This window comes from Stegostoma tigrinum, chromosome 24, assembly GCF_030684315.1.
Source record: "Stegostoma tigrinum isolate sSteTig4 chromosome 24, sSteTig4.hap1, whole genome shotgun sequence".
In the NCBI taxonomy this organism is placed as follows: Eukaryota; Metazoa; Chordata; class Chondrichthyes; order Orectolobiformes; family Stegostomatidae; genus Stegostoma; species Stegostoma tigrinum.
This window is the reverse complement of record NC_081377.1, coordinates 45308936-45381024: the sequence shown is the minus strand read 5'-3', so window position 1 is coordinate 45381024 and position 72089 is coordinate 45308936. Positions and strand designations below refer to the sequence as shown.

At 43.6% G+C, this 72089-nt stretch overlaps 1 protein-coding gene across 1 annotated transcript; it reads right to left on the bottom strand.

The window, feature by feature from the left end:
• Positions 1–35421: 35421 nt before the first annotated feature.
• On the bottom strand, positions 35422–36269 carry LOC125465135 (transcription factor SOX-4-like). Its single transcript, XM_048558297.2, has one exon. It carries the CDS (start codon positions 36145–36147, stop codon positions 35422–35424), a length of 726 nt encoding a protein of 241 aa, XP_048414254.2. The 5' UTR covers positions 36148–36269.
• Positions 36270–72089: the final 35820 nt, after the last annotated feature.

The following is a 72089-nucleotide window of genomic DNA, read 5'->3' as shown; positions in this document are numbered from 1 at the left end:
TTGGTTCGGCCACATTTAGAGTACTGTGTACAGCTCTGGTCGCCACATTACCAAAAGGATGTGGATGCTTTGGAGACGGTGTGGAGGAGGTTCACCAGGATGTTGCCTGGTATGGAGGGTGCTAGCTATGAAGAGAGGTTGAGTAGACTAGGATTATTTTCATTCGAAAGACGGAGATTGAGGGGGGACCTAATTGAGGTCTACAAAATCATGAGGGGTATAGACAGGGTGGATAGCAAAAAGCTTTTTCTCAGAGTGGGGGACTCAATTACTAGGGGTCATGAGTTCAAAGTGAGAGGAGGAAAGCTTAAGGGAGATATGCGTGGAAAGTTCTTTACACAGAGGGCAGTAGGTGCCTGGAATACAATGCCAGCGGAGGTGGTAGACGCAGACACGTTAGCGTCTTTTAAGATTTATTTGGATAGGTACATGGAAGGGCAGGGAGCAAATGGACACAGACCATTAGAAAATAGATGACAGGTTAGACAGAGGATCTTGATCGGCGCAGGCTTGGAGGGCCGAAGGGCATGTTTCTGTGCTGTAATTTTGTTCTTTGTTCTTATTGTTGCCAGATGAAATAGGATGGGTGTTCCTTTTTACTCCTTCATTTAACTGAGTCAGATCTTCATGCAATCTTAGTTCACCGTTTGTTTTGGGAAATGTTACTAGCCTTGAGCACTATTGTATCATTCTGGCACTACTGATATGATCCCACGTTTAATCGTGCTGTCTGAGTGCAATCCCTCAGGGCAGGAGTTTGATCTGTGGGCTATGGTCTCACAAAATGACCACAATCATAATTGGAGCATTTCCTCATGTTCTGTGGACCAATGACCATATCTTCCTCTGCTCATCATCAAATAGTTGATGGTAGCCCAGATTAGCTGTGCAAGGTTGAAAGCTGGGACATCGCCACTTTGTTGAGTTACCGAGGTGCAGTTAGTGATGTTTATCGTCGACCAAATGCTGCCAAGTCTGTGGTTTTAGACTTGAACATGTACAAGGAAGAATGATTTGTCCAGTTTATCAATGATATGACACCAAAATACCCTGGCATCACTATTCACTGTACCTGAGCTACCAGCCCCCCAGAACACTGGGGCCAGGATCAAAGTGTGAGCGAATCTCATGTGAAAACCGGGGAAGGGAATTACCACTAGGGGTCACAAAACCGATACAGCTTTAATCACTGGAGATAACAAGGTGTGGAGCTGGATGAACACGGCAGGCCAAGCAACATGAGAAGAGCAGGAAAACTGACGTTTTGGGCCTAGACGCTTCATCAGAAAATCTGAAGAAGGATCCAGACCTGAACTGTCAGCTTTCTTGCTCTTCTGATGCTGCTTGGCCTGCTGTGTTCATCTAGCTCTACACCCTGTTATCTCAGATTCTCCAGCATCGGCAGTTCCTCCTGTCTCTGCTTTACTCACTGTGGTCTATCCAACAACAGAGTGGTGCTACATAACCTTGCTCAGGAGCTGCCTCACAACTGGAGGAGATAGCCTTCTCTGGGAAGTAATTAGGATTCTGGGACATTGAGGTCAAAACAGCTTAAGTGGCTTCCTGTGCGAACAAACATTGAACTTCCTGATGTCCACAGGGAAAATTGACCCCTCAACAAACACCACAATGCTGACAGCTAAAGAAGCGGTTAGCACAGAATCTCAAAAACTATGCACCTGTTTGTCTGAAATCCTTTCGCCCTGACTGTAACACACTCAACTCCCTACAAACTAATGCCATCCCCATGTCTCAGTGGTGTTCCTGCTCGATAAGCAAATGCCCTGAAGCATGTGCAAATGTTAAATAGTGATATTAAGTGCAAATTTGACCCCTTAACTTTGACACTCAATAGTAACCCATCAATTCTGAACATGACTAGTTTGTTCCGACTCTCCCTTTTGGACACCATGCTTTATATGTCTTCCTGTGGTAGGTACAGTGAAATCTGAGAAGCAGAAATCTTAAACATGTTTCAGATGGTTTAACAATGCACAAAGTCTGCTGAAATGATAATCAATGTTTTTGCTTTTCCCCTGTCTCACTTACTGAGATAGAGCTCCTTAGTTGAACATTAAATATCACATTTAGCAAAGGTGTTGGAACCCCACGATCCAGAGCACCCACACTGGAGGGATTCTATGATTCTACGATTCACACTGAAATGGAAAGTGAGTGTCAACGGGTTATGAACCATTGAGGATATGACAACTGCTACCAAATCTGCTCAACCTCCAACATTTGCGCAAATATAGCATCAAACAGACATTGCCCTTTCTCTAAAGACCAGGGTCTTTAACTCCTGAGCTGAATTCAGGTAATCAAACAAACAAACAAAGAAACCTACAGCACAGGAACAGGCCCTTCAACCCTCAAGATCCTCTGTCTAACCTGTCATCTATTTTCTAACAGCCTGTGTCCATTTGCTCCCTGCCCATCCATGTACCTGTCCAAATATATCTTAAAAGACGCTAACGTGTCTGCGTCTACCACCTCCGCTGGCAGCGTGTTCCAGGCACCCACCACCCTCTGTGCAAAGAACTTACCATGCAAATCTCCCTTAAGCTTTCCTCCTCTCACTTTGAACTCATGACCCCTAGTAATTGAGTCCCCCACTCTGGGAAAAAGCTTCTCGCTATCCACAGGTAATGGAAGTATTTGGCATCTTTTCCTTGGTAAGTATCAAATCAAAGTTATTTATTGATATTTCAAAAACTATTATAAATTTTATGAGGCTCACTTCATGATGCAAGTACACAAGACACCATTTTTTGGAATTCTGCAAGCATTCAATCAAGTTTCACACTGCATTATGCCATTTAAGAGATCCACCCTAGTCTGTATCCTCATCAGCCACATAAAATGAGGTCATGCCAGGAAATTGGCCCCAACCTGTTTTGCTAAGTCAAGGTTATTTATGTTTTATCGAACTTTCAAGGATTTTTTTTGTGTGTGGCTTTCAGCACTATTTACTTTACCTTCCTTGTGAATTTTTGCCTATTTGCCAGAGCATTTGAATTCCTTGCCAAAGTGTTGTTGGAGTCTGACCAATAGCTGATACAGTCACACAGCAGGGAGATGGGGAATCTACTCTACACACTGAAATCGGCGAGAACCCATTTTCACCACATACAGCAAGGCTTCTCTTACCCACTCTCTTTACATCCTTAAAGTGCAGATCCTAAGACTTAAACACAGTACTTCAATTGTGACTGAACTACTGACATCCATCAATTGTCACTGAGTTAATAACTAAATGACGTGTCAGCAATAAAGTTGCGCATTGTTTGATGGTGGAAATGGGAGCTTTTAGCAAAGGTATGAATATTATGTCCGAAGCTCATTTTGGACATCAGGTATAGAACATAGAACAGAGAACATTACAGCACAGTACAGGCCCTTCGGCCCTCGATGTTGTGCCAACCTGTCATACCGATCTCAAGCCCATCTAACCCACACTATTCCATGTACGTCCATATGCTTGCCCAATGACGACTTAAATGTACCTAAAGTTGGCGAATCTACTACCGTTGCAGGCAAAGCGTTCCATTCCCTTACTACTCTCTGAGTAAGGAAACTACCTCTGACATCTGTCCTATATCTTTCACCCCTCAATTTAAAGCTATGCCCCCTCGTGCTCGCCGTCACCATCCTAGGAAAAAGGCTCTCCCTATCCACCCTATCTAACCCTCTGATTATTTTATATGTTTCAATTGAGTCACCTCTCAACCTTCTTCTCTAATGAAAACAGCCTCAAGTCCCTCAGCCTTCCCTCGTAAGACCTTCCCTCCATACCAGGCAACATCTTAGTAAATCTCCTCTGCACCCTTTCCAAAGCTTCCACATCCTTCTTATAATGCGGTGACCAGAAATGTACACAATACTCCAAGTGCGGCCGCACCAGAGTTTTGTACAGCTTCACCATAAACTCTTGGTTCCGGAACTTGATCCGTCTATTAATAAAAGCTAAAACACTGTATGCCTTCTTAACAGCCCTGTCAACCTGGGTGGTAACTTTCAAGGATCTGTGTACATGGACACCGAGATCTCTCTGCTCATCTACACTACCAAGAATCTTACCATTAGCCCTGTACTTTGCCTTCTGGTTACTCTTACCAAAGTGCATCACCTCACACTTGTCTGGATTAAACTCCATTTGCCACCTCTCAACCCAGCTCTGCAGCTTATCTCTGTCTCTCTGCAACCTACAGCATCCTTCGTCACTATCCACAACTCCACCGACCTTAGTGTCGTCTGCAAATTTACTAACCCATCCTTCTATGCCCTCATCCAGGTCATTTATAAATATGACAAACAGCAGTGGACCCAACACCGACCCTTGCGGTACACCACTAGTAACTGGTCTCCAGGATGAACATTTCCCATCAACGACCACCCTCTGTCGTCTTTCAGCAAGCCAATTTCCGATCCAAACTGCTATATTTCCCACAATTCCATTCCTCCACATTTTGTACAATAGCCTATTGTGGGGAACCTTATCAAACGCCTTGCTGAAATCCATATACACCACATCAACCGGTTTACTCTCATCAACCTGTTTGGTCACCTTCTCAAATTCATGGGTAAATTGGTTTAGTCTCAGAAAGTTGTTTTGAGATGGAGACGAGTCACTGGCATTCTGAGCATTTGGATGATCAAGATTCTTTATAAATTCAAACCACAAATTCTGACGAGCCATTGCAACGAAACAATTGGAACCAAACAGTCTCATACTCCACACAAGGGTGGCCAACTTCCATTTGAAACTCACGTAAAACAAAACTGCAAAAAATATTTACAAAAATGCTGGAAATCTGAAATATAAGCAAAAAGTGCAGGAGAAATTCAGCAGGTCTGACAGCATTGGTGGAGAGAGAAACCAAGTTAATGTTATAAGTCCAATGACCCTTCTTCAGGATGTGAGTTTGCTCGCTGAGCTGGAAGGTTCGTTTTCAGACGTTTCATCACCATTCTAGATAACATCATCAGTGAGCCTCCGACGAAGCGCTGGTGTTATGTCCCGCTTTCTATTTATCTGTTTAGGTTTCCTTGGGTTGGTGTTGTCATTTCCTGTTCTTTTTCTCAGAGGATGGTAGATTGGCTCCAAATCGATGTGTTTGTTGATGGAGTTCCGGTTGGAATGCCATGCTTCTAGGAATTCTCGTGCGTGTCTCTGTTTGGCTTGTCCTAGGATGGATGTGTTGTCCCAATCAAAGTGGTGTCCTTCCTCATCTGTATGTAAGGATACGAGTGATAGTGGGTCATGTCGTTTTGTGGCTAGTTGATGTTCATGTATCCTGGTGGCTAGCTTTCTGCCTGTTTGTCCAATGTAGTGTTTGTCACAGTTCTTGCAACATAACACCATTTAACACCAGCGCTTCGTCGGAGGCTCACTGATGATGTTACCTAGAATGGTGACGAAACATCTGAAAACTAACCTTCCAACTCAGCGAGCAAACTCACATCCAGAACCTCAACCTGAGCTACAAATCTTCTCAAAACTCGCTAGACCCTTCTTCAGATTCACAAGACTGCTCTTAGAGACAGACCCGAAAAATTTTTCAAAGCGACATGGCCTACTTTAGCCTTGTTGAATACTGGGCTTTTTGGTTATCACTGTGGCTACTCTCTTCCACATTGTCTGAGAAAATATTGCCAAAAATACAATGTGGGATGTTCAGGATAAAGTGAATGCTAGCTGGGGAGACATATCGGTATCTTCTACATGTGTGCGCACCAATTATTCACACACAGGATATTCACACACAGGATACATTGATCACATTCGTAGTCATGGGTTTACTGTTTGCTTTTTCTGATCATTTATGGTTTCTAAACAAAGGGCTCTGGAAATTAAACAGCAGAATTCCTTTGCTTTTTAATAACAAAATTGCAATGTTTCCTGTATTTTTGATAAAAACAGAAAAACAAAATTTCCTGGTTGGGGGAGGGTGTTTTGCTCCTGTTAGAAGCAACATCCCCATCATTAGAGTTTAATTAAAATGCTTATAATTATATCTCAACTGGAAATTAGAGTCTCCGTCTTTCCTGTGGGTGGTTGCTTTACACTTAATCAGTTATTGGACAGGTATAATGCACCAAAGATATTAACCCTTTCTGTACTCCCTCTACATCTTTCAATTTAGAAACAACATAGAAACCAATCTGTATTTTCAATTAAACACCTTAGTGTAGAATATTTCTGAGAACAGTGTTTTTGAAAAGACTTGTCAGATTAAAACTGATGTGAATTGAAAGTAATGCAGTACCTTGGTGCAGTACTACAGCAATGTATCAGTCTCACTGATCTTGTAAGGGTCTGGTTGATATTTTAGAATATTGCAATCAAATAGGGGAACTTGAAAATATCAACTTGCAGTTCTCTTAGAAATTGGAATACCCAGGAATTTCAGAAGGGAGAAGCTCAGAAATGCCCTGCTTTTCTTGAATACCTCGTTGCCAATTCATTGCCCAGCTCCCCTCCCCCAATCCTTCCTCCATGTCTTCCAATCCACCTCCCCCACTCCCTGGGGATTACAAAGAGCGAGTGCATAATAGCTTCGTATTCAATAGAATACAGCAAAAGATTTCACTGATCCATGGTTTTTGGGAGGGGGGGGGTACTCAACCCAAACTGGTGAGATTACTTCATACAGAACGACTGACTTCCTCTCCGTCACAATGCACTGAAAAAATCGTTCAAAAAGCTTCCAGTCTGATATGATTCCATGGTTATTTGCATGAGCCTGCTCATCTCTCGTGTTAATTTGCAGAATTGTAAGGGGTTTCTTTTCACTTCTGGGATGTGGGTTAGAATTTGATCTGAACGTGAAGGATGAAAACCTCCTCCAAATGCACTTTCAGAGGAGTCTGCAGCAAAATCATTTCTCATCCGTCCCACATGAAGAGGCCACAAGGAGAGGGAATACTGACTGGAAACATCACAGATAAGGAGTAAACTGGGTCAGAGATAATGGGAACTGCAGATGCTGGAGATTCCAAGATAATAAAATGTGAGGCTGGATGAACACAGCAGGCCAAGCAGCATCTCAGGAGCACAAAAGCTGACGTTTCGGGCCTAGACCCTTCATCAGAGAGGGGGATGGGGGGAGGGAACTGGAATAAATAGGGAGAGAGGGGGAGGCGGACCGAAGATGGAGAGTAAAGAAGATAGGTGGAGAGGGTGTAGGTGGGGAGGTAGGGAGGGGATAGGTCAGTCCAGGGAAGACGGACAGGTCAAGGAGGTGGGATGAGGTTAGTAGGTAGCTGGGGGTGCGGCTTGGGGTGGGAGGAAGGGATGGGTGAGAGGAAGAACCGGTTAGGGAGGCAGAGACAGGTTGGACTGGTTTTGGGATGCAGTGGGTGGGGGGGAAGAGCTGGGCTGGTTGTGTGGTGCAGTGGGGGGAGGGGATGAACTGGGCTGGTTGAGGGATGCAGTGGGGGAAGGGGAGATTTTGAAACTGGTGAAGTCCACATTGATACCATATGGCTGCAGGGTTCCCAGGCGGAATATGAGTTGCTGTTCCTGCAACCTTCGGGTGGCATCATTGTGGCAGTGCAGGAGGCCCATGATGGACATGTCATCAAGAGAATGGGAGGGGGAGTGGAAATGGTTTGCGACTGGGAGGTGCAGTTGTTTGTTGCGAACTGAGCGGAGGTGTTCTGCAAAGCGGTCCCCAAGCCTCCGCTTGGTTTCCCCAATGTAGAGAAAGCCGCACCGGGTACAGTGGATGCAGTATACCACATTGGCAGATGTGCAGGTGAACCTCTGCTTAATGTGGAATGTCATCTTGGGGCCTGGGATGGGGGTGAGGGAGGAGGTGTGGGGACAAGTGTAGCATTTCCTGCGTTGCGAACTGAGCGGAGGTGTTCTGCAAAGCGGTCCCCAAGCCTCCGCTTGGTTTCCTGCACCTCCCAGTCGCAAACCATTTCCACTCCCCCTCCCATTCTCTTGATGACATATCCATCATGGGCCTCCTGCACTGCCACAATGATGCCACCCGAAGGTTGCAGGAACAGCAACTCATATTCCGCCTGGGAACCCTGCAGCCATATGGTATCAATGTGGACTTCACCAGTTTCAAAATCTCCCCTTCCCCCACTGCATCCCTCAACCAGCCCAGTTCATCCCCTCCCCCCACTGCACCACACAACCAGCCCAGCTCTTCCCCCCCACCCACTGCATCCCAAAACCAGTCCAACCTGTCTCTGCCTCCCTAACCGGTTCTTCCTCTCACCCATCCCTTCCTCCCACCCCAAGCCGCACCCCCAGCTACCTACTAACCTCATCCCACCTCCTTGACCTGTCCGTCTTCCCTGGACTGACCTATCCCCTCCCTACCTCCCCACCTACACCCTCTCCACCTATCTTCTTTACTCTCCATCTTCGGTCCGCCTCCCCCTCTCTCCCTATTTATTCCAGTTCCCTCCCCCCATCCCCCTCTCTGATGAAGGGTCTAGGCCCGAAACGTCAGCTTTTGTGCTCCTGAGATGCTGCTTGGCCTGCTGTGTTCATCCAGCCTCACATTTTAGTAAACTGGGTCATGCGAGGTTAGGGCTGAGCTGCATTCATGTAACCTTTAAAGTGAGGTGTTAGCAATGTCTGTGGCCTGGGAATCTGAGATCGTTGTCAGGTTTGGCGGGGCGGAGGGTGCTACAGGTACTATCACAGCCCGATCACTGTCCAAATGAATTTCCAAAGGGGTTGAGGAGATGAACTCCCAGCTCCTCTTGCTGCTGGAAGCCCTTCCTTTTTCCATTTCCTTCCCGTTAGCTGTTTGTCACATTTTCCTGCCTATTTTACATTTCAAATAAATCAATTACTAACACTTTGAGCGCTGGACATTTGTTAAAACAGTTTAGAAAATCTGCCCCTTGTCAATCACATCAACAAAGATCAGAATTTGTTTTATGTTATCACTCAGGATTATAAACAGGAATTTCGGAAAAGATGAAGCCACATTTTGATATGTTCCAAATGAATGTGAAACTTGGGGTTTATTTATTTGTTGCTATCAGCCCACGGGCAGGCTCAGGACAGTTATATTGATCCTATTAGCTTCTTCAGCCAATGTATGCAGTAAGACTTTGTCACTGAAATTAGGCATTTTTCCCTTTCCCTAATTGTCTTCTTAAAGTTTGCGGGTCTCTTCCACCGCTCTCGGGACTACCTAACTCTTCACCCCAGGGTTCATTACTTGTGTATGTCAGTAAACTGGTCACATCCACGGCCAGTCTCTGGCTTTCACTCATTGTCATCACAATGTATAGTTCTGGTGGAAAACTCACAATTAGTGCAGGTGATCAAATGCTTGCTCCTTCTGTAAACCAGGCCCAGAGACTTGGTGTCGACCTATTAGCCCTGACATGTTAAGCTCAGCTCTTTACTCATGAAATGTACTGTGGTATTGTGAAGGTATATTTTATAAATATTGGTGGTATTTGTGAATTACCAACTTTATATCCCTAACCAAATTTTTAGAAGCCCTACACCACATTCTGATTTGTTCACTGTACTTTCTACGTTGCCATCCTATATGTAATGGCCACACCTGTTTGCAACATACACTCTTGAAAAATACTTTAAAGAAAGCAGTGCGCTTCTATAAATCTTAAAATAAAGCACAATAGGTCACAGTTCTTGTGGCTTTGTGAATCTAGTGAAACAAAGCTTTATTCACTCTGCAATTGGAGATCAAGTGGCTTGGATCAGATCTGGATGAACTGCACGAGTCCTTCAAAGTGCTGACTTTTCAGCAGGTCATGGAAGGAGGTCCTGGGTGCTGTTGTTCTGGGGTCATCCTTTAAATTCCACTCTGGTCAATGGTGAGATTTGAATTTGGTAAAAATCTGTAATAAGCAGCTAGTCTAATGACAACAATGTACCTACTGTGTTAGTTGTAAACACCCATCTAGTTCACCAATATTCTTTCCAGAAGGAAATCTGTCAGCCCTTCCTGGTCTCACCTATATATGGCTCCAGGCCCACAGCAATGTGGTTGACTCTTAACTGTCCTCTGTGCAATTACAGATGGACAAGAAGTGCTGGCCATGACAGCAAAATCCCTACATCCTGCCTAACTAATTGAATTCAGATGAGTATGACTTTAACAGTGCAATGGTGAAGCAAACTGAGTCTTTTCAAGTGATGGAATACATGACAATTACAACTGCAGCCAAACTTTTTGTTTCTGAAGAAGAGTCCCGACCCGAAACGTCAGCTTTCCTGCTCCTCTGATGCTGCCTGGCCTGCTTTATTCCTCCAGCTCTACACCTTGTTATCTAGACTCCAGCATCAGCAGTTCCTACTGCTGTTTTTTTATAAGGACAATGAAAAACTAATGCCCCAACCTATGGAGTGTCAAGGCTGTCAGCAAGTCCCATAATATTTGTGTACATATCAGTTTGTAATGTGTGAAGACTTTTAAAGGACTTTTCAAAGTAAACCATTTGTTCTCAAAGAGAAATAAAATGTAAAATGTCTAGTGTTTAGTAAACTTGCATTTTATTATCACTGTCCAGTTAATGAAATGTGTTTGCTAGAAACAAATTAATCTCCTCTGCTCTGCTTTGGCCTTTTTGGTTTGCTTTAAGGATTTTATTGTTGTATTTAATCCCAGTACTAACTTCAAAGTTAAGACCAATGACAGGGAAATTGGAATTCTTTGTACCCAATCACTGATCTGAAAAGTAGGTTGTCAAGTTGAATGATAACAGCAGCAAATCAGTATTGTTCTTCTCCAACAATAGTAACATCGATCCCTCAGCAAGACTTTAGTAGCGGCTGCCCAATCTCTAAACCACCTTCAAATACTTTTGTGATCCTTTATGATTACTTTGTTTTAAGTAATTTGTCCATTGTATTGGGCTTGCCCAAAGATGGTAACTTCTCCAAGAAGTGTGCAATACATCAGAATATAAAAGTGGACACTTTGGGCATCACAGCACACCATATATAACTGAGAGATAGGAACAGAAAGAGATAATTTAGTCCCTCAAGCCTGTCTCATTATTCAACTGAAGCAGTCCATCTCTACATGAGGCAATGATGGACTGGGGTGGACAAGGTCAAAAACGACACGACACCAGTTTATAGTTCAACAAGTTTATTTGAAAACATATGACCATGAACAATGTCCAGGCTTGAGTTGATAAGTGGCAAGTAACATTCACGCCTCTCGGGTGTCAGACAATAGTCATTTCCAACAAGTTGGAATCTGACTATCATCCCTTGAGATTCAGTGGCATTACCATCCGTGAAGCCCCAACTATCAACATCCATAGGGTTACCATCAACCAGAAAGTGAGCTGTGCTAGTCCTCCAACTACGGTTGCTCTAAGAACAAGCCAGAGACAAGGAATTTTGCAGCAAGTTACTCAGCTATTAACTCTCCAACAGCTGCCTGCCATCCACAAGGCAAGAATTTGAAGGAATACTCTCCATTTGCCTGGGTGAGTATAGCACCAAGATTATATAAGAGGTTTGAAATCATCTGGGGCAAAGAAGCCCACTTGATTAGCATCATATCCACAAACATTCACGGCCTCGACCACAAACATTCATTTGCAGCAATGTGTAAAATCTATAAGATGCACTGAAGAAATTCAGCAAGGCTCCTCAGACTGCACCTTCCAAACTCATTACCACTACATGGAAACACCGCCACCCACAAGTTCCCCTCCATACCAGTCACTGCTCAGACATGGAAATATATCACTGTTCCTCCAGTGTCATTGGGTCAAAGTTCTCAAACTCCCTCTGTAATGGCATTGAGAGTGTCCCAATGCCAAATGGACTGCAGCAGGTTCAAGGCAGCTCATGACCAGCTTTTCGAGGGCAACTAGAAATGGTCAAGAAATGCTGGCATAGCTAGTGATACCTATATCCCATGAGTGAATTTAAAAACTGAGTTATGATTGAACTGTACCTGCAGTTTTTGGCAAACAATCCCGCTCAGAAGCTGAAAAACGGTACAGCTTTGGAATTGGAGAATACTCAATCAATCTAATGGAAGAATCATTTTTCCTGTAAAATTTTGGGAGTAAGTTCTCATCGAGATATCTAAACCTCACTGAGTCTTTGGCTGTTCACAACAGTCAGGCCAAGATCAATGAGCCGGGGGAAGGAGGTTTTGAGGAAAATGAAAAATGATACAATTCCTAGGTAGCACTCATCACATACTCAAGTCAATAACTAAATACCACTACCTCCATGTATAATGTTTCTTACAGAAAAGAATCCCTCTGAACCTTTCACATGATGGAGAACAAAATGTTGAGAAACTGGCAGGAAAATTAAGGAAAATCCTTGAGGATGTACAGTGTTTCTGAGGGATAGGAGAGTGAGATGGATTGTTCTTGGCAGTGATGCTAGAAAAGCTCAATAGGTCTGGCAACATCGGATGACCCAAAACGCTAACTCTGATTTCTCTCCACAGATGCTGCCAGACTTGCTGAGCTATTTCCAGCAACTTTTCTTTTTGCCTCTGATCTACAGCATCTGCACTCTGTTTTCATCGATTTACACCGTCGATGTTGATCGGCTGGCAAGTGGACATTTGATTCGGAGAGGTATTGCCATGAGTTAATGACAGCAATGTCTTAGGGAAGTTCATTCTCTACTAATCAGCGTACCCTCACCAACCATTTAGTACTGTTACATAGGGAGAATGGTTGAAGCCCTCTGGCAATTAAACCAAAACACAAGCCTCAATCTGTTATGACAGGAGTACAGGTTCCCTTCTAATAATTACCCCTGAAACACCCAGAGAAACTCACATTTCCCCTTGTAATCAGTTAAAAGAAAGAAAATCCCTGATCTCCACTTCATAAATGACAAGAAACAAATCATATATTTAACTCTAACAATGAACAAATTAACAAAATTACTAACAAGCCAAACAAATCAAAGCCTCAAAGCCTGTCCACCATCTACAAGGCACAAGTCAGGAGTGTGAAGGAATACTCCCTATTTGCCTGGATGAGTGCAACAACAAGCTTGATGCCATCCAAGACAAAGCAGCCTGCTTAAGAGGCACTACCGTAACGAGCATCCACTCCCTCCACCACCAACACTCAGTAGCAGCAATGTGTACTATCTACAAGATGCACTGCAGAAATTTACCAAAGATCGTCAGACAGCACTTCCAAACCCACAACCACTTCCATCTAGGTAGTGGATGGAACAGCAGCAGATACATGGGAATACCGCCCCCTGCAATTTCCCCTCCCAGACATTCACGATCTTAACTTGGAAATATATTACTGTTCCTTCACTGTTGCTGGGTCAAAATTCTGGAAATCCCTCCCTATTGGCATCCTAGAGCAGGTGGACTGCAGCTTTTCAAGGAGGCAGCTCACGACCACCTTCTCAAGGGCAGCTAGGGATGGGCAAGAAATCCTGACCAGCCTGTGATGCCCACATCCCACAAATGAGTAGAAAAAAATCCCCCATAAGACTACTAACCATTTCCTAACCGGTCTAAATTCTACTAGAATGCTGTTCAAATAAATACAACTACCACTTGTACAAACCCAGTTAATAAAAACAATAAATTAAAACTTAATCGCTCCAAATTTACACAGAATTTGTCTTCCGGATAGTTCCAGCTTTTCTGTTAATCATTTGTCATAAGCGCCTTTCTTCTGATGATTCTGCTTGGATCTTGGATGCTTTTCTCTTTAATTACTCCGGTGAGGACTTGGAGCTAAAATACAGGGGTATCTTTAGTGGGCCTTTTCAGAGAGCTCGATAACTTTATGTGAAAACCAGGTTTGTATCTCAGATGGCAGACTTGCTTTTGCTGCACCTGAAATTTGGCTCTCCCCTCAGATGGCAGTTTGCTCTCCGCTGATTTTCAAAAAAAATGCCCTCATCTTCACACCCATAATTACACAATAGTATTTATTATGTCAGTTTAGTTTGAGCTTGTCAACACCAACACTTTTTAAATTCAAATGCCCTTCTGTTTCTAGGTGCTTTGTTTAAATTAATTGGTCAAATTCAAACTTGCTGTCGTGATAAAATTGCTGCTTGGCAGATTGATAGAAAATGTTTCCATTCAGGCACTCTCTGCGCACTGTACTTGTAAACTTTCAAGCACAGACAAAGCACAATCTTTTAAAGGGAAAATGGCACTGCTTTTCCCCATGATCATTTTTACCAACAAATTCTAACTACCTGCTTTCTAATTCATACTCTACCCAATTTCATTACAGTATTTACTCCTCTTGCAGTATAACTTGGTGTTCCCTGCACAATTTGGAATTCTCATGAGTCGTTCCTGATGAGTGCAAGATGAAAAACATTAATGGTATCTCTATTTCACAGCAAAACCTGGGTCAGCAAGCAATTAAAGAATCAACCGAGAATGGGTGGTGATTTAAACAAGGATGTTGTTTTTATAGGTTTAAGTGCAACCTCGTAATGTCGTGTTTATTGGTATCTCTGGGTCTTTTATTGATGCTTTCCACATGCTTACACTCTGCTGCCTTTTGTTTGAAGCTTTTTCCATGTAGTTCAAAATGTCCATAAAACCACTGCTGTCCATTCATTTCCAGGCCATCTGCAGCACTCCAGCAGTTCAGCTGAGCAAAGGAAAGATCGGGTTTTGACTCCAGGCCACGATACATGTGTGCTGCTAACACATCGCACAGAACCTTCTGCTTAGAATTTCTCCAATGTTCATAGAATATACGTGTGTAGAAAGGACTGACAGAGGGATGACATGGGAGTTGAAGAACTTTCAGTGCAGCACAGCTGAAAGGTTGAAAAGACGAAGAGAAAATGCATCTGTCGTGGTTAATGCAGTCATGCTTAGGTGGCGAGATGCTGGTATATTTAAAAAAAACATTTGCACTTATTTTAGGCTCTCTACAATCCAAGGCTTTGATACAATGACAATGGCATGATGATGACAATGAGATTCTGGTCACTACTTGAAGTGAATGAAAATTAAAGCATTAAAATAGGCAGGAGGCCAGTAAATAGAAACATTAAAAATGGAAGCCAGAAAGAAAAGGATGAACATAGATTTAGGGCAAGATTTCCCTATTTCCTGGCACAATAATAAAAACAATTCTCTGAATTCTTTCCATTATCTTCCTACTGTAAAATTATAGATGCTTCTTATTGGCAATGCTTGTTCAGTAGTTACAATGTTAACCAAGGGATTGATAAACTAAATAATACTTTGCTTCTTGCATGCCTTCTGGACATGCAATATCTCTGACACATTCCAACAAGATTTATTAATATTAAATAACCACATTTTTCACAATCGAGCATGTTAATTTTATGAAACTTCTAGAAGAAAAACGCTGAAAGCAAAAGGGGATTTATACTTCTGTTAAAATTGCAGACAGAAAAATTTGCTTTTGAATGCAATTAGTAAATTTGCATTAATCAAAGGGCCTCGTAAAGCCAACAAAGAACATATCACCCACAAATTTCATGTAAAGAATGGGTTTTTGCCCCGACCCATCTGACAAACAAGTTCTGCAAATCTTTCCTTACAGTCTTGTACCGCATCATGAAAATAATCAATAACATTTTTGTAAGGTTGTTTTCATTGGCTGATGTATTTAGCTTTCCTATAAAGAGAAGGATTCCTCCCCATCTGTGTGCCTTGTCTCTTGATAAAATGAAAATTAACCAACTTGGGTAATGGCAAAGCTTTAGCAAGATATAACATTTTTTCATGAGTGCTGGGAACAGTCGGTCATATCAACAACTTGCTTTGCTTAACTATACTTAAAGCGCAAGTTTTATACTTAGCTCAGCTAGATTTTGGTTATTTATACCAGCCATTTAAATGTGACAATGTATCATTGTCTCAGTTTTTCTCATTCTTATTATCGACATTTCAGGAAGTACACATTTCCTGCAATCTTGTAAATAAATCAAAAATAATAAAAGAAAAATGTGTTTTTCTCCCATTCTTTCCAAGCTATTTCCCAAAAAGCTTCCTCTGAACCTTGTCTTTTTCTGCCCGAACACAAAGCAATTACTCCAAATTTCAACATATTTATTTGACGTAGCGATAGGAGTAGCCCATGTGCTCTGTGAGCCTGCTCTGCCTGCCTGTTTGACTCAACTCCACTTCTTTCTTCAAAGTAACAGTACACTTCATCCTCATTCAGCAACAATTGTTTTCTGGGTCCTAAAATGGTCTTAATTTGTTTTCAATTTGAGATTTGAAATTTCACATCCAATCCCTATACAAATGCAAACTTGTCTATTGGAAAGTAGACAGCATTATTTTTTTAAAATATAAAATACTAACATGTTGGGCATTTTCAAGATTAGAGCTGAAACCAATCAGACTCACCAAAATTCAGCAATGCTCAAATTACTCCGGATCAGATGCTAGGTTAGTAAAACGAAAAGTAAGGTTTTGTCACAACAAAAAAAAACCGTCATATCATTTTGTAGTAGAGAAGTTTTAAACACCAAATGCAATTGGCCACTGAAGGGACAGTAAAGGAGTCTGTGAAACAGCAACCCAGCCTCCCCAATCATCCATCTCAGAGAATGGTGCAGAAGGAGTGGGGGAGGGGGAGAGAGGGGAGATTTCTTATTCAAATCACAAGTTAATGCTGCAATAGGACCTGAAGCCATTATAGCAGGAATGCTACTCCTTTATCTACATGTAAATTACTGACCAGGAGGGTCGTAGTGCAGGGTTACAAAGATGGAGAGCAAGTCAAGCTGCTATTTAGGGGCTCTCTGTAAATCTGTATTCCCAAGATTGGCTTTGAGGTGTAAAGAATATACAGTGAAACACCCTCTGGGCAAGGCTGAGGAACGCATTTGTCCGAAATTGTCAATAATTAATCCAGTGATCTAAATATTACAAAATTTGTTTCTACCTCTGCACATTTTCCTGACTATAGCAATATTCTTCTTCAAATTCCCATTTTTAGTTCTGAGAATGGGAATGCAAACAATGAACCTTCCCTACTTCCCAGTCTTCACTGGTTTATCTGTGTAGCTCCAGAATGTTCTATGCCTTTGTCAGATGTAACAAAATTTCTGTTTTAATGAAGATGAAAACATTCACATGGTATTTTACAAGAACATTAAGATGATGTAAGCAGATAACGTTTTTTGAAAGTTTGCAAGTACTGTCTGTATGATTTGGGTAATCTTGCCTCCTCACAGTCTCTACCCATCACTGAAGATATTTTACGTTCTGTACATTTTCAAATCTCAGTCCAGCTGTTGCGTGAATACACTTTTTGAACAGCCCCTAGACTGTGGTGCAGATAGCGAGTTTTGAGAAGATTTGTAGCTCAGGTTGAGGTTCTGGATGTGAGTTTGCTCGCTGAGCTGGAAGGTTAGTTTTCAGACGTTTCATCACCATTCTAGGTAACATCATCAGTGAGCCTCCGACGAAGTGCTGGTGTTATGTCCCTGTTATTGTGGTGTAGATTCTCACCAACTCATCATGTCAGAGATAATGGGAACTGCCGATGCTGGAGAATCCGAGATAACAAAATGTGGAGCTGGATGAACACAGCAGGCCAAGCAGCATCTTAGGAGCACAAAAGCTGACGTTTCGGGCCTAGACCCTTCATCAGGAATGGGGGAGGGGAAGGGGGTTCTGAAATAAATAGGGAGAGAAGGGGAGGCGGATTGAAGATGGATAGAGAAGAAGATAAGTAGAGAGGAGACAGACAAGTCAAAGAGGCGGGGATGGCGCCAGTAAAGGTGAGTGTAGGTGGGGATTTAGGGAGGAGATAGGTCAGTCCAAGGAGGACGGAGGTCAAGGGGGCAGGATGAGGTTAGGAGGTAGAAAATGGGGGTGCAGCTTGAGGTGGGAGGAGGGGATAGGTGAGAGGAGGAACAGGTTAGGGAGGCAGGGATGAGCTGGGCTGGTTTTGGGATGCAGTGGGGGAAAGGGAGATTTTGAAGCTGGTGAAATTCACATCAATACCATTGGGCTGCAGGGTTCCCGAGCGGAATATGAGTTGCTGTTCCTGCAACCTTCGGGTGGCATCATTGTGGCACTGCAGGAGGCCCAGGATGGACATGTCATCTAAGGAATGGGAGGGGGAGTTGAAATCATTCGCGACTGGGAAGAGTTGTTTATTGCAAACCGAGCGTAGGTGTTCTGCAAAGCGGTCCCCAAGCTTCTGCTTGGTTTTCCTGATGTAGAGGAAGCCACAATGGGTACAGTGGATGCAGTATAGCAATGTGGGTTTCACAAGCTTCAAAATCTCCCCTCCTCCTACCCCATCCCAAAACCAGCCTAGCTCGACCCTCCCTCCCTAACCTGTTCTTCGTTCCACCTATCCCTTCCTCCCACTTCAAGCCGCACCCCCATTTCCTACCTCCTAACCTCATCCTGCCTCCTTGACAGTTCTGTCCTCCCTGGACTGACCTATCTCCTCCCTAACTCCCCACCTACACTCACCTTTACTGGCTCCATCCCCCCCTCTTTAACTTGTCTGTCTCCTCTCCACCTAACTTCTCCTCTATCCATCTTCTATCCGCCTCCCCCCCTCCCTATTTATTTCAGATTGCCCTTCCTCTCCCCCATTTCTGATGAAGGGTCTAGGCCCAAAACGTCAGCTTTCCTGCTCACAAGATGCTGCTTGGCCTGCTGTGTTCCTCCAGCGCTACATCTTGTTATCTCGGATTCTCCAGCACCTGCAGTTGCTATTATCACAGCTAAATCATAAGCTAGTTTATCCATTTTCTGTTTGGAAGTGGCCTGCTCAAGATCATTTGTTAGAGTATCGCAGCCTCCTCTGGAAGTCCAGAACAACTCAGATATCAATCTTCACCCAATTCGATTCACTCCAGGTGATAGTAATAAATGCCTAGTGGTACTGGATTCTGCAAAGGCTATGAAGACTTTCAGAATACAGCTGAAGAGTTGTGCTCCAGAACTTGTCACTCCCCTAGCCATACTCTTCCAGTACAGTTACAACACTGGCATCTACCTGATAATGTGAAAAATTGCCCAGGCATGTCCTATAAACAAAAAGTAGGATATATTGAACCTGGCCAGTTACCACCCCATCAGTTTACTCTCAATTACCAGTAAAGTGATGGAAGGTGTCAGTAACAGTGCTATCAAGCAGCACCTGCTCAGCAATAAACTGCTCAGTGACGCCCAGTTTGGGTTCATCAGGGCCACTCAGCTCCTGATCTCGTTACAGCCTTCATTCAAATGTGGACAAAGGAGCTGAATTCCAGGTGAGGTGAGAGTGACAGCCCTGGACATCGAGGCTACATTCAAAAAATTGAATCGATGGGAATCATGTGGAAAACTCTGTGCTGGAAAGCTTTTTTCTCAATTATTAGGCAAGGTGATCGCCTATTGGTATTAGCGCTGGACTGTTAATCCAGAGACCCAGGTCATGTTCTGGGGACCCAGGGTTTGAATCCCACCATGACAGACAGTGGGATTTGAATTCAATAAAAATATCTGGTATTAAGAATCTAATGATGACCATGAATCCATTGCCAATTATTGTCTGGTTCACTAATGTCCTTTAGAGAAGGAAACTGCCATCCTTACCTGGTCTGGCCTACATGTGATTCCAGGCCCCACAGCAATGTGGTTGGCTCTGAACTACCTTTTGGGTAATTAGTGATGGGCAATAAATGCTGCCCCGCCAGTGACGCCCTCATTCCATTAATGAATAAAAAAAATCATGGGACATTGGCATTGCTGGCTGGGCCCAGCAGTTATTGTCTCTAGTAGCCCTTGAGAAGGCGGTGGTAAGCTACCTTCCTGAACTGCATCAGTCCCTTAGGGAGGGAATTCTGAAGCTGATTATAAAAGAATTTAAAAATTTAAAACTTCAATTGCAGGCTTTACCACAAACCGAATAAAATCAAATTTTACTTCTTATTGTACCACTCATTCTGGCTGCATTTTGTTGTAATCTTGGTGCATGCTAATTGGTTGTCATGTTTTTAACATTGCAACAATAATTACATATTTCAAAAGTGCTTTATTGGGTGCAAAGCACTCTAGGATGTTCTGTGATCATGAAAGACATGGAGAATTTCACGTCTTTCCATCTTGCTGATCATTTTGCTAAATAAGAGAGTGGTAGGGTTTTTTTTGGAAAATGAGGGGTGTGCCTTATAACCAGTTTGTCTTCATCAGGCTAAGGTTCACATTTCTTTGCAATGAGCTGTTATGGTGAAGGATCGGAACCCCAAAATACTATGAGCATTTTTAACCCTTCATTCCAAAATGTGCTTTTTAAAATATAGGACTGCTGCAAAATCAAGAAAACTACAGATGTGAAAACATTCTGTATTTGACAGTGGGAATGTAACACCCAGTGTCAAAGAAACTACAAAGAGACCAGACCGTAATCTCTTGTGACTGCAAAAATAACTCCAGGTCAACAGGAAATCACTCCTGTTGACAATGGCCCAAGCTGCAGACACATTTTGCGTTTTTTTTCTGTTTGAAAGACAAGGTTAAAAAGTCGGTTACAATCATACTGGAGCACTTAGAGATAATAGGAACTGCAGAGGCTGGAGAATCTGAGATAACAAGGTGTGGAGCTGGATGAACACAGCAGGCCAAGTAGCATTAGAGGAGCAGGAAGGCTGACATTTCGGGCCTTAGTTCACATGTGTAGCAATCTGCATTCGAAGTTTGGCATCTGTGAAGGCCACAGTCAAAGAACTGCTCCCTAGTCATCGCTGTGTTGCAGGTCGAAGCCTTCTGTCACTGAGTACTGGAGGTCAACTCACGAGCAGGTCAACAAAAGGAAAACTCATTCTCCCTCTGTGTGCTGCAAACTTGCCAAAAAAAAGGAACCAAGTCAAAGTAACACCAAACTGTCAACAAAACCAAGAATCTAAAAATTGACTATTCAATTATCAAGATCAATACTACCAGTAACTTCCACTGCAACAGCTGTGTTGTCCAACCATCTGATATGTACCAACGATTCAGAGACTGACCTGTTTATTTCTTTTAACTTTTATGTTTTTGATCTCCCTTCCTATTTTTAATATGCGCTGATATAATTCTTCTCATGTTCAGTGATTTAACAAGTTAATGCTTTGTTAACTGATGGAGGCCTGGTTAAATTGGCAGCCTTTAAAACAAACTTCATTTAGGTCTGGGTGAAAGGGATCCTTTTTCAGTGAACCTTTCTGCAACCAGCTGAAGGGGTGAATGAATAATGAAGGGGAGGCAGTTCATCTCTCCTTACCCCAGAACTTATGTTTGGGATATCTGTGTGGAACCATAATGAACTGCAGAACTTCAGCCAGTATTTGGTGATAACAAACACAATAGCAATAGTTAATATTAGAAATTAATTTCCTGAAGATTAAATAGGACTAATTATCAAAAAGGTTATTCTTCAAATTGCAAGCAAATGATTTGAAGCATGGCAGACCAATTTTGAAATTATATGCCCGTCTCTAATGCTGGAATTAATTCTGCATGGATTAACAAGGATACTTCCAGAAATTATATTCCTAAATAATAGGGAACGATCTAATCATATCCAGTAAAAGCTATCCTACGCATTGTTAGACCAATCATCTGCAATTACATCCGGCTGATATAATCAGAAGTATACTTCATAAGACCACAGCAATTTTGTTAGTCTACAAAGATCAAATTGGAAAATCACAGCATCAACAATGGATGCAGGACGAGAGAGGATGAGGGGGGAATGCACTGAGATCTTTGAAGTTACAGGACAAGTCGATAATAAAAGTACAAAGCATGGCCATGAGGGAACTATATCAGCCATTCACTAAACACTGGCTAGGTCTTGGCTGGGGTATCCTGGGTGACAGCCTCTTCCAACTCGCAAGTGTTTGGCTGATTCAGATATTCAAGAAACAAGAAAGTGTTGATTTCAGAAGGGGGACCATCTTCCAGGAAGGAGATTCAGGAGATAAAGGGTCTTCCAAATAAGGTAATAGACCACCAACAGCATTCACAATGAACCACATCCTCTGCAAAGGATACTGAAGAGATAAAAGATCCTTCGGCAGAGAAATGATCTATGAATCAGAACTGGGGTAACTTCCCTTGAGCAAGAAACCTGCATTCTTTGAATTCTGAGGAGAGTGTGTTTTAACAAAATTGTGAAATGTCTGCAATGGCTGTGTTTGTGAGCTCAGAGGTTTAGGGGTCTCGCCCCTGGAGATATGCTACATGTAAAATAGTTATTAAAGTGTTTGTATATCAGGTTAATTGTGGAGACAGAAACACCAGGGCAGGTGTTGTGCTAGGCAATACTTTGCAGAAATGGTTAATGATCATGTTATATTGGCTCGACCCGTCCTAGTGATGTCACTCATTCATTCGTTTGAAGGATTGAGGTGTCGCAGGTCAGTGTTTTGGACAGATCCATTTTCTATGCAGCACCTGAGCTCATACTGCACAGATTCCTCTCCGAACCTCATCAAGAAACGTGACTTAATAGAGATTCACCTCATTAATCCTAAACCATTAGTATTATACCAGCTTCTCCAATGATAAACAGAAATATGTCTCAAGCTGTTAAACTGGGAAATATCACAAGATGTTTCACAGAAAAAGAATAGGAAAAAGAGGTGAGGGAGTAAGAAAAGAGACAATAAGGTGAAAAGCCTGAAGTAGCCAAGGTAAGGAACGGGAACAATACAGGCACCACACAGCATGAGGCCCCAGGACTGGGGGAGTGGTGGTTAATCCCCAGGCATTTCTCTGAAACAGCCCCTGACAGTATAACAGAGTGAAGTAGGCAAAAATACGGCAGATGGATTTAATATATGAAAATGTAAATGTAATGGTTCACTTTGACAAGAAGAATAAAAATTCAGAGTATTTCATAAATGGAGAATTATTCAAAATTTCAAGGTGCAAGGGATTTAGGTATTCTAATATCTTTGTTGGAAAAAGTTAGTGTACGGCACAGCAAGTAATCAAAAAGGCTCATGGAATTCTATCCATTATTATGGGAGGAATTGAATTTTAAAAAATAGGGATGTTATCTTTAGTAATTCCAGATAGTGGTAAGATACTTCTCAAATACTGTGCAGTTTTGTTCTCCTTATTTAAGGAACAAGCTGGGCTTGTTTCACTGGATGTTAGAAAAGTGAGGGGATGACTTGATCAAAGTGCATCAGAACTTGAATGTTCTTGAAACTGTGAGCTTGGAAAGATGCTCCCTCTTAGAGAATTTGTTTCTTTCAAAGGGTTCTATGTCTTTGGAATCTTCAGAATGAGGCAAAAGTAGGGTCATTACATATTTTTAAGGCCGACATACATTGTGTTGTTATTCGGCAAGGGAATCAACTGTTATCAGGGGTAGGTGGCAATGTGGAATTAGAATTGTAACCCAATCTGCCATGGTTTTATTGAATGACTGAGGCAGGCTTTAGGGGTTGACTGGGCTACCTCTACTCTAAATTCCTATGTTCGTGTAAAGGCAAGACATCTCATGTGTGTCCATGCCTCCAACCATATGGTACAATGGTGTACAAAGACAAAAACAACAGAAGCTTATTTGAAAGTTCGAGTGATAATCATGGGGGATTTTACTCGACATAAATACTTCAAATATCAGAAATGCAAAGGTGACAGAGATTGTGTGTTCACCGAATGTGATTAGGGTAATTTTTTAGATCAATAACCAAACAGAATGAATCAAGTATGTCATGATAGTGAAAGGCTTTCATTAAGAAAAAGAACCATTTATTCCTATTGAGATAGTACAAACTGCAGGTGTTGGAGTCAGAGATAACACAGTGCAGAGTGGAGGAACACAGCAGACCAGGTGGCATCAGAGGAGCAGGAAAGTTAATGTTTCAGGTCGGGACCTTTCCACTCCTACTCTTTGTTTCCTATCTGCCAACCAGTTCTCTCTCCATGTCAATAAACTACCCCCAATCCCAAACACTTTATTTTTTACGTGTTAATCTCTTATGTGGAATCTTGCTGAAAGCCTTCAAAAAGACCAAGTAATCTCCATCTACTGGTTCCTCCTTATCAGTGGAAACTATTGTTAATGACAGTACAGCAGGGCACTTAGAAAATTCAAGGTAATTTTGTCAACATGGTTTTGTAAAAGGGAAATCATATTTAATAACCAATCATGGAGAAGGAAAATAGACTGGGTAAATGATGTTTTTTGAACTGATGTTTTTTGGTTCTTGAAGGGTATTTGATTACGTTATGTGGAAAATATATGCTCATAGTGCAGGAGGTGGCATATTGGCATGGATAGAATATTGGATGGATAACGAGAAACAGAAACAAGGCATAAATAACACTTTTTTCTGGTCGGTGAGGTGTGTCACAGGATCGGAGGATTGGGGTCTCAATTTTTACAATTTCTCTAATTATCTTAGTGGAGGTGATGAAGGTGCTATAGCTAAATTTGCTAATGGCACAGAACATGGTAGAAAAGTGAATTGTGAAGAGGACATAAGGAATCTAAAAATGAATATCAATGAGCTAATTGAGTAAGAAAAGATCCAGCAAGTGGCATATAATGTGGAAGAATGTGAAATTGTCCATTCTAGCTGAAAGAGTAAAAAGAAATATATCATTTAAGTAATGAAGAATTGCAGAGCTCTGACATGCAGAGGTATCTGGGTGTCCTAGTTCATGAATTACAAAAAGGCTCATCTCTAGGTACAGGAAGTAATAAAGAAAGCTAATAGAATGTTATTGTTTATTGTGAGAGGAAGAGAAAGGGAGAAAGGACAGGAAATGAATTGCAGCATTTTGAGAAGGTAGCTGACCAATACCTTCTCAAATGAATTTGAAAATGGGCAATAAATACTGGATTTTACATCACCTGAATAAATGTAAAAGAATATATTTTGTGGTTTAGAGGGAGCAGTAGAGTGAGATAAAATCTTTGAGGGAACTTTGGTTGAAAGTTGGAATTTTAGATGACACTCGTACACAGATATGTTTTACCAAGAAGACTGTTTTAATTGTAACCCTAAAAAGTAGTTTCGCTGACTGCCTGGAATGCAATCAACATTACCATATTGTGAGATTTAAAACAAAAAATTCAGAACATGGAAAGGACCTCTTACCTGTGTTCTGCTTTTCTCAATTATATCAATTTGCATTATTCCCATTGCTATTGTTTCTCTTGCCCCAGCTGCAACATACAATAACTAATTGACAGGATGAAATCATGGGCTTTATACATTGCAAGCCTCATCTGACCATTGGAAAATATTGTTCATATCCCACCTATGTAAACATATTCAATCTGCTTCCAGTCCCTAAAATCTCTCTTTACCCATAAGCTTTATATCAGGCATAAACTACAAATGGGTTCTGTCTGTCCTGTGCAATTACTCCCTCATTATTTGAGTAGCCTGCTCTAGGCTAGAAGGAGACACTTTGATGACTGGATTTTTAATATCTAGGGCATGGTACCTCACATAAAACAACCTATTAAATGGGATCCCGATGGGGAATCTCCTCCTCCTCCTTCAACTCTACTACATCTGCCGTCTCCCCCTTGGATGGGTCCACTGAGTTGTACAGAGTGTAAATCATATTGTCATGACTCAGAGAGGCCCAAGCCCCTTGTACACTTTTGAGAATGTAGCTCCAATTCTCTCACTGATACTATTCTCATAATGCAATACTATTTCTAAAAACGATATTTTTCGAATTCTGATATAAAAGAGGTGTAGAACTGGAGGGGCAGCACTGACGATAGATAATCTCTTTACTCAGAGAGTAGTAAGGGAATGGAACGCTTTGCCTGCAACAGTTGTAGATTCGCCAACTTTAGGTACAGTTAAGTCATCATTGGATGACCCTATGGACGTACATGGAATAGTGTAGGTTATATGGGCTTCAGATCGGTATGACAGGTCGGCACAACATCGAGGGCCGAAGGGCCAGTACTGTGCTGTAATGTTCTATGTTCTATAATTAATCCACATATTTCAATTGCCTGTATTAATTCAATGGATCTGCCATGAGTGAGTTATGAAACCTTCTCATGTGAGTAAAAGAATTTCATATTCAGCAATTGCAATCAGTTTTGTTGTGTTTGTTCAATGTAATTTTCTGAATGAGGAGTTAGGATCAAGGCAAAGTGTCAATATCTTTAGAGACCGCAAACAGTCAGTGAAGGATAAATTTAAGAAATTCATCTCTGGTGAATGGGTTAGAAAATAGAACTAAAGAGCAGGCTGTGAGGGTGAGTGACCTGTGGTTTACATTTACATGGAGAGGAAGAAAAACTGAAAGAGACAGAGCCTTGAATAAAATCACATGGTCTTCAGGAGAGAAAGGTATCTATTTCAGCCTGTAAAGCTGGACAAAATATAAAACACAGATTGCAAGGTCAAGCAACAACAGAAAATGAAACATTATAAAAATGCTTGACAACCTAAGAGTAGTGCTCAAAAAGGAGAGAAATGAAAGAACGCACAAAAAGAATGTTAATTAAAGCTGTGCTTTGTGAACAGCCTCATCTGGCTTCAGAGGAGCTCTCACATAAACATGCAGGAGAAATAATAAACACAAAACAAAGACAACCAGAAACAGAATTGAAAATGTAACTTGAAAAAAAATCTGAGATGCAGAAAAAAATGTGAAAGCAAAATCAGGTTACCAAGGAAAGTGAGACATGGAAAAACACTGAGCAAGATAAAAATGATAAAAAATTGAAGCAAGACAAAGCTTTCACTACATATAAGAAATTTGCTCTTTTCATTATTAATGCAGCTAATTTAAAAATGCTGCAAAGAATGATATGAGTGAAGATATTTGAGTGAACATATTCTTTGGTTCTTCCTGTCTTCTGTATGTGTTTTTGCCTTCACCACTAGCCGGAAACACTCCAGCTTGCCAAATATTATTTTTGATTGTTTTTAATTAATTTTAGAGATAAAGAAGTCAGCTATGTATTGCTAAAATAGATTAATTCAAATGTTACATCCCTGAGCGATTCACATAAATCAGCATCACAAAGACATACGCTTTGTGTTTAAAATACTGTACGGTATCAATCATTTAAAATGTCACAGGGAACATAACTGTGGACAGAAGAACACTTACATTTGTTATAGAAGATCTCTGTGATGAAATTTATGATATCAGATGTGTGATCTTATAAACATGTATGTACAACCGTCATTTGTTTTGCAGTTTGGATTTTGAACAGGAGGCATGTGACCCTTGGTCAATATAATGTGGATCTGGAGGCACCCAGCAGGTCAGACAGCATCAGAGGAGCAGGAAAGTCAACATTTTGGGTTTACACCTTTCTGAGGCGTCAACTTTCCTGCTCCTCTGAAGCTGCCTGACCTGTTGTATTCCTCCAGCTTCACCGTCCATTGACTCTGACCTTAGCATCTGCAGTCCCTGCTATGTCCATGGGGCTTTTGGGTTGAGTGTATTGGAGTTTTATGAGCAGATAAAATTATTGAGGTACACAAGAATGTTTTCAGTTTAGAAAGATTGGGGCTTTTTTTCACTTGGAGTGTTGTATGTAAATAGCTTGGTTTCACATTTTTTGCATAATAAAATATAAGTATATTATCAATACCAGGTCTTCAGCATTATGAGATAACAAAGTGTGAAGCTGGATGAACATAGCAGGCCAAGCAGCATCTTAGGAGCTCCTAAGATGGTGCTTGTGTCATCCAGCTTCACACTTGTTATCTTGGATTCTCCAGCATCTGCAGTTCCCATTATCTCTGATCAACATTATGAGCTCGTGTTTCAGTGAAAGACCACCTCATCGAAAAAAAATCTATTAAGCCAAGTTTCAGTCTGGGATCTGACTTGTCCAATCATAAAATCAGTTTGGTTCATTACAGTTCTACAGTTGAATCATAGTATCCCTGCTGTGTAGAAACAGGTCCTTTGGCCAAACAAGTTCATACCAACTCTCAAAGCATCCCACCCAGACTCATCTCCCTATAACCCACCTAATCTACACATCCCTGAATACTACAGCGCAATTTACCACGGCCAATCCCACACAGACACGGGGAGAATGTGCGAACTCCGCACAGACAGTTACCTGAGGGTGGAATCAAACCCGATGTCCCTGGTGCGACGAGGCAGCAGTGTTAACTACTAAACCACCGTGCCACTCCATTATAGAATCCTTACAGTGTGGAAACAGGCCTTTGGCCCAACAAGATCACACCATCCATCAGAGCATTTCCCCTCCTAAATGTTGAAAAATATAACACATCCATTTTCTATATTGATACATGTATAAGTTAAGATCTTTTTACAAGTAGGTTTGGTTTCAGATGATTGGAATGGGATCTGGTGAATTAGTTGATTAAATATGTCAGAAACAATGTATTATAGTTCTAGTGCTCCAAACTTAAACAATGAAGCTGACAATGTTACAAATGTGCTCGTGTGATGGCACATCAACCAAAAGAACTCGCATAAAAAATCTATTATCTCAATATATTATGCAAAGATGGATTCATCATAAACAACATAACCCAGGATCAACAAACTTTGTTTTATGAAGTGGAAATAATTAACAAACTCAGTTTTGTGACATTTGATTTGATGTGATTTTTTTCTTGGTTTTGACAATTACCGAATGCTTTTTATTTAAAAAAGTTATAGATCAATCCATGACCTTAATTTCCTTCCCACCACTGAATGTTTAATTACTTTGATTTGTATTTTCATTGATCAATATTTGCAACAACTGGGAAATTTTCCACGTGACAGAATTCCAAAAACTCATCATTCCTGATGAGACAGGCTTTGTAGCTGATTCCAGTATCTGTGGGGGCTTACCACATGCATACTTAGCAGCAAAAGCAGCTTGTTATGTAAACAGCTAATCAATCATACACTGACAGATCAGATCATGTCTCTACTGTCTCACTGACAGATCAGATCATGTCCTGGTATATCCAATTGTAAGTGGTGGTGGAGAATTAAACAACAAACTGTGTAGTATTTGGTGAACATCAGAAAAATACTTGATGGTCATGTAACAACTATGTCAGAGAACATGTCAAGTTGGAGAGATCCTGAGGAGGCAGAGGCTCTAATGTTATGTGAAGGTCCAATATCTGAATGCCCTTAGCTATAAATAATGTGTTCTTGCAAAATATACCATGGACCCAAGCAACATGCTTTTTAAGACTAGACAGCCCCAAATAACCACACAACAAAACACAACCAGAGGAAAAGGGTTCAAAATTGCATGTCCTGAATGATGGGTGCCTAGCACATTACTGAAAAAGATAAGGCTGAGTTATTAGCAATAATTTTCATCCCGAAGTGCCAAGTAGGATTCCCACCTCAGCCTCCTCCTGAAGTCCCCACATCAGAGAGGGTTAAAATTTAATTCACTCACCATTATATGGGAGAAACACGGAACAAATTATCAGAGAATGGTGGTAAGGAAAATGCAGGGAACTATAGATCAGTGAGTCTGGCATGAGTGGTGGGTTAATTGTTGAAGGGAATTTTGAGGGACAGGAGTTACATGTATTTGGAAAGGCAAGGACTGTTTAGAGATAGCAACATAGATTTGTGTGCGGCAAATTGTGTCTCACTAACTTGATTGAGTTTTTTGAAGAAGTGATGCAGGAGATAGATGAAAGCACAGAGATGGATGTTGACTATATGGATTTCAGTAAGGTATTCGACAAGGTTCCACATGATAGCCTGGTTAGCAAGGTTAGATCACATGGAACACAGGGAGAGCTGGCCATTTGGATACAAAATTGGCTCAAAGGTAGGAGGCAGAGGGTGGTGCTGGAGGGTTGCTTTTTGGACTGGAGGCCTGTATCCAGTGGTGTGCCACAAGGATCGGCACTGGTTCCACTGCTTTTTGTCATTTATACAGGTAATTGGGATGTGAACAAAGGAGCTATGGTTAGTAAGTTTTCAGATGACACTGAAATTGGAGGTGTAGCGGACAGCAAAGAAGGTTGCCTCAGAGTACAATGGGACATTGATCAGGTGGGCTAATGGGTCGAGGAGTGGAAGATGAAGTGCTACATTTTGGAAAGGCAAATCAGGCAAGACTTTACACTTGATAGTAAGATCCTGGGGATTATTGCCAAAGATATTTAGGAGTGCATTTCATAGTTCCTTGAAAGTGGAGTCAAAGGTAGATGGGGTAATGAAGAAGGTGTTTGGTATGCTTGTTTTAATTTGTCAGTGCATTGAGTATAGGAATTGTGAGGTCATGCTGTAGCTGTGCAGGACATTGGTTAGACCACTTTTGGAATACTGCATGCAATTCTGGTCCCCCTCCGAAAGGAAGGATGTTGTGAAACTTGAAATGGTTCAGAAAAAATTTACAAGGATATTGCCAGGGTTGGAGAGGTTGTTCTATAAGGAGAGGCTGAATAAGACGGACCAGTATCAGAAGCTGAGAGGTAACCTAATGGGCATGGTTAGAATGGATAGTTAAGGTTTTTTTTTCGCCAGGATAAGGGAGACCAAAACTGGAGGATATAAGTTTAAGTTGAGACGGGAAAGATTTAAAAGCGGCTTAAGTGGCAACTTTCTCATGTATGGAATGAGCTGCCAGAAGGGGTGATACAAGCTGGTAAAAATGCATCTTTTAAAAGGCACCTGGATGGATACATGAATGGGAAGGGTTTAGAGGGATATGGGACATAGGTTTAAGTTGCGAGGGGCAAGGTTTAAAAGGTGATGTACGAGGCAATTTTTTTACACAAAAGGTGGTGGGTGCCTGCAACCCACTGCTGGGGGAGGTAGTGGAAACAGATACTATAGTGACTTTTAAAGGGCGTCTTCACAGATATCTGAACAGGATGGGAATAGGGGGATGTGGTTCCCGAAAGGATATTAGGTTTTAGTTGTAATGGGTAGCATGTTGGTGCAAGCTTGGAGGGCCAAAGGGCCTGTTCCTGTGCTGTAATTTTTTTTGTTCTTTGTAAATGCTGGCAAATGGGACCGGAATAATGGAGAATATCCACTCAGTGTGGATGGGTCGGACTGAAGGGCCTGTTTCCATGCTATACATCTCTATGTATCTACTACTAACTTAATCACAGCTGATCTGACCGAAAGCTTCATTCTGCATTGTGAACGCCTTTCACCCCCTGCTTCCCAAAAAATCTATCCACCTCTACCTTAAAAATACTCAAAGTCTGTGCTTCCACCACCTTTTCATGCTCCAAAGCCAAAGAACTCCAAGACTCCAGAGAAGAAAAATATCGCCTCACTTTTTGTCTTAAATGGTTGAGCCTTTATTTTTGAAAGGCCAATCCTAGTTCTCGATTCTCTCACAAGAAGAAACAACTTCTCCACATCTTCCCTATCCAGACCCCTCAGAATCTTACACATTTCAATCAACTCACCTCTTGTTCTGCTTAACTCCAGTGGATACAAGTCCAGTCTGTCCAACTTCTCTTCATAGGACAACTCAGCCCATCCAGTATTAGCCTAGTGCATTTCTTTGAACCACTTCCAATGTATTTATATACTTCCTATATAAAGAGGCTAATACTGAACACGGTATTCCAGATGTGGTCTTGTCAGTGCCCTGTATAATAGAAGCATTTAGGCACATCCTTAGCATTATAATGGAGAATGTTTTAGGGCTTTGAGCACCATTTGCTCAGATCACAGGCTACACCTCAGATACTGAAGCAGTCTGTGTCCAAATGCAACATGACCTGGACAACTCTACATTGGGGAAACCAAGCGGAAGCTTGGGGACCGCTTTGCAGAACACCTCCGCTCGGTTCGCAATAAACAACTGCACCTCCTAGTCGCGAACCATTTGCACTCCCCCTCACATTCTTTAGATGACATGTCCGTCATGGGCCTCCTGCAGTGCCACAATGATGCCACCCGAAAGTTGCAGGAACAGCAACTCATATTCCGCTTGGGAACCCTGCTGCCCAATGGTATCAATGTGGACTTCACCAGCTTCAAAATCTGCCCTTCCCCCACCGCGTCCCAAAACCAGCCCAGTTCGTCCCCTCCCCCCACTGCACCACACAACCAGCCCAGCTCTTCCCCTCCACCCACTGCATCCCAAAACCAGTCCAGCCTGTCTCTGCCTCCCTAACCTGTTCTTCCTCTCACCCATCCCTTCCTCCCACCCCAAGCCGCACCTCCATCTCCTACCTACTAACCTCATGCCACCTCCTTGACCTGTCCGTCTTCCCTGGACTGACCTATTCCCTCCCTACCTCCCCACCTATACTCTCCTCTCCACCTATCTTCTTTTCTCTCCATCTTTGGTCCGCCTCCCCCTCTCTCCCTATTTATTCCAGAACCCTCACCCCATCCCGGTCTCTGATGAAGGGTCTAGGCCCAAAACATCAGCTTTTGTGCTCCTGAGATGCTGCTGGGCCTGCTGTGTTCATCCAGCCTCACATTTTGTTATCATGGCCTGGACAACATCCAGGCTTGTGTGCTATGTCAAGTAACACTGTCAGGCAATGAGCGAGCATTTAACCACCTCCCCTTGACAAGCAATGACAGTATAATGGCAAAATACATGAAAAAAAATGGGTTAAGTGCATATGAGTCACAGTCAGACTTTGATCAGTTCAGAAATATGGACAGGATTTACATTAAAAATTTCAAGACCACCAACTTAGTGTTTGCCTTTAAATTATTCACCAGCGCAAAGGTGTCACACATAAAGAGTCTAGTATTAACTGGAGTTAGATTTTCCGAAAAAAACACATTTTTGGAGCAGATGTCAGAGGCCTTAAAATTGACCCAAAGAAAACATCAATTCCCAGTGGGCCAATGGGAACATCAGCAGGAACAGAAAGAATAGTGGTGCGCAGTGAGACTGCCCAGATAGAGCCTGAAAGCTATTAAGACAAAATAAGAATCAAAACTAAAAGGGGTGAGAATAGAGATAGAAATGAGTGATTGCATCTTGGCCTGGGAAGGGACTACAATTAGCTCCATTTTTTCTGGACATTTCAGGCTGAGGTTTCAGAAAACATTTGGTGAGCCTTATAGCACTGCTTAGGTGTGAAATATTTGTGAAATTCCAATCCAAGGGACATGGCATATCATAAAAGTGAAAGATATAAAGAGTAGAATGTTTTTGAAGTTTGTAGTGATGGAACAGCAGTAATTTTACAACAGGGCAGTTAAGCTACTAAGGTGCATCCTTTGAAATTATTTGGCACTGATTGCACAAGTCACAGAAAGTATTGGGACATTATGCACATCTGTTGGACAATTACAAGAATTAAATTATGACAAATGAGAGGCTGACTGAATATGGACAGTGATACAGAGACAATTGAAAGTTGACACCAAAGTAACTTAGATGCCAGAAGTGTCCATGAATGGAGTAATGCCATCATTATATGGACAGCTGGAAAAGTTACTTGGAAATACAAATGTTGACTAACTATGCAAGATACAGGAAGAGAGGTAAGATCCTTGGATGGCAAAGTGAGGTAAGGATGTGAAAGATGAAAAAACAGGGTGAGTTCTGAAAGCCAAGCTAGAAGTGAACATGGCCCTAGTAAAAGATTATGAATTTACTAAAGGAATTCTAATCATAGGAGGAGGAGAACTTGAAGTAATAATCCAGAATTAGATACGAGGCCTTGGAGAAGTCATAGTTTGACTAAAGCAAGGTCTATGGAACAGGCTGAGAATATCATAAGAAATAGAATCTGTGGTAACTTTGCCCTAAAAGGGTGACCCCGAAAATGTAACACTGCTCCCTAGTTCTGGAATGACCATGTGAGGAAACCTCCTTTCCATATCCACCCTGTCGAGAACATTCAGGATCTTATCGTATGTTGTAATCAAGTCACCGCTCACTTTTCTAAACTCCAGTGGAAAGATGACCAGTCCATCAAAACTGTCCTCATAAGTCAACCTGTTCATTCCAAGCATCAATCCAGTTAATCTCCTCTGAACTACTTCCCAGTGTCTGTGTATGCTTCCTTTGAATAAGGTGTCAGAACTAAACTCAGGAGCACCTGAGGATTGGAAAACTGCCAATGTGACGCTCCTATTTAAAAAGGGAGCAAGGAAGCAAATAGCTATAGGCCGTTTAGTCTAACATCTATTGTTAGAAAAGTATTGGAATTGATTATTAAGGAAGTAATAGTAGAATATTTAGAAAATCTTAATCTAATCGAGCAGCACCAGCATGATTTCATGAAAGGGAAGTTGTGTCTAACTGATTTTATTTTGTTGAGGAAGTATCAACCAGCGTCAGGAGAGGAGAAATAGTAGATACGTTGTATTTGAACTTTCAGAAGGAAGTTGCCTGAACAGGACAACTTTAGCTAAAGAAGAAAGATTGACAAGGCTAGATTCTTTTTCTGGTACCAGAGAGGCTGAAGTACACCTAATGTGACATCACAATCACTAGCATCCACCAGAACTGTTCAGTAGCAGCAGTGTTTACTATCCAACAGACTTCTTTGAAAGCATCATCAAAATTCACGAAGACTCCTTTCTAGAAGGACAAAATGTCACCAACTCCAAGTTCCGCTCCAAACCACTCACCATCCTGACTTGGAAATATATTGCCATTCCCTCTGTGTTGCTGGGTCAAAGTCCTGAAATTCCTTCTATAAGGGCACTGTGGATCAAACTACTGTACATGGACTTCCAGTGGGTCAAGAAGGCAACTCACCACCACCTTCTGAAAGGCAACTATAATTACTATTATATAGAAAATAACCAAGTCACAAATGAATAAACATTAAGCGAATACAATTGATGGCTAGAGGTAGAGTGGGAAGGTTCTTTTTCCCCTTGTCTGAGAAATCTAAAGCAGAGACCGTCAATTCAGGTAAGAAAATTCCAGTGGATTGGAGAGAAAATGCTTTTATTCAGAGGGCGGTGGAAATTTGGAACTCACGTACCTGACAGGGTGATAGAGACAGGAACCCTCGTGACATTTAAAAACTGGAGATATGCTAGGCAAGAGCTAGGTCATGCAATCAGGCTGGATTGCTCCTTTGGGCTGCTGTTTACATGGTGGACTGAATAGTCTTCTATTCTATATATTTGTGATTGTGAAAACCAGCATATTACACCTCCTAGATCTTTTAAGTTTTTCATTTTTTTTAATCACAGCTTTTAAATATGCTGAAGAATTTCAAATTGACGATGCTTGACTAACCCAGGCAGCTATAAATATCCTGCGATTCTAAATTAGATTCCAATTTGGAGCAATTGCCCAGAACTGATAGCAAACTAACTTATGAAATATTGGCTGAATCTTCAGCTTTTTTCTCCATTTTGGAACAAAGGTGTTACTGTAACCTCCCTGCAACTTCATGGAACAAACACCATGTTCAGAACACTTTGGTCATCAACTCTGCTCTCTGAATCGTTTGAATAGTCTTCAAATTTATTCTCATATCCTCAACTCCATTCTCTCCCTGATCTCACTGTTCCACCTGTGAAAGGCTCCCGGGAAACTATCCCTCTAACCGAACTCTCGGCCAGCCACTGCCCAACGTGTCAGCTCCTAAAGACAACAATAAGCTGCATTTGTGTAGCTTCTTTGGTACATCTTGTGGTACCTGAAAGAGATTTCAGACGCTGAACCAAATAGATTAAAGAAAAGAAAACGAAGATCTTGGAAAAACAGTTGGGTTTTATTAAAGGAGGAGTAGGTCTGAGATGGGGAGGGTGGCTGCAGGAAGGGGGGCTGAGACGGGTGCAGCTTGCCCTTCTGGGGGCGGCTGTGTTTCTTGAAGGACTTGGTCTCCTTCCGGCAGCTCTTGTCGTCCACTCCTGCTCCAGCCTCAGCCCTCACCTTCTTCCTGGGTCTGTATTTGTAATCGGGGTAATCCGCCATATGCTTGAGCCTCAGGCGCTCTGCCTCTCGGATGAACGGGCTCTTCTCGGTCTCCTTCAGCATTTTCCACTTCTTGCCCAGGCGCTTGGAGATCTCGGCGTTGTGCATGTCCGGCACTTGCTCCATGATCTTTTTCCTCTCGATCTGGGACCACACCATGAAGGCGTTCATGGGCCTCTTGATGTGCCCGCTCGGGGTTTTGCACCAGTCGGGGTTGCAGCTCGCCTCCTCCTCTCCTTTGGCAGAGCCGCTGGCCCAGAGAGATTCGGCAGAAGGAGCCGGGGAGAAGCCGGGATTCGGGCTGGAAGCTGCACTCATGTCACTGATGCCGCTGTCTGCCGCTTCCCTGGACGCGCCGCTCGGAGTGTCCGCAGCCTTACTTTGCTGCACCATGTTTCAGAAAGGCCAGAGAAGAGAACCCTGCAACTTTTGATGCTGAAGAATGCGGGTCCCTCTCCTGCAGCAACAACAAGTCCAGCCACTCACAGCCTCATTCTCTCCCCCAGCTCCCCCACCCCTCCTCCCACCACCCCCTCTCCCCTCCCTCAGCAATCTCTGCTGCAGCTTCAGGCTCCACTCGGGACTGGGAGCTGGGAGGGAGGAACCTGCCTCTGATCGACCTCCATCCCAACCAATCAGAACCCGCCTTCGCACCAATCACGGCGTCGGGGCGGGGCTCCGGACAGGTTTCCCATGACATCACCGCCAGGCGCAGCCAATCCGCGCTGCGGCTCTGAAGGACTCCCATCAATGAATGGGCCATTTGTGGGAAATGGACAACTTGGCTTTGAGCCTTGCGGCTGGACCAGGGAGGGATGGAAAGGGTGGCGTATAGCAGGGTCTCTTTGGATCTGGGGTCCCTGCCCCTTTGTTTGGGACACCCTAGGCTCAGGTTGGGATCCCATGCTCAGAGTTACCCTCTGAAGGGGTAGAGTCTGGGAAACAGTAAAACTTGTGCGTATTGCAACTGAAAAGTAAAACCAAAATTACTGGAAAAAACTCAAAAGGTCTGGCAGGATCCGTGGAGAGAAAACAGTGTTAATGTTTTGAGATAACAAAGTGTGGAGCTGGATGGACACAGCAGACCAAGCAGCATCTCAGGAGCACAAAAGCTGACGTTTCGGGCCTAGACCCTTCATCAGAGAGCTTTTGAGTCCAGTGTCACTTCTTGCATATAAATAATGCTCACTCCACACTTCACATCAGCTCTCATGAAGAGTCATGTGGACTTGGAATATTCATTTTTCTGAAGGAGGGTCCAGTCCTGAAACGTCAGTTTTCCTGCTCCTCTGATGCTGCTTGGCCTGCTGTGTTTATCCAGCTCTTGTTATCTTAGAAAATTAGCTGCTGTCTCTCCATAAATGCTGCCTGATCCGCTAATATTCCCAGCACCTTTTGTTTTCAGTCAACACTTCTTCAGAACTGGTCTAAAATAACAAAGTTTGGGGCTGGAAGAACACAACAGGCCAAGCAGCATCTTAGGAGCACAAAAGCTGATGTTTCGGGCCTAGACCCTTCATCAGCAAAGCTTCATCATGAAGAGTCAAGTGGACTCAGAATATTTGTTTTTCTGATGAAGGGTCTAGGCCCAAAACATCAGCTTTTGTGCTCCTAAGATGCTGTTTGGCCTGCTGTGTTCATCCAGCCCCACACTTTGTTATCTCGGATTCTCCAGCATCTGCAGTTCCCATTATTTCAGACCTGGTCTGATTAGTTTTGTATACCTCAGAACAGTACTCCAATCCGACCATTATATTTATTTCCAAATATTACTGTTTCTTTTTCACTTTGTTTCCCTCTCGGCAGTCAGGCCAACAAATTTCCAGTGATAATGTTGGAAATGCTGGAACATCTCAGGGTAGCTGCCGATTTCAGGCAGAGGATCCTTGGGGATGGGATTTTTTTTTCCCTTTAGCTGACATGAGGAATATAATGTCCTCTGGTCGTCTTGCTGCCTGCAAATAAAAGTGGACTCTTAGAAGCATGTGAAGGAGAGCAAAGAGCATGGAGAAATCAGAAAGGCACTGCTCTTTCTTGCGCTACAGCTGAAAGAAAAGGGAGCTTTCTGCCTCCAGGACAGGTATCAGCAGAAGTGTCTATCAATCAGACAAGGGCCCATCTAAACATACAATTTATTCAAATGAAGGAAGGCTTTTAATTACATAGCACCTGCTAGGTAGAGACATCCTAAAGGAAGATACCAGTCAATGAAATACTTTTGAATTTATAGTCACTATTTTATGGTGTAAACCGTGACACGCAAGTAACTCATCTTCCAACTCCCCAAAGCCTGTCCACCATCTACAAGGCACAAGCAATGGGAATAAAACAAAACATGCTATTTGTTTATAAAAATTGGATGCTGACCTTCAGTGACAGGGTCTGAGAATTGAGTGTTGATTTCTAAGGGAGTGCGGTTCTGCCCTCGGCTGGAAAATTGTGTCCAGTTCTGGGCATAACATTTCAGGTAGGATGTGAAGGCATTTGAGAACATACAAAAGAAATGCACGAGAATGATTCCAGGGGAGATGAATTTTCACCATAAAGATAGATTGGAGAAGTAAGGGCTCTTTTCCTTCAAATGGAGAAAGCTGAGAGGAGATCTGTTTAAGTCATGAACATTCTGTTCAGATTTAAAACAGAGGAAAATGTTCCCAGTGTCCTGGGGGTTCAGAAGCAGGGGCCACAGGAAATGGAGCAGGCCAGTTAGGACCGCAGTTCATGTAAATTTCTTCATTCAGAGAGGCTGAGCCTGTGGAATTCTTTGTCACAGGAGATGGCTGAGGCCAAAATACTGAATATTTTCAAGAAGGAGTTACACAGAATTCATTGGTTAAAGGGATAGGAGGTATAACAAGAAAACAGGAACAGGGGACTGAGTTGAATGATTAGCCATGATCAAGTTGTATGGTGTAGCAGTCTCAATGGCCTACATTTGCTCCTTTATTCTATGTTTTATGAAAGGATTGAGAATGAGGGGGCACAGATTTAAAGTAATTGACAAATGAAGCAAAAGGTATAAAAAATTATATTTTGCTGATAAAGGACACATTTTGTCAAAGCTTTCCATCTTTCACTCTTCAGGACATTTTGCAAGAATATAAGTTCAAGAGGCATGAAGCAAAACTTCCTCATGCAGCAATTCATTGGAGTCAGGGAAGCATTGTCCGAGGGTGTGATGGAGGCAGTTTCAATAGAGGCATAAAAGTGGAAATTAAACTGTCATTTGAAAAGAAACAAAATTCAGGTTTATGAAGAAAAGACAGGAAAATGCATTAAGTGAAATGCTCATCTGGAGAACTTGAGCAGACACAAAGGGCCAAATGGTCTCCTTCTGTACCACAATAATTCTATCATTTCTGAAGATTGAGACCAATTGAAAATAGCAGCAAAAATGGTCATCCCTTCATCGAATCTGAAAAGTTTGGGATAGTATTTAAAGTTGCTTTCTAGTTTCGTGTTTATGTGGTATTTCTCCATACAATTATCTTTTTATTGTACTTTGTTTAATTACAGATTGGCCCAGAGGGAAGACAAAACATCATTTCAGTTGTACGCATAAACCACATAATCATACTGTTCTTTGGATGTATGCCACTGTTTAATGTCTTCATAACAATTCGATTATACTAGTGACAATATAATAAAGATTAAAATTAAATTACAATTATTTCAGTTAAGTGCATCACATGTGCTACAAATTGTCTTTCAAATTTCTATTTGTCATGATTTTTTGTGCTCACCTCCTTCTTGTTATTTTCCTCTAAAATCTATTTGCAACCATCTCTGGGTAAAATGGAACTGCACTTGTTTTAAGGGGATGGGTTTTTGCTCATTATACCAATGTAGAATAAGCTATGGATGACAGTTCTATTATTATGAGGGAACGAAGAATCAAGAATTTTCAAACAGCCATGTTTCTGCTTAGCTACTTTGTGATTTTCAGTTTTCCTGAGCCTTTGTGACAGTCACTGTCAGCATTGGTAACTTTCTACAGTCAATTACACCATCACCTGAAACGGTGTAGCAATGAGTAATAAGTCCCAAAAATTCAAGGTAGGAGCAAATTACTGCAGAAGCTGGAATCTGTGTCGAAAATGAAAAATACTGGCGATTATAGAGGTTCGTGCAGCATCCATGGAGAGAGAGCAAGCTAACATTTCGAGTCTAGATGACTCTTTTTCAGAGCTGAAAAGAAGTGTGGAGGAGATATTATTTATGCAATAGTCTGGGGTGGTGTTTGGTGTTGGGGTGCTGGGGGGAAAGGGATTCAAGACACTTTTTAACTGCATATGTGCAGCAACTTAGCGTATTTACCCCGTTGGATAGAACAATAAAGTGTCTTTTGGCTTTTTAAGGTTGAAATTTGTGATTATTGTTTCAAATCTTTTCTATACATTCATGGGATATAGATATTGCTGGAAGTGTTTATTGAGCACCCAAGTTTCCCAGGAGGAGCTGGTGGTGAGCCACCTTTTTGAACCACCGCAGTCCATGGGCTGTTGGTTGTCAATTCAGATCTAATTTAGTGGGTGAGACAAAAACCAAGTCAAGGAATAGTTGTAGTTTATTAACTCCACTGTCTACTAGCTCCTTCCCTACATCGGACCCACTTATTTTCCATTTACATATTTTCTAAACAAGCTTTTCAGAGATGTTCTTACGGAATCCTGGAGCACATGGCACTTGAACTCAGGTCTCTTGCTCTGTGGCAGAGACACAACCTCTATAGGATGAGGGCCCTCTGCCAAGTCATTTATTTAATGTCAGTAAGCTATATTGCACATGGTTGAATGACTTTCCCACCACCAAATCACTGTTACTTTCTCTTTGTTTTTGAGACCAAAGATATATATTCAGCTATATTAGGCACATATCTGGAGCAGGGGACACTTGAATGTAAGCTTTCAGGCTCAGAGGCAGGGACACTACACTGCACCCCAAAGGTCCTCTATCCAGTCAATTAATCAATTGATTAGCCCCAGTCACTTCCTAACTACTTGAAATATTAACAATTCTTCTCTATAAATAAAGCTTTTATAAACATATAATTCTCAAACAAACACAAAATTAAGCAAAAATAATTTCTTCTTCCAAACCTTACTTTATCACCAGTTAAAAAAATGCTTTCATATTTGATACAACTAACCTTTCCACGTTTCCCCATCTCCTTTCAACAAAAAAAGTTTATTCATAAAATGACCCAAACAAAATGAGGAAAATCCATGTTCTTATAATTCCTCATAACACTGGCACCCTTCTTCGAGGAGCTCCAATAGTTCCTTGGAGCAAACACACCTTTTTGTAAAACAGAATAACATCAGAGAATGTCCATCAACCGAATATATTTTGGAAATCTCTTTGCTTTCCAATATTTCCTTAGCACTGGATAAGCTCAGCAGGTCTGGCAGCATCTCTGAAGAAAAAAATCAGAGTTAACGTTTCAGCTCTGCTAACCCTGCCTCGAAACACCAGACCCCGAAATATTAACTCTGTTTTTTCCTTCAGAGATGCTGCCAGACCTGCTGACCTTTTCCAGCAACTTCTGTTTTTGTTCCTGACTTACAGCATCCACAGTTCTTTTGGTTTTTCCTTACCACTGCCCAGATCAATCCACGACCTGTTCTTTGCAACACCTTTAATCATATATTGTCCCTAAGAGGGTTGTTATCTCATGATATTCTATAGGCAAACTTTTCTACGAATATTCCTTGTACAGGCTTTCCTTTAGATTATCGCATTGATACAGACTTGTATCTATAACTTATACCAGTAACAATGTTTCAGTATTTAAGGTGCTTTTAATTACCCTTTTTTATTTTCTCAGCTTCCCAGTACAACAGACAATTAATATTCTTTTCCACTAAGAGTACAATAAATGCTGCCATACTCCATTAGACAGCTGGGTGATTGGTTTGTGAAGGATTACTAAAAAGGACAAGCTTCATGTCTTCTTCCTGCCAATGTGTATTACCTTTCACTTACACACGTTGTATTCCATCTGCCACTTAATTGCCCACTCTCCTAACATGCCCACATCCTCAATACTACCTGTCCCTCCACCTGTCTTTGTATCATCCGCAAACTTAACCAGAGTGCCCTCAGTTCCTTCATCTGGATCATTAATGTACAAAGTGAAAAGTTGTGGTCCCCACACTGACCCTTGCACAACATCACTCGTCACCGGCTGCCATCCTGAGAAAGACCCTTTTAACCCCACCCCCTGCTTTCTGCCAGACAGCCAATCTTCTCTCCATGCTAGCACCTTGCCTCTAACACCATGGGCCCCTATCTTACTCAGCAGCCTCCTGTGTGGCACCTTGACAAAGTCCAGGTAGATAACATCCAATGGCTCTCTCTGGTCTAACCTGCTCATTACTTCCTCAAAGGATTCTAACAGATTTGTCAGGTATGACCTCTCCTTGATGAAACCATGCCGACTTTCCCTATTCTACCATGCACCTCCAAGTGTTCAGAAATCTCATCCTACATAATTGGCTCCAAAACCTTACCAACAGGTTAATCGGCCTGTAATTTCCCATCTTTTGCCTTACACCCTTCTTAAACAGGGGAGGTACATTTGCGATTTTCCAATTCTGCAGGACCCTCCCTGACTCCAGTGATTCCTGAAAGATAACCACTAACGCTTTCACTATCTCTTCAGCTATCTCCTTCAGGACTCTGGGATATAGTCTATCTGGTCCGGGTGATTTATACACCTCAGACCTTTCAGTTTTTCTAGCACCTTCTCCTTAGTGATGGCCATCACACTCAGCTCTGCCCCGCAAATCACTTGAATTTTTGCATGTTACTCGTGTCTTCCACCGTGAAGATTGACACAAAGCGCTTATTCAGTTTCTCATCCATTTCTTTATTCCCCATTACTACTTCTCCACCGTCATTTTCCAGCTGTCCAATGTCCACTTTTGCTTCACTTTTTTCCTTTATATATCTAAAGAAACTCTTGCAATCTTCTTTTATATTACTGACTAGCTTACCCGCATACTTAATCTTCTCTTTCTTCTTTATTTCTTTAGTCGTTGTCTTCTATTGGTCTTTGTAAGCTTCCCAATCCCCTGGCTTTCCAATGCCCTTCGCCACATTACGTGCTTTCTCTTTTGCTTTAATGCTGTGCCTGACTTTCCTTGTCAGCCACTTCCTCCCTTTTGCATCCTCCTTTTTCCTAAGGATGAATTTTTGCGGTGTCTCCTGAATTACTCCCAGAAACCCCTGCCATTGCTGTTCCACTATCTTACCTGCTCCTCTCCTCGTCAAGTCTGCCCAGCTCCTCCCTCATGTTATTCAGCTGAAATACAGTTACATCAATTCCACCTTCTCCCTCTCATATTGCAGAGTAAATTCTATCATGTTGTGGTCACTGCCTCCTAATGGTACCTATACCTTAAGCTCCTTTATCAAGGCTGCCTCATTGCACAACACCAAATCCAGAATTGCCTGTTCCCTAGTGGCTCCACCACAAGCCAATCCAAAAAGCAAACTCATAGACATTCCACAAACTCCCTTTCTTGGGATCCACTACCAACCTGATTTTGCCAGTACAGCAGCAGATTGAAATCCCCCATGATCATTATAATCTTCCTTCCTTACACACCTTTTCTATCTCCTGGCTTATCTTGTGCCCCAAATCCTGACTACTGTTTGGAGGCCTGTACCTAACTCCCATTATGGCTTTTTTTTTCAGCTTTGCCATTTCTCAATTCTGCCACACAGAATATACATCACCTGACCCTTTTGATTTAATTTCATTTCTTACTAATAAGGCAACGCCACCCCCTCTGCTTACCAGCCTGTCTTTTCTATGGAATGCATATCTTTGGTTGGTTAGTTCGTTCCCAGTCCTGGTCCCCTTTACTCTACGTCTCCATGATGCCCACCACATTATACCTGCCAGTTTCAATCTGCACCACAAGCTCATTTATCTTATTTTGTACACTGCGTATTTTCAGATACAACACCTTCAGTCCTGCTTGACTGACCCTCTTCTCATTGTCATCCCTTTATCCAATGTGCTTGAAGTTTGATTCCTAAACCTTTCCAAACACTGTTGTCCTATTTTGCGTGCTGGACACTTTAATATCCTCTCCTGAGTTCTACTTTCCTGTCGTTTTTTTCATATTTTTCCATGCATTTGAATCCACCCCCACACATGTTTTTACCTGATACTTTGTTTCCCATTGGCCATTATACTTCATGGTGTCTTACCCTCTCCTCATTCCCCCCACTTTCTCGTTTGAAGTCCTGTTGACAGGCCCATCTACACTTTTTGCTAGAACATTGGTCCCAGCTTGGTTCAGGTGGAGCCTGTCCCAGTGGCACAGATCCCTCTTGTTCCAATACTAATTCCAGTGCCCCATGAAAATGAAACCCTCTTTCCCACACCACTCCTTTAGCCACAAGTTTAGTCTCTTTATTCTCGCATCTGTATGCCAATTTGCACGTAGCTCAGGCAGTAATCCAGAGATTATAACCCTTGAGGACCTGCTCTTTAATTTAGCTCCTTGTTCCTGATAATCCCTAAACATGTCCTCTTTCCTAGCCTTACCTATGTTCTTTGTCCCAGTGTGGGCCAAACAACTCGATCCTCCCCCTCCCTTTCTAATATCCTTTCCAGCTGGTCAGAGATGTGCCACACCCTGGCACCAGGCAGGCTATTTACCATGCAGGACTCTCCATCCTGCTTACAAATGAGACTATCAATTCCCCTAATTATAGAATCTCCTGCAACTACCACGTGCCTTTTTTCTCCCCCCACTAGAATGGCTTCCTGTACCATGGTGCCGTGATCAGCTGACTCACCCTCCCTCTAGGCCTGTTCCTCATCCACACAGGGAGCAAGTACCCCATACCTTGGACAAGGTCAACAGCTGAGGCTCCTCTGTTCTTGAATCCTAGGATCCCTCTAAATGCCACACTTGCAGTCACCCCTTCCTGTCCCCAGCCACCGATAGTAAGTAGCGCCTCCTCCTGTTCAGTCTTTGTTCATAAGACAATCCTTCTAGACCGGGGATCATCCTCATGAACCTTCTCTGAACTGCCTTCAATGAAATAATATATTTTCTTAAATGAAGGGCGTGAAACTGCTCATACACGGTCAACTCCAGATCTGACATTTGTAAATTCCATGTGTAGTCTCACTAGTACCTTGTACAGTTGCAGTAAGACTTCCTCACCCTCAACCACCAACTCCCTCAAAATAAGGACCAACATTCCATTAGCCTTCCTGATTCCCTGCTGCGCCTGTGTGCAGCCTCTCTGTGTTCTGCGCACAAGTCCCCCTAATTCCGTTTCTGTTGTAGTTTATCTCCATGTAAATAATATTTTGTTCTTTTGTTCTCCCTTTACATTTTTCCACATTAAGCTCCATTTGCCAACTTCTTGCACACTTACTAAACCCACCAATATTCCTCTGCAAGCTGTTTGTATCCCTCTTGCAACCTGCCTATCTACTTATTTTGGTGTCATCTACAAATGTGCCTGCAGTACATTTACTTCCTTCCTCCCAGTGTATTTTAAACAGTGCACTGATCCCTATGGCACCCCACTGATCATGGGGCACAAGCATAATAAAGAACCCCCTTATCCCCACTCGTCTCCTACCCATGAGCCAATTCTCCAGCATACCAATAAACTACCAGCAAGGTGTCCAGCAGTTATCACTGCTGCTTCACAGCACCCAGGGCCTGGGTTTGATTCCAGTGTCCAATGGCTGTCTGTGCACGTTCTCCTTGTATCTGTTGGTTTCTACTGCGTGCTCCAGTTTCCTCCCACAGTCCAAAGATGTGGATTGGCCACGCTAAGTTGTCTTATCGTGTCAAGGAATGTACAGGATAGGTGGATTCGCCATGGAAAACACAGAGTCAAGGTAAGGGGCTGGGTCTGGTAGGATGCTCCTTTGAGGGTCAGTCTGAACTTGATGGGCCCAATGGCCTCATTCTGTACTAAAGGGATCATATGATTCTACCACTGTGGGTTCTTATTATGCCACACCTTTTATTCTATACCTTGGCTGATGTATACAAGTATCCTATAGGATCTCTCAGCCATTTTATCTATCCGTCCGACTGCCTTAATAGATCTGTGCTGAAGATTATTCTGTTCCTCATTACATATCAGTTTCCTGGTATCCCATTGTATTGACCATGTTCTGACACTATTTCTGAGACACATCATCCAACACCTCTCTGGATTAGAATCTACTTGTCACTGCTTCGAGCACCCGACACCCTGATATCTTCCTACAGTCTACAGCTTTCTATTTTCCAGTCAGCCACAATGCCAATTTTGGTAATGACAACAAATTTCTGATCACTACATTTTTATATCTGCTACATTTCAAATCCAAATCATCTGCATCCATCACAAGAAGAAAGGCCCTAATATTGAGTCAGGTGGAACCTCAATGTAACTAGCCTTCCAGTTACAAAAACATCTATCAATTATTACTGCTCACGTCCTGCCTCTGGATCAATTTTAAATCCAACTCACTACTTTGCCTTGGATCCCATGGGCATTAGATTACAAATGGTCTGACATGGGGGTCTTTATCATAAAAGTTACTGAAATGCATGTGAATTGCAAAAGCATGGTCAGAGGATGTTCTTGCTTCCTTGAGCAGCTTTCCACATGTTTTTTCGGGGGACAGTGGCGGCAGCGGGGGGTGGGCTGTGGACGGTAGTGGATATAGTACTCAATATTCCCCTCCCCCCACCAACACCCAATTACAACATTGTGTTATTCTCTTCTTTGTGAAAGCAGATGCAAAGCAGTCATTAGGAACCATATCCACACGCAGGATATAAAATAGGGTCAGGCCATTTGGCCCATTGAGCCTGCTCTGATATTCAACATGATCATGGCTGATCTTCTATCTGAACCGCTTCCTGCAGATGTCTACCCATTCCCCTTGATATTTTTTGCCTTGAGAAATCTACCTCTTTCGTAAGCAGACCCAGTGAGTTGAACTCCACGATCTTCTTGTGGTACAAAATTTTACAGGTTTACCATTCCTTTGAGAGAGGAAAGTTTCCTCAGCCCAGTCCAAAAGGGCTTACCCTGTACCGTGGGATTGTTTCTCTTTGTTGTGGAATTCCCGATCAGGGGAAACACCTTCCCCACATCTAGTTTGTTTAACTGTGCCAGAACCTTACACACTTTAACAGGATTCCCTCTCAATCTTCTACGCTCCAGTGAGTACCAGCCCAGTCCAACACAGACCCATCCCAGGAATCAATAAAGTGAACTTTCACTGCACTCCCTCTATGACCAATATATTTATGTAAAAATACCAAAACCGCACACAAGCCACCAGGTGCGGTCTCTCCTAGACCCCATACAGAGACAGTAAGACTCCCTTGCTTTTCTCCTCAAACCGTCTTGCAATGAAGGCCAACATACCAATTGCCTTCCTAACTGTCTGCTGCGCCTATATGTTTCATTCCAGTGACTGATGTACAGGGAAACCTAAGTCCCTTAGTTCATGACTGTTTCCCAATCCATTACTGTTTAAATAATGCACTGCCATTCTGCTTTTTCTATTGAAATTGGCAAACTGAAACTGAATCTGTCATGTCTTTGTCCATGTCCAAATCGCCTTGAAGGCTCTTTACATCCTCAATACACTGCTCTGAAAAAAAATCTTGTATACCCTCCAAGGAATTCATCCGTGGCAGTATGAATGCTAATGATTAATGATTACTGTAGAATTCTTATTACATGCATCTCTGATTTTCTTTTTTAATGCCAGCTCATAAGTTTGCCCTTGACCGCGTCTCCCGCATTTCCCGCAACACATCCCTCACACCTCGCCCCCGCCACAACCGCCCAAAGAGGATCACCCTCATTCTCACACACCACCCCACCAACTTCCGGATACAACGCATCATCCTCCGACACTTATGCCATCTACAATCCGACCCCACCACCCAAGACATTTTTCCATCCCCACCCTTGTCTGCCTTCCGAAGAGACCACTCTCTCCGTGACTCCCTTGTTCGCTCCACACTGCCCTCCAACCCCACCACACCTGGCACCTGCCCCTGCAACCGCAGGAAGTGCTACACTTGCCCCCACACCTCCTCCCTCACCCCCATCCCAGGCCCAAGATGACTTTCCATATTAAGCAGAGGTCCACCTGCACATCCGCCAATGCGGTATACTGTATCCATTGTACCCGGTGGGGCTTCCTCTACATTGGGGAAACCAAGCCGAAGCTTGGGGACCACTTTGCAGAACACCTCCACTTGGTTCACAATAAACAACTGCACCTCCCAGTCGCGAACCATTTTAACTCCCCCTCCCATTCTTCAGACGACATGTCCATCCTGGGCCTCCTGCAGTGCCACAATGATGCCACCCGAAGGTTGCAGGAACAGCAACTCATATTCCGCTCGGGAACCCTCAGCCCAATGGCATCAATGTGGACTTCACCAGCTTCAAAATCTCTCCTTCCCCCACTGCATCCCAAAACAAGCCCAGCCTGTCTCTTCCTCCCTAACCTGTTCTTCCTCTCACCCATCCCTTCCTCCCATCTCAAGCCACACCTCCATTTCCTACCTACTAACCTCAACCTCACACCTCCTTGACCTGTCCATCTTCCCTGGACTGTCCTATCCCCTCCCTACCTCCCCACCTATACTCTCCTCTCCACCTATCTTCTTTACTCTCCATCTTCGGTCCGCCTCCCCCTCTCTCCCTATTTATTCCAGAACCCTCCCCCCATCCCCCTCTCTGATGAAGGGTCTAGGCCCGAAACGTCAGCTTTTGTGCTCCTGAGATGCTGCTTGGCCTGCTGTGTTCAGCCAGCTCCACACTTTGTTATCTTGGATTCTCCAGCATCTGCAGTTCCCATTATCCCTAAGTTAACACTACTGTTTGGAGACTAAACCGTTTGGGCAGCCCGGTGGCTCAGTGGTTAGCACTGCAGCCTTACAGCACCAGGGACCCAGGTTTGATTCTAACCTCAGGCAACCGTATGTGTCGAGTTTGCACATTCTCCCTGTGTCTAGTGGGTTTCCTCTGGGTGCTCCAGTTTGTTCCCACAGTCCAAAGATGTGCAGGCTGGGTGGATTAACTATGGGTAATGCAAGGTTATAGGGTAAGGGTTTGGGCCTCAGTGAGACGTGAACCAAACGTTGAATGGCCTGTTTCCACACTGTAGGGATTCTATGATACACATCTCTCCCATTAATATTTTCTGTCCCTTTTCACTCCTTAGCTGTAAACTGGTTCCCCAGATTTTCTGCACCAATATCATTTCTCACTGTTGCATTGGTTTTATGTTACATTACCTATCTTATTTTCTGATTTTAATGACTCTTGAATTTTCAGTTCCCAGTCCTGGCCACCCTGCAGCCATGTATCCACAATCGCAATCACGTTGTATCCTTTACAGCTCTGAGGACTGTTAATTAGTCTACCTTATTCGGAATCCTCCATGTGTTCAAATACAATACCTATGGACGTGGATGTTGATTTCACATTTTTGTACTATGGCCCTACTTGCTGCTAGCCTTTGTTTTGTCTTAATTCCACTTTTGTTTTCTACTTTTCTATTTGTTGTTTCCATCTTTGTTTCCTCACCTTTGCTTCCCCCCAAAACCCCACTCCCCACTCAGATCCCCATACTCTGGCCACTCTAGTTTTAACCCTGCCCCACAATGCTTGCGAATGTCCTTGCAAAGACATTGGTCCCAGTTCGACTAGGAAAGAACCTGTACAGATCCCATCTTCCTTAATGTGTGCCCCAATGTCTCAAGAATTGAAATTCCTCGCTCCTTCACTATCCTTCCAACCACATGATCACTTGGTGTGTTTTCCTGTTTGTGGTTTTGCTAACCCATGGCAGTGGGAAGAATCCTGAAATTAATACCTTTTGAACTCCTTCTTATAATTTCTGAACTGCCTATTCTGCGCTCGTAGGACCTCATCCTCTTGTTACCCATGTCTTTGGTACCAACAGAGAAAACCTTTGGTTTTTCTTCCAGTTCCCCCTTTCAGCATGTTCGGCAGCCATTCAGAGACATCCTTGACTCTGGCACAAAGGAGGTACCATACTAAAGTGTTGTCTCATCTGCAGGTGCAGAAATATCTGTCTGCTCACTTCATGATAGAATTCCTTCCCACTGTTGCTCTCTGGCTCTGTTCTCTCTCCCCTCCACCTCCCATCTTCTGCGTACAGCTGAGACACTCATGGTGCCATGAGCTTGAATCTTGCTGCATTTCCTTCAGAAACCACCTGTTCACAGTCTCTAAAACAGAAAGCTTACTAGAAGGAGATGCTCCCAAGCAAGACCTGCATTATCTGTCTGGCGGTCACCCATTCCCTTTCCGCCATCTCACAGTACATGCTACCCTCAACATCTCAGCCCCACTGTGACTCCAGACACTACTCCACATACAAGGGAGAGAGGTGGTTCAGTGGTTAGCACTGCAGCCTCACAGCGCCAGGGACCTGGGTTCGATTCCAGCCTCGAACAACTGTCTGTGTGGAGTTTGCACATTCTCCCCGTGGGTTTCCTCCGGGTGCTCCAGTTTCCTCCCACCATCCAAAGATGTGCAGGCTAGGTGGATTGGTCATGCTAAATTGCCCATAGTGTTCAAGGGTGTGTGGGTTATAGGGGATGGGTCTGGGTGGGATGCTCCAAGGGCGGTGTGGACTTGTTGGGCCGAAGGGCCTGTTTCCACACTGTAGGGAATCTAATCTAATCTAATCTAATAAAGATCAGATTTCCAGTAATGGAGACATTTCTCTTGTATGGTCACTCTGAAAGCTTCATGTGTCCCTAACCTCCCATATTGTCAGAAGGAATCTTCCACCTGACCTCACTGCATTGCCATGACTTGCCCTTCAATTCCTCGCATTCTACTTACCTCCTCTAGTTTAAAGAATATTGAATAAAAACCAGGAACCATACATTATTCCTTATACTTTAAACACTTCATCTAAACTCAATACCAATTTTTACTTTAAAGGCTGTTCAGTACAAAGAGTCACCTGGTCTTACTTGTCAAAGGTGCCATTCATTTCATGTGGATCCCCTGCTACCACTTGATAAGCTGTTTCCCCCTCTGATGTTAGTCTTGAATGATTACAATACTTGACTTTCTTATGCAGCTTTTCAGCTTCTGGTCTCCATGAAGAAGGAGAAAGAAAAGGGAAATGTGTGTTTCTGTCCCCTCTCACCAAACTCTGTGTTCACACTCTGTACCAGACCTTCAGTGACCTGAGCCAACTACCCCGCTTTCCATCTGTTCTGAGGAAGGGTCACTGGACCTGAAACATTAACTCTGTTTTTTCCTTCACAGATGCTGCCAGACCTGCTGAGCTTTTCTAGCAACTTCTGTTTTTGTACCTTTCCATCTGGTCAGCTTCATTGTGTAAAACTATCTGTGGAATTGCACCCTTTCTTGTTGGACTTACTATGTACTAGCTCAACAAGTTTCTCTTCAAAGTATTTTAAGAACTTTGCTTCCTCTATTCCTGCAACATTAATTCCGTCCCAGTTAATATTCAGGTCGCTGAAATCCCCCATCATTATTTTGGGAGTCTTTAACAGACTTGTAGTACAGCGATTCTGTTTGTTTATGCTTTTCAGTTCAGTCTATATACGATCCTGCTATAATTTCATCTCTCATTAAAACTATCACTTGATAAAGTCTCAAGACTTTGACTAGAAATTAAAATCAAAGCTCTCTATGAAACAAAACAAAGCAGCAACATAAAAAGTGATTGATGGACTTAGTAGATTCTTGATTAATAAGTGGAGAAAGTTTACAGTTGGGGTAGATGGGAATGTAAGTAATCAGATCAGCTATGATCTCTTTAGATAACTCAGAGCTGAATGGTGCATCCTGATTCATTTCTTTGTGACTTGAAATTAACAGTCGGGTTCAATGAAGATGGCTCAGATTGGGACAGAGTTGGACATGGTGAGTTCAGGACCAGTGCAATATTCACTTTTCTTTCTTGTGTATATAAATGATTTAGAGAAGGGTACGGGGAAATGAAAGTTAACTGGTTACACACAATATGGTTTTGAAAATCAACAAGGAAGACTATACAAGACATCAAAGAGCCAGACTTGGGTTTGTGAAAGGCATAGACTGGCAGAAAATGACATTTCATTCACACATAAGTGTGAGATATAAGAAAAGTTTGGTACAAAATGGGGCAGAGAAATAAAGAGCTGAGTAGCAAGAGAATAAGGAAATATGTTAGAGGCCTTTGGGGGAGAAATGGAGCTGAAAATGGGTCTTACGAGTAAAAGGTTAAGAGAACAATCTCACAAGTTTAAAGTTCTGTCCTTGGGGAGCTGCTTTCAGTTTTGACAGTGAAAGGTAGATTGTCAGGTAGATTGAGATAACAAGGTGTAGAGCTGGATGAACACAGCAGGCCAAGCAACATCCGAGGAGCAGGAAAGCTGATGTTTCAGGTCCAGACCTTTCTTCAGAATTGGGAGAGAGGAAGGGGGTTCTGAAATAAATTGAGAGAGAGAGGGAGGCCGATAGAAGATGGATAAAGGAGGTGATGGGTGGAGAGGAGATGGACAGATCAAAGAAGTAGGGATGGAGGCAGTAAAGGTGAATGTGGGTGGGGAGTTAAGGAAGGGATAGGTCAGCCCAGGGAGGATGGATGGGTCAAGGAGGTGGGACGAGGTTGGTAGGTAGGAGAGGTGGGAGGAGTGGACAGGTAGGAGGAAGGACAGGTTAGGGAGGCAGTTCCCAATTCCTTTGCCTCCGCCACATTTGCTCCCAGGATGAGGCATTCCACTCCCGTACATCCCAAATGTCTTCGTTCGTCAAGGACCGCAACTTTCCGGAACCAAGTGGTTATGGTGAAGCTGTACAAAACTCTGGTGCGGCCGCTCTTGGAGTATTGTATAAAGTTCTGGTCACCACATTATAAGAAGGATGTGGAAGCTTTGGAAAGGGTGCAGAGGAGATTTACTAGGATGTTGCCTGGTATGGAGGGAAGGTCTTACGAGGAAAGACTGAGGGTCTTGAGGCTGTTTTCATTAGAGAGAAGAAGGTTGAGAGGTGACTTAATTGAAACATATAAAATAATCAGAGGGTTAGATAGGGTGGATAGGGAGAGCCTTTTTCCTAGGATGGTGACGGTGAGCACGGGGGGGCACAGCTTTAAATTGAGGGGTGAAAGATATAGGACAGATGTCAGAGGTAGTTTCTTTACTCAGAGTGTAGTAAGGGAATGGAACGCTTTGCCTGCAACGGTAGTAGATTTGCCAACTTTAGGTACATTTAAGTCGTCATTGGGTAAGCATATGGACGTACATGGAATAGTGTAGGTTAGATGGGCTTGAGATCGGTATGACAGGTCGGCACAACATCGAGGGCCGAAGGGCCTGTACTGTGCTGTAATGTTCTGGATGTGAGTTTGATCACTGAGCTGGAAGGTTAGTTTTCAGACGTTTCGTCACCATTCTAGGTAATTACCTAGAATGATGACGAAACGTCTGAAAACTAACCTTCCAGCTCAGCGAGCAAACTCACATCCAGAACCTCAAACTGAGCTACAAATCTTCTCAAAACTCGCTGTGCTGTAATGTTCTAATGTTCCGGACAGCAGTGGTCGAGAACACCCTTGACCATGTCTCCCGCATTCCCACAACTTATCCCTCACACCCTGTCCCCACAATAACCACCAAAAGAGAATCTTCCTCATCCTTACATACCACCAACTTCCGGATCCAACGCATCATCCTCCAACACTTATGCCATCTACAATCCGACCCCACCACCAAAGCCATTTTTCCATCCCAACCCTTGTCTGCTTTCCGGACGGATCACTCTCTCCGGGACTCCCTTGTCCGCTCCACACTCCCCTCCAACCCCACCACACCCGGCACCTTCCCCTGCAACCGCAGGAAATGCTACACATGCCCCCACACCACCTCCCTCACCCCCATCCCAGGCCCCAAGATGACTTTCCACATCAAGCAGATGTTCATCTGCACATCCGCCAATGTGGTATACTGCATCCACTGTACCCGGTGTGGTTTCCTCTACATTGGGGAAACCAAGCGGAGGCTTGAGGACCACTTTGCAGAACACCTCCGCTCGGTTCGCAATAAACAACTGCACCTCCCAGTCGCTAACCATTTTAACTCCCCCTCCCATTCCTTAGACGACATGTCCATCCTGGGCCTCCTGCAGTGCCACAATGATGCCACCCAAAGGCTGCAGGAACAGCAACTCATATTCGCTTGGGAACCCTGCAGCCCAATGGTATGAATGTGGATTTCACAAGCTTCAAAATTTTCCCTCCCCCTACTGCATTCCAAAACCAGCCCAGCTCGTACCCACCTCCCTAACCTGTTCTTCCTCCCACCTATCCCCTCCTCCCACCTCAATCCGCACCTCCATTTTCTACCTCCTAGCCTCATCCCGGCCCCTTGACCTGTCCGTCCTCCCCGTACTGACCTATCCCCTCCCTACCTCCCCACCTACACTCACCTCTACAGGCTCCATCCCAGTCCCTTTAAATTGTCTGCCTCCTCTCCACTTATCTCGTCTTCTCTCAACCTTCGATCCGCCTCTCCCTCTCTCCCTATTTATTTCAGAGCCTTCACCCCATCCCCCTCTCTGATGAAGGGTCTCAGTCCGAAACATCAGCTTTTGTGCTCCTAAGATGCTGCTTGGCCTGCTGTGTTCATCCAGCTCTACACCTTGTTATCAGGGACGAGCTGGGCTGGTTTTGGGATGCAGTCGGGGGAGGGGAGATTTTGAAGCTTGTTTGATATTCACTGGCCCCTGTTCATGTATAAATGTCAAGACAAGAACAAGATTAGACTCAATTTTGATGCCCTAAACTGGACGATCATTTCTAAGGCTACTGGAACCACATTTGAACACGCAATGTGAATGCCAGCAGGTTATTGAACTATCAAGGATATGAACACTGAAGCCAATTGTGTATGGCTCCAGGATTCATGACAAATCATTAAACATTAACTTCTCCTTACCTGGAGACCAGGGCCACTGGGAGAATGAGCAGCCCAAGCTGAGTTTAGATAATGGGAGTGGCCGGTATTTGATGTCATACCTTGGGATAAGTATGAAATCAAAAATTACTTACCGAAATTTCAGAGACTATATTTTCCCATCCTATTCGAAAAGTGACAGAGTCAACTTCATTAAGTTGTTTTGATGACACACCTACTCGGCGTCACTTTTGGAATTTGTAGGAATCATTCCACAGGCAGTTAATCAAGTCTCACACTGAATTATGTAATTTATTGTAGGGTTCCATCCTAGTCTGCCAATTCCACATTCACAAAGAATGAACAAATGATGAGGGGAGTGGACCAATCTTGTTTTGAGCCAGAAGTCACACAATAACGGATTTGTTCGAAACCATAAGCTTAAGAAACACTGCTCCTTCATCAGGTGAAGTGAAGATCTGAAAGTTTGAGATTTCAAACAATCCTGTTGGACTATAACGGGGTGTCATGTGAGTTCTGACTTTGTCCACCCTAATCTGACACCATCAACCCCAATCATCCTGTTTTGAAGCAATTAAATATTTGTTTGGTAGTGCGGAACTTGAATTTTCAGATCAAAGACACATTTTGTCAAAAGTTTATGTTTTGCATTCATCAGGACAATTTGCAAAAGTTATAAGAGAAGAGTTCTGATTGGTGATAAGTTGACTCAGGTTGATAGAATTATTTCCATGGACAATGGCTGCTAGTTAACTGCCAATCTTTGTTTAAATTTTAAACCAGGCAGTTGACCCTAATTGGTGAAGGCTCCTCCCTAAGAAATGAACCAGAGGACGACTGCCATCTGTAGTGTTTAGAACCATTCACAACGTATGTGACTATTATTTCTGTCTGCTAGGGGCAGATACAATATATGTAGCGTCCATTAAGCACTGTTGTGGCACACTCTGAACACAACTGACAAGCCCAAATCCAGTGACCGCATAATTCTTTGCACAGTCAGACTATTTAGCAAATGTTGTCCAATCACAGAATCACATTTAACGTTTAATATTTTGAGTTTTACAAGTGCAGAATGATTGGGCACAGCCATTACCTTGCCTGTTGTGATCAGCTAAAATCACCAGATTTTAAATGCACAGTCCACATCATCAGTATCACACAAGCACTGAAATTCCTATACCACATTACTCCTCTGTGTGATAGGCAGAATACCTCTGAAGCTTGATGGCAGCTTCTTATTAATGGCGAATCCACTTGCATTGCTTCTGTAGAGTAACAGCTTGAAACATCCATTTTGGCATTCCAGTATAATCAGAAAAAGACTAGGCTCTTTTCAGGACCAAACTGCCTCTTCATAACTTTGTGTGATATCCAACAAGAAATGTACTGATCACGGTAGCTATTATCCAGCAAATATGACAGCTTCTACACCGAACAAAAAGCTTGGGACCTATTTATGAGATTGCCGATAGGGCCAATCATATAATAATGGAAATGTAGGAATTCTAACATGTATTCTGACCAGTAATGGCAAATTTATGGTAGACAGTCGTAGAGGAGTGCCAGATCGATTTTCTCAGTAAAAATATATTTTCTTTATTCTTGCAAATTGTCCTGACAAGTGCAAGCCAAAGTGTGCATTTAGATCAATTGCTAAATCGGTCACTAATGTTTCACTGAACATTCAAGGTTTTTGTTGTGACTGTCAGCATTTATTCATTCCAACTTTGAGTATCTTGGATATTCTGCCTTCCTTGCGAATTTCTGCCTTTTTTTTGCCAAAGCCATCAGTTTCCTTGCCAAAATGTTTCTGGAGTCTGGCCAATTACAGCTGCAGCTCACAGGGCTTGGAGAATGGGCATCTATTACTTGGCAGTTTCCATAGTTCTGAATGGGATGAAAAGCACAGATTTATAATGACCTCCATCTCCTGCTCCATCACTACTCCATCATCAGTCAGGCAGTGCACTCTTCACAATTTTCCAACTTAACCTCAGCTGAAACTGAATATTCCAAAGTCCAGTTATTTTGCATATCCATTTTAGAAACAGGCTGGAGCTATCATTCAAAACTGGCACTTATTTCAAATCAGAAAGTTCCAAGCCAGTAACAGCATGATTTCAGATTGATCCTTGACCTGCTGCTTTAAATTCCAACCTATATTCCTGCTGCATTGACCACATATGGGGAAAAGCAAGTTACTGATTAGGGCTGGAAAATTCCACAAGATGCAGAAGTCAGCTGTACCATGAAATACACATTCATTTTCCATGTACAGCATTTTTAGCACCTGCTAAGTTTGTACACTGAAACATTAATCTCTATCCTCTTCTCCCACCTGTGCCCCAGGAGAACTGGCACAACATTTTCATGTGTTATATTTGATGTCATCAATACTCAAGGATTCACAGGGTAGATCCATGCCAATTGTCTGAGTTTGTCAGCAGAGATCAGCTTGAGCTGCCATTACAACAGCAGCAAAACAATCAGTCAGGTGTATAACTTGCTACAAGGCAAATTATTTTAAAGACAACTTCAGTGACTATGAGGAAATAAGTGATAGCAACTCTTACATAATTTTACAGCATTCATCCAATCATACATTGGATGTTGAGCCTCTGCAGTTATCTTCAGCCTCTACAGCAGAATGATTGCTTATAACTTCTCTTTAATAGCAATTCCAGAAAAGTCATTGCTTTGATCCATCCTGCATTTTGCAGCCAACTACCTTTCACACACACATTTTTCAGGCTCATTTCTAACGATGAAAAGTTCAACAAAGTTGACATCCAAGGCTAACATAGTGCAACGCTGTGCTTTATATGTCAGAGGTTATCAATGTGATAAAATACATTGAAACATCAGATCACATCTTAGAGTCATTCATGAAATAAGTGACAAGATCATGAACCATTTATTGTACACTCTCAACTTTATCCAGTGCAATAATTACTTATTTGTCTTACAGTTCACCATCAAAAGCAGCCTGACATTGTTTATCATTTGTGTCTTTATCAAAGGGCCACCAGTGAGCTAAATATATTCTCCAGCTGAAAAGACATCCTGTGTGCGAACCAGTTCCTGCCCAAAGCCTTATTATTGCAACAGCAAAACTAAAGCATTGTGTTGATATCATGTGAACACAATGTAAATTCTTATCACATTTCTGTGTGCATTAATTTGAAGGAAAGTCAAGTAAGTTCAAAACAAGAATCTTAAACAAAACAAATTGCATAGGTCCATAAGTAGAGCTGGCTGTGATTAGTTGTATAAATAAACTAGAGGACCAGTGGATAAATAAACACTAGTGAGCATGTGAGGAAAACTTCAAGAAGTTCAACACTTGTATTGTGTCTCATAATCAGTATGTTAGTGAACCTTTAAGACACATGCTCATAACATCCCCACTGTATCAAAGCTGTGAACTGAGGGCATAAAGATCTCTTATTCCATCTTAAATCAGGGATCTCTCGCAGAATGGCATTTGATTGGATTCATGCTGCCTTGTTGCAATCGAATATCTTAATGTTAGCCCAGTTGCATGCATGTCCATGAATGCAATGTTTGTACACCCCAGTCAGCTGTAATAAAGGCACTGGATATTTCAATACCACTATCCAACAAGGGAGATGTGAAAAGACAATGGAGACAGGGAAAATAAACTCTGAAGGCAAACTAGCAAGAATAACAAAACTAACAATAACAGCTTCTTTAACCATATGAAAAAGAAGAGAGATCAAAGTGACCATAAGCCCTTTAGAAAATCAATTTAGAGAGATGATTACGGGAACAAGGAATTGGCAGAGGAGTTAAACAGATTCTTTGCATCAGTCTTTGTGATGGAAGATACTTCAAATTTCCCTTTAATACAAAAGACTATGGGGGAGAGATTAAGCACCATCATCATCACTAGACAAATATATTAGACAAACTAATGGAGCTATAGGCATATAAGTCCACTGGCCCTGATAGCTTTCATCCAAGAATTGTAAAAGAGGTGGCTACAGAGATAGAATTGGTTTTAATTTTCCAAAAATCCTTGGATGCTGGAGAAATATCAGAAGATTGGAAAACCGCCAAAAACAGGTCATTGAAAGCCAATTAATTTAGCATCCATTGTTGGAGAAATATTGGAATCAATTATTATACAAGCAACAGCAGAATATTTGGAAAATCATAATCTGAACAAGCAGAGGCAGCATAGCTTCATGAAAAGAAAGTCATGTCTGACTAATGTATTGAAGATTTTCGAGGAAGTCTTAGCCCGAGTGAATAAAGGCAAACCAGTAGATGTTTCTATTTGAAATTCCAAAATGCTTTCACAAGATACCTCACAAAAGGTCAAGTCATAAAGTATGAGCCTGCTGCATTGAAGATCGTACATCGGCACAGATAGAGTTGGCCTGTGGGCAGGAAACAGTGATTGGGGATAAGGGATTCTTTATCAGGTTGGTGACCAGTGACCAGTGAGGTTTCACAGGGACCAGTGCTGGAACGACAACTGTTTACAATATATCTTAAAGACTTGGAGGAAGGAAGTGAATGTACTGCGGGCAAGTTGAAGACGATATAAAATTAGGTTGATAGGCAAGTTGCAAGAGAAACACAAGCTGTTTTCCGAGAGGTATTGTTATGTAATGTCATGTAAGTGGGTCAAAAAATTGGCAAAGGGAGTATACTGTGGGAAAATGTGAAGTAGCTCAATTTGGAAGGGAGAACAGAAGAACAGTGTTATTTACTTGGTTAAAAACTGACGAAAACTCCAACACAAAGGGACGGGGGGTAATTGTACAAATAAAACCCACAGAAAGCTAGTGTACAGATGCAGCAAGTAATCAAGAAGGCTAATGGAATGTTTGACCCTTATTTCAAGGGGGTTGGAGTAAATGAGTAGAGAAACCTTAGCTGAACTGTATAAGGTGGTGGTGAGACCACATCTGGGGTACTGTGAGCAGTTTTGATTCTCTTATTTAAGAAAAGGCATTAAGTAATGAGAGGCAGTTCTGAGAATGTTCACTAGGGATCCCTGGCATGGACAGTAATCTTGAGCAAAGGCTGGACAGGTTCTACTCACAAAAGTTTAGAAGAATGAGAGGTGATCTCATTGAAATATATTGGATGCATAAGGGGCTTGACAGGGTAAATACTAGCAGGATATTTCCCATCATGGGAGAGCCTAGGGTTAGAGGGCAGAGTCTCAGAATAAAGGGTCACCAATTTAAGATTAAGATAAGGAAGAACTTCTTCCCTAAAAGGGTTGAGTCTTTGGAATTATTGCTGAAAAAAGGCTGTGGAGACAGTGTCCTTTTGTATATTTAAGGATGAGAAAGGTGGATTCTGTGCAGTAGGGGAATCAAAGGTTATAGGAAAATGCAGGAAAGTCAATGCAAAGAATGTCAGATCATCCATGATCCTTGAGCTCAGGCTCAAGGGGCCAAATGGCCAACACATGTTCCCAATTCTTATGGTCTTACAATATCCATGTTGGTGTTACATGGGATAACATTAGCATCGCTGCACCAGGTCATGGAGTAATAGACTGACACAGCACTTTTTCTTTGTGAAAATGTTGCCCCTCAGGTCCCTTTTTAAATCTTTCCCTTCTCACTTTAAACTAATGCCCTCTATTTTTTTGACTAGGAGTAACAGGAATACAGAGTACTGGGCTTATTCTTGGTAGTGTGGATGAGTAGAAAGATCTCGGTGTCCATGTCCATAGATCTCTGAAAGTTGCCACCCAGATTGTCAAGGTTGTTAGGAAGGCGTACGGTGTGTTAGGTTTTATTGGTAGAGGGATTGAGTTTCGGAGCCATGAGGTCATGTTGCAGCTGTACAAAACTCTGGCGTGGCCGCACTTGCAGTATCGCATACAGTTCAGGTCGCCGCATTATAGGAAGGATGTGGAAGCATTGGAAAGGGTGCAGAGGAGATTTACCAGGATGTTGCCTGGTATAGAGGGATGGTCTGATGAGGAAAGGCTGAGGGACTTTAGGCTGTTTTCGTTAGAGAGAATAAGGTTAAGAAGTGACCAATAGAGACATACAAGATGATCAGAGGATTAGCTAGGCGGGACAGTGAGAGCCTTTTTCCTCGGATGGAGATGGCTAGCATGAGGGGACATAGCTTTAAGTTGAGGGGTGATAGACATAGGGCAGATGCCAGAGGTAGGTTCTTTACTCAGAGAGTGGTAAGGGCGTGGAATGCCCTGCCTGCAACAGTCGTAGACTCGACAACTTTAAGGGCATTTAAATGGTTGTTGGATAAACATATGGATGATAATGGAATAGTGTAGGTTAGATGGGCTTCGGATTGGTTTCACAGTTTGGTGCAACGTCGAGGGCCGAAGGGCCTGTATTACGCTGGTATGTTCTATGTTCTATGTTCTATGTTCCCCATACTTGGAAAAGGACCTTGACTATTCACCTTATCCATTCCACTTATGGGTTTATAAACCCCTATATGGTCACCCCTCAAACTCCTAAGCTCCAGGGAAAAATGTCCCAGCCTATCTAGCCTCTCCCTATAATTCAAATTCTCCAGTCCCAACAACATTCTTGTCAATCTTTTCTGCACCCTTTCTAGTTTAACACATCCTTCCTATACTGGACAACCAGAAGTATACAAACATTCCAAAAGTGGCCTCACCAATGTCTTGTACAACCATGAGATGACATCCTAACTCCTGTACTCACGGTTTTAACCAATGAAAGCAAGCCTTCTTCACCACATTTCCCAAGTTGTGTTCATTCTAATTTTCTTTGCAGCTGCACAGGCCTCCTGGGCCCATGTGCAGCAGCAAATTCCAGAAGTGGAAGTGAGTGCCATGGTCGGTGCGCCTTTGCTTATTACCCTGAATGAAACCTTGGAGCAGCTGCATGCTCATTCAGCCACACAGCTTTGAGGGAATATTGGACCCAAGGTACTTCACAGGAGCTTTATAAAATGAAGTATGGCACAAAGTCATGTAGGAGATATCAGGACGGACTGCCAAAATCTCAGTCAAAGTGGTAGCCTTTAAGGAGTGTCCTAAACGAGGACATTGAGGCAGATGAGGTGATCATATTCCAGAACTTGGAGCCCAGGCAGCTGGCAGCGTAGCAGTTAATGGTGGGCCAATTAAAAGTGTGGATACGCAAGAGGCTGGAATTAGATGAGTGTAGAGCTCTCAGAGGGCTCTGTTACTGGAAGAAATTACAGAGCAAGGGAGACATGAAGCTATGGCAGAATTTAAAAATACAACTTGGAAATTTTAAATCAATGCGATGCTTGGCCAGTTGCCAATTTAGGTCAACAAGCACAGGGTTTGCAGGGAAATTCGACTTGGTGCAAAATAACATGCAGATAGCCAGGTTTTAGATAACTGCAGGTTTATGGAGAGCAAACATGAGAGATCAGTGATGGAATAGTCAAGTCTCCAAGGTAACAACATTTCAAATGTAGATTTCAACAGAGGATACGTTGAGCTAATGAGGAGTCAAGGTAACAGAATTGACAATAGATCAGAGCAATGGGATGAATGACATTTTGGTTGTGAGAGTAGAAAAGCTGAAGATTTTAGTAAAGCTTTAAACGTCGATATTCAATGAGTACCTTAATGAGTAAGTCTAGCTGCACTTGTCCGAGGATTTGGTGACACTACACTTGAAAGAAAATGCATTGTTTTGGTCTCTGTACCTGAGCAATGTCATGGACGCCATCAGGAGCCTGAAATATTAACTCAGTCACTCCCTGCACCAGACTCGTGGTGTTATTTCAGCAACTTCTGTGTTATTTCAGATCTCCAGTATCTGGAGTATTTTGTTTCTTCAAAGAATGATGTAATTACATTTGAGGTGGGACACTGAATGTTCATTTGATTAGTTCCTGTAGTGAGGGCTTGGTAAAGTACAACCTAAACAGTCTGTGATCCTTAAGAATGAGAGGCAATTTCATTGAAAAATGCAAGATTTTGAACGGATTTGTTAGTGTTGTTTCCCTGGCAGGGGAATTACAGACTTGGGGGCACAGTCACAGGATAAGGGGGTGATCATTAAGGGCTCAGTTGAGGAGAGCTGCCTTCACACAGAGTCAAAAGGCTTCATAAATACTCTGCTGCAGAATGTTGCAGATACATTGTTTCAGCCAATCCAGTGGCATATACATGACAGAGATGAAGAGAAATTTCTTCTAGTGAGTTTTGAGAAGATTTGTAGCTCAGGTTGAGGTTCTGGATGTGAGTTTGCTCGCTGAGCTGAAAGGTTAGTTTTCAGACATTTCGTCACTTTTTTTTAAATTTAAAAAAATATACTTTATTCATAAGATGTACAAAAAAAAACGTATTTATACACCTACCCAGTCATGCAAGCCGCTCCGGGTTACCCAGGGGGTACGTACACCAACTAAAGGAAAAAAACAAACAAAGAAGAAGAAAAAACAAAGCAAAGAAAACACCCCGGCAGTCGTCACCCCGCACAGTCCCAGTTGGCCCCCTGACCAGTTGGGGAAGGCGCCAGCTGGGCCCAGTTACCAGATAAGGCCCTTTTTTTCTATTCTGGACGAGGGGTTTCATACGGTGGTCTTTCCCTACCGCGCCTTGGCGGCGGCTGCCCCAAGCTTTAGCGCGTCCCTCAGCACGTAGCCCTGGACCTTGAAGTGCGCCAGTCTGCAACACTCGGTCGGGGTCAGTTCTTTCAGCTGGCAAACCAGCAAGTTGCGGGCAGAGCAAAGAGCGTCTTTCACCGCATTGATGGTCCTCCAGGCGCAGTTGATGTTGGTCTTGGTGTGCGTCCCGGGAAACAGCCCGTAGAGCACGGAGTCCGGCGTCACGGAGCTGCTCGGGACGAACCTTGGCAAATACCACTGCATCCCCCTCCAAACCTCCTGCGCATAGGCACACTCCAGAAGGAGGTGATCAACAGTCTCGTCCACCCCCCGCAGCCGCCTTGAGGGCAGCATGCGGTGGCGCAGAGATTCCAGGCATGCATAAAGGATCTCACTGGCAGAGCCCCTCTCACTGCCAGCCAAGCAATGTCCTTGTGCTTGTTTGAAAGTTCTGGCGATGAGGCATTCTGCCAAACGACTTTGGCAGTCTACGTGGGGAACCACACGACCGGATCCACCCTCTCCTTTTCCCGAAGGGTCTCGAGGATACTACGTGCTGACGACTGCCTGACGGCCTTGTGGTCAAAGGTGTTTCCCTTCAAAAATTTCTCCACGAAGGACAGGTGGTACGGGACGGTCCAACTACTCGGAGCGTTCCGCGGCAACGAGGCCAGGCCCATTCTTCGCAACACCGGGGACAGATAGAACCTCAGTAAATAGTGACACTTGGTGTTTGCGTACTGAGGATCTACGCACAGCTTGATGCAGCCGCACACAAAGGTAGCCGTCAGGGCGAGGGTGGCGTTCGGTACGCCCTTTCCCCCATTTTCCAGGTCTTTGTACGTGGTGTCCCTGTGGACCCGGCCCATCCTCAAACCCCAAATGAAGCAGAAGATGGCCCGGGTGACCGCAACGGCGCAGGTCCAGGGAATAGGCCAGGCCTGCGCCACATACAACAGTACCGAAAGCCCCTCGCACCTGACAACCAGGTTCTTACCCGCGATGGAGAGGGACCGGAGCGTCCACCTCCCCAGCTTCTGCTTCAGTTTGGTGATACGCTCCTCCCAAGTCTTAGCGCACGCCCCAGCTCCACCAAACCAAACACCCAGCACCTTCAGGTAGTCTGTCCTGACGGTGAAGGGGATGAAGGAGTGGTCGTCCCAGTTCCCGAAGAACATGACCTCGTTCTTACCCCGATTGACTTTGGCACCCGAGGCCACTTCAAACTGGCCGCAGATGTCCAACAGCCTACTCACCGACCAACGATCGGTGCAGAAGACGGCGACGCCGTCCAAGTACAGGGAGGTCTGGGCCTGAAGGCCTCCGCTGCCTGGGATAGTCACGCCCTTCAGGCTCATGTCCTTCCTGATGGAGGCGGCGAAGGGCTCTACACAGCACACGAACAAGGCAGGAGAGAGCGGGCAGCCCTGCCTGACTCCAGATCTGACGGGAAAACTGTCCGATTCCCACCCGTTAATCGAAACTGCGCTAACGATGTTGGTGTAGAGCAGCCGGATCCAATTGCGGATGCCCTCCCCGAACCCCAGTTTGGAGAGGACGTCCCTCATGTAAGCATGAGCGAGCCTGTCGAAGGCCTTCTCCTGGTCCAGGCTGACGAGGCAGGTGTCCATCCGCCTGTCCTGTACGTAGGCGATCGTATCCCTGATGAGCGCGAGGCTCTCAGCGATCTTCCTGCCCGGCACAGCACAGGTTTGGTCAGGGTGAATCACCGACTCCAGGACAGACCTGACCCGGTTGGCTATGACCTTGGCCAGGATTTTGTAGTCCACGTTCAATAGTGAAATGGGACGCCAATTCTTAATTTCTTCCCTCTCCCCCTTCCTCTTGTAAATGAGGGTGATGATGCCCTTCCTCATGGACTTGCACATTTCCCCTGCCCGAAGCGCACTATCGTACACCTCCAGCAGGTCCTGGCCGACCAGGTCCCACAGAGTGGAATACAGCTCGACCGGTAAGCCGTCGCTCCCGGGAGTCCTATTCCTCTCCGAGGACTTGAGGGCTGTGGTCAGCTCGTCCAGGGATATCGGCCGGTCCAGCCACTCCCTCGTGCCGTCGTCTAAGACCTCCGTGACAGACGACAGGAACAACTCGGAGGCCGTGCTGTCTGTGGGCTTCGTGTTGTACAGTCCGGCATAGAAGGATCTGCTGATCCTCAAAATGTCGGGCCAAGACGACGTCACCGAGCCGTCATCCTCCTTCAGCCGGCTAAGCACAGAGCTCTCTTTGTGCACCTTCTGAAAGAAGAAACGCGAGCATGTCTCGTCCTGCTCGACGGAGCGGACCCTGGACCGGAAGATTATCCTGGAGGCCTCCGTGGCGAAGACCGAGGCTTGCCGGCCCCTCACCTCGCGGAGGTCCTCTGTGACATCGACCCCCATCAACTGCAGAAGGAGCAGGTTCTGCACCCTTTTCTGGAGTCGCGACAGCTTTCCCCACCTCTCTCTCGCCTTCCGAACACCCTAGAGGACAAAGAACCTCTTGATGTTCTCCTTCACCGACTCCCACCAGTCGCCTGGAGACTCAAAGAGGACTTTCACGGTTCTCCAACCGGCATACTCCCTCTTAAGCTCCTCGACGTTCTCTGGGGTCAACAGAGTCGTGTTGAGCTTCCACGTCCCCCTGCCGGCCGGCTGGTCATCCTGTAAGTGACAGTCGGCCAGCAGGAGGCAGTGGTCAGAGAAGAACACCAGCTCGACGCCGGTGGACCTGACCGAGGATGCCCGTGACACAAACAGGAAGTCTATCCTTGAGCGAATAGACCCGTCTGGCCGCGGCCAGGTGTACCTCCGCTGCACTCCGTCTGCAGGGGTGCTGAAGACGTCGAGCAGCTTGGCGTCCTTCACCGTGCCCATCAGGAATCTGGACGTGATGTCCAGTTGACTACCCCCACCCGCTGTCCCCACGCCGGATCTTCCATCTGCATCAATGATGCAGTTGAAGTCTCCGCCTAGGATGACCAGCCTGGACGTAGTCAGCGGGGGTGGAAGCCGCTGCAGGACGGCCAACCGCTCACTCCGTACCGCTGGGGTGTACATGTTAAACAGCCTCAGGGGAGCGTTCCTGTAGCTGATGTCAGCCATTAGGAGGCGCCCCCCCACCATCTCCTGAACTTGAGAGATGGTGAAGTTGCGCCCCCGCAGCAGAATAGCCAGACCCGAGGAGCAACAGTCGTTACCCCCCGACCAGATTGAAGGCCCACAGGTCCAGGCGCCAGGCCATTTCCCGTACCTGCTGAGGTGGGGTATCCCGCACTCCTGCAGAAACAGGAGGTCCGCCTTGACGGTGGTCAGGTAGGCCAACGTGGACACACATCTTGCGGTGGACTTGACGCTGCGCACATTAATGCTTGCAACTCGTACCCCCATTGTGGGCAGTGTCCGCAGTACCCTCCCCAAGTCCAAGGTCCAGCCCGTCCATCTGTCCCTTCATGCCCATTGCCTGGGCTAACTGCTGGACGCTCTCCGGACTCAGGAAACCGTCCGTGCTGCCTTCTGAGTGGCATCCCCCCGTCGGGGGTACGGAGGCAGGAGAGTCCGGCTCTGGGTCAGGTTGGGGACGTGGTGTTTCCTCCTTCCCGCCTGGAAGTTCCGGGGGGCCCTCCAGTGCCCCAGCGGCACGTGACTGGGTGTCGGAGGGAGCCTCAGGACGCCTCCCATCACCTGGAAGCGTGGTGCTGCTTTCCTTTTCCCTTGAGATCTTTAACTTCTGCTTCGGGCGGGCCCTCTCCGAATCCTCCTCGTCAGAGGAGCTCTTATATCCGCCCTGTAGCTGCCTCTTCCCGCCTGATGGTTGCGGTTCCTGGGCCTGCCGACACACCTTCCTCCTCGCTTTCCGGACCATCGTCCACTCCCCTGGGTCGCCTGTTGCCGCCTCCATCGACTCCGGGTTGTCGCGGGGAAGCGGAGCCTGCAGGGACGCTTTGCTGGCCTCGGGCCCATCCTGCGGGGCTGGGCCCTCCTGCACGGCCTTGCCCTCCTGCACATTAGTGGGGTCCTTGCAGGGCCCTGGTGCCTTCCTCTCCTCCGGGGGGGCTGGCCCCGCATTGCCCCTGCCAGTGACCTGGGCGTAGGTGGTTCCCCGCTGCGGGCATGCCCTACAGAGGTGACCCGCTTCCCCGCAAAGGTTGCAGCTTTTCTCTTGTGGGCAATCCTTTGCAAGGTGTCCCTCCTCCCTGCAGTTCCTGCAGATGGTGGCTTTGCAGTCGGCCGCCACGTGACCTGACCTACCACAGGCATGGCAGACTTTAGGTTGCCCTGCATAGGTCAGGTAGCCGTTGCTCCCGTCGATCGCGAAGCTGGACGGTGGGTGTACAACGTTCCCGTCCGTGCCCATCCTCAGCGTCACCTTGACCTGCCTCTTACTGGTCCAGATGCCAAAGGGGTCCATGATGTCAGTTAGGTCCCCCTCCACCTTCACGTACCTTCCAAGGAAGGTCAGGACAACAACTGCTGGCATATGAGGGTTGTACATGTGTACAGTCTCCATACGGCTCCTCTGCGCTGGCATCACAAACAGTGGGACAGCGGTCAATACAGAGAGGGGCCCTCACCTCCTTTCTCCTTGAAAACCTCCAGGAAGCGCTCGCAAAGCTTGGCACTCCTGAAGGTGACATCGTAAAAACCTCCTCCGGGGAAATCCTGCAGGCGGTAAATGTCCGCAGCAGCGAACCCACAACAGTCCAACAGGACCCTCTTCACGAAGAAGGTGCGGTCCACAGGTGCACCTTCACCCACCTTCTTCACGGAAACACGGATGGTGTTCCGGACCCCCTGACCCGGGGCACAAGCACTTGCTGCAGCCATCGTTGCAGGTTGGCTGCTCCCCTGGACCAGCGTTAGGCTGAAGCCCGCATTAAGATCCACTGGTCGCAAGGGTGCACAGCCAACCCGACGTCCTCCTTTCACCTCCTACACAGTCACACTCTCCTCCTCTCAGTCCACAAAACAGTGGGTCTTCATTTTGTTCTGGATGTAAGCTGGTTCACTGAGCTTGCCAGATGTTTTTTCACCATTCTAGGTAACATCAGCAGTGAGCCTCCGACGAAGCGCTGGTGTTATGTCCCGTTTTCTATTTATCTGTTTAGGTTTCCTTGGGTTGGTGATGTCATTTCCTGCGTTGGTGATGAACAGGGAATGACATCACCAATGCAGGAAATGACATCACCAACCCAAGGAAACCTAAACTGATAAATAGAAAGCAGGACATACGACCAGTGCTTTGTCGGAGGCTCACTGATGTTACCTAGAGTGGCGACAAAATGTCTGAAAACTAACCTTCAAGCTCAGTGAGCAAATTCACATCCAAGAAATTTCTTCTCTCAAAGCGTAATGCATAAAGTGTAATTCTTTGCCATGCAGATCTGTAGAGGCTGGAGCATTAAGTATATTCAAGGCTGAGATAGATTTTTATTCAGTAAGGGAATCAAATATTAAGGGCAATATGCAGGAAAGTGGAGTTGAGGATCAAGAAGCAGCCATGATCTCACTGAATGGTGGAACAGTATTTATTGATGGGCTGAATGGCCTATTTCTGCCTCTGTGTTATGGCTTTATGATTGTTTTGAATAGTAGAGCAGGCTTAAGTGGCAATCTCGTCAATTCCTGCCTCTATTCCTTTTGCTAATTATAATGAGTGTAAGAGTTTGATACAATGACTATCCCAATGTGACATTTGTATTTATACAATAGTCGCCATTTTAAAATTGATTATCTATCAATTCACCCATTTATCTATTTAAATTAAAGTACTACACCCACTGAAATACGTGAAACTTGATAAGTTGAATGGCTTTTTTCTTGTAACATCCTCTTAAACAAACAAAAATATCTGGATGAGATAGTAGGAACTGCAGATGCTGAAGAATCTGAGATAACAAAGTGTAGAGCTGGATGAACACAGCACACCAAGCAGCATCAGAGGAGCAGGAAAGTTTGACGCTTCAGGCCTAGACCCTCCTTCAGAAATGTCAGCCTTTCTGCTCCTCTGATGCTGCTTGGCCTGCTGTGTTCATCCAGCTCTACACCTTGTTATCTCAAAATGTCTGGATGTGTTTGTCATGAAATTATGCAGATGTCTTTTATTTTATTTACAAAGTAAGGACAATTTCACTTATTAAATATCTATTCCCAAAGATAAGCATTGTTGGCCCAGTGACCTAATTTTCTTGTAGAACCCATGATGCCTGATGTTGACAGTAAAAACAGTTATAATCAAATGTAAGTAATGTTTTATTTCCACTGTAAGAGAGTTTTAATATGTCACATTTATTGTTACTTTTTGCTGCTAATGTTAATATACTCCATTAATAATTTCTAGTGCAAAACTGGATAGTTAAATTTTCTTGTCACTTTCTACTGTGCTCAACCATCATCATTAATGAGGTGAAGGTCTAAATAATTTGCTGAAAAAGTGGTTTCCGGGGCCGTACAAAAATATTTAGTAATGTCAGTAATATTTGTTTCTGAAAGGTTGTTGGAAATAAATATTACAAATTTAAACTGGTTTCAATCGATTCAATTCAAAAAGAGTAAGGATCCTGTCATGCTGAACTCAAGAGACCGACACATTCTGGCAGTTAAAGAATTCAGTCCCCATTCTGCACCATGCAAACACGACCACTACACTCATTAATCTTTCCATCGAGAAGGACGCTGACAGCTATCCTGATATCAACAGAGTTCCACAGACTAAACAGGCTGTCATGGTCTCAAATTGCCAGCTGGCCAATAAGGGTACCTTAGTTTCATCATTAGCGCATGAGGTTTATGAAACAAAATTATTGAAATCTCAATGGAAAGCTTTTTGTCATGATCGTAAAGTGGGGTGCACTCAAAAACAAAACACTGATTACAGTCTGGAAAATATAACTACAATAAGGTCTGACACTGGAGCTCTTATTTTTCTGATGCAGCAACAGAAATGCTTTTTTAAATGTGAGACTTCCATTGTTTGCTGAGGCTCACCATTTGCAGTTTGGTATATGTAGATCCAGTTTCAAGGTAACTGTCTCTGTTTTTGCACAAACACTAAATATAACCTCATACCGTTCATAAGGAACACATCACTAGGCAAATATTGTGAACAAACTGTGTTAATATCTGTTTTATCTGCTTTTGTTACAGTCAAAATCAGGTGAATATTCAGAATCCCCAGGACAAAGAATGCGTATATTTTTAAAATTTTAATATTTAAAAATTGAATAATAATAAAATCCATCGCCTTATCAGCCCATAGTAATGCTCTCTCATTAGAGAGAGAGAGGCAAGTGATATTGCTTTAACTGAGGGACACCATGCCTCAGGTGAGGGGAGAGTTTGAGAAGGAAAGTCCTTCATTGTAATCTCAGCCAGTGAACCCACACAGTTAGCAACTTTCTGTGTCTCAAACCAGCCATCCAGCCAACTGAGCTAACCAAACCCTACTTGAATAGTACTGTAGAACTGAAAATTATGGTATGTTCATTTAGAAGGTTTCATTGACAGTGTAGTGGACATGTACTAAGTGTCAGTCAATAACTTAGTGGGTAATGACTGTTACACTTGAAGATACCAAAGAATGGCCAATTGTGTTGATGCTACTGGAACTTATGGGATTATTGGAAGGGTATTCCATTAGCATGAAGTTAGCAAATGGCTATGAACTCTAGCACCATGTAGCCAATGCTCCATACAATTTCCCTTCTGTGTACAGGCCTAGGCCCGAACCTTTTAAACAAAAACAAAACTCACTATCTGCAGGGAGCAAGGATGGTGGAGCCCAGTTATGTCTTACCAGAGCCTAGCTTGTCTCATTGATCATTAATCAGGTGCCTTGTGAGTTGGGAGCCAGGAACTCATTCATAGCCCATTAAGGAGTGGACAGAGGCTTTTCACTTACAGGGTAGAGCTGGAAACTTCCAGATCAGAGGGTGGCAGCCATACTCAAGTCCTTAAATGAAACAAAGAACTGCAGATGCTGGAAATGTGAAACAAAAACATAAGTTGCTGGAGAAACTCTGCAGGTGGAGAGAAAGCAGAGTTAATGTTTTGAGTCCAGTAACCCTTTTCCACAACCCAAGGCCCTTGTCTGTTTCCATAACATTTTGACAGACTTGCATGTGGAAACTATTGAAATTAAAATGAAATTAAATGTAAATTGTTGACCTGGTTAGGATATTAACTGAGCTGTAGGAAACACGAAATAAAAATAATGGGCAGGAAATCTAATAGGTAGGGTGTGACTAACATTGTCCCATTAGGATCTGGGTTGAGGTTTCAGCTATTGGCTGTCTTCATGTACAACTTAAGTGATGGGGGGGAAAAAGCCCACACTTTCCATTTTACCAACAAAAATAGAACAGAAGCAGTATTGTATATGGTATAGATGGAAATGCAAAATTACAAAGAGACATTGATAAATTAAGTCAGTGGGTCAAACAATGGCAACTGGATTTTAATACAGACAGAAGTGAGGTCATTCACTTTGGTATTAGAAGGGAGAGAACAGGTGATTTTTTTATATAGTCAAAATGTCGAAACAAGACTGGGGGAATACAGGTACAGTCAATAAAATGACACAAAGTACTGAAAATAACCCGTAAGGTTAATGGAATCCTGACTTTCATTCCACCAGAATGAATACAAGGGAAATGTACAAAACTCTGGGTTAGATCACACCCAGAGTCACTGAGAGCAATTTCTGTCTCCATGCCTCAGGAAGGAGAGATTGGCCTTGAGGGTTTAGATACTAGACAAATACCTGGTTAAACAACAA

Excerpts from the sequence above, each read along its gene's own strand:
- LOC125465135 (XM_048558297.2), bottom strand. The coding sequence starts at position 36,147 with ATGGTGCAGCAAAGTAAGGCTGCGGACACTCCGAGCGGCGCGTCCAGG.